At 37.8% G+C, this 72,089-nt stretch overlaps 1 protein-coding gene across 2 annotated transcripts; it reads right to left on the reverse strand.

Moving 5' to 3' along the window:
* Positions 1–26,877: 26,877 nt before the first annotated feature.
* Positions 26,878–41,034, reverse strand: LOC141623851 (uncharacterized). 2 transcript variants are annotated; one of them, XM_074439999.1, is made up of 17 exons: positions 40,770–41,034; positions 40,323–40,670; positions 38,530–38,823; positions 37,583–37,797; positions 37,419–37,493; positions 37,259–37,325; positions 36,389–36,714; positions 33,926–34,159; positions 33,650–33,837; positions 32,868–33,009; positions 32,633–32,741; positions 32,063–32,165; positions 31,750–31,939; positions 30,703–30,801; positions 30,560–30,618; positions 27,991–28,096; positions 26,878–27,211 (listed from the first exon to the last, which is right to left on the reverse strand). In XM_074439999.1, the coding sequence occupies exons 1-17, from the start codon at positions 40,960–40,962 to the stop codon at positions 27,047–27,049; spliced, it is 2,913 nt and encodes a 970-aa protein (XP_074296100.1). In that variant the 5' UTR covers positions 40,963–41,034; the 3' UTR covers positions 26,878–27,046. The 2 variants fall into 2 exon arrangements, with proteins under 2 accessions (XP_074296100.1, XP_074296101.1); XM_074440000.1 differs by lacking the exon at positions 40,770–41,034 and having other exon boundaries at positions 40,323–40,436; positions 40,481–40,670.
* Positions 41,035–72,089: the final 31,055 nt, after the last annotated feature.

The raw sequence follows: 72,089 nt of genomic DNA on the forward strand, positions 1-72,089 counted from the left end.
TCCATGAATAATTTTGTGGAAGAAGAAGAAAGGTTTTGTCGAAATGTTTTTCTTGTTTCGGATGATGAAACAATGAAGCACAAACGTCCCTATTTATACAAAACAATCAGCGCTTTTTTCTGAAAAAAGGGCAAGCTCGCTTCCATCGCCATTGGCCTCGCGCCTCTTTGGGCTGGTCCTCAGGATCCGCACCTTGAATTGTCCCTATCAAGTTGTATTTCTTTCTGACACCTAAATCCTCCCGCCATAGGACTCGCGCCTCTTCGAGCCTATCCAGGAATTTTTGTGTTTTCTCACACTCCCATTTCCTTGTTTTTGCGTTTTACGAAATTCGACACGGTATCCATGACGCAACTTTAAACATACGGTTTTTTTTTCTCTTTTTTTAGGGGGAAAGTGCTAGTCGCCCCGATCCGCGACAGATCATTTCCATGTCACTTGAAAATTCCGAAAAATTTTCGCTTTTTCACGTTTTCCACAAATTCAAAAATTGATAACACGACGTCAGTTTTCTTTAAAATTCAAGATCTCGCAAATCCGAGTCTTGATCTCACAAAAATCAAATCAAATACACTCGCGAAAATCTCTTTTAAAATTCATCCGCGACGCTTTGGGTTTTAGTTTTTCGAGTTACTAATCAATTTTTAACAAAATTCGATGCAATTTAATTCAAACACGAATTAATTTCTCGAATTTCAAATCATTTTCTTTTGAAACATCCAAACGTGATGACCTGTTACGGAATTTTCAAAATTTTAACTACGAGTCATCGTGGTTATTTTTGTTTTCATCAAGATGCTTTTGCGTGTTTACGTTTATGCGTACGTGCTACCTGTTGCTTGTTTTCTACACTAACGATGCAGTAACAAATACAAAGCGAAGGGGAACTAGCAGTTGACCGCGCTTCTCCGAAACACAACATAAAAAAGCCAAAAACCAAATGAACCACAATCCAAAAACACACATATACAAACCGCCTCACGCAAAATACATCGACACACGTTTGATATAAACGACTGACCATGCAAACGGGGTCCGGTACAAGTATTTATCATACAGACACTGGCCTAAAACAACGAACTGGGAGCTATGCGCCACCTACCGAACTAAGCACTCCATATCCTTCCGATCAGAAAAGAAAAGGAGTAACATGAAAAGCAAAGGAATAACAGCGGAATCAGAGGTGGTTACCATGACGGTAATACCTCATTCCTATTCCATGACAAAAAGGGAGACAATGCCTGGCAGATTTCGGACAACATGACAATCAAGAATTGTGACTCAATGCATCACCCCGACGTAGACCCCAAATCGTCGGAACTCGGCGATAAGAAGAAGCCATGACATAGGGCGCTACCCCGATGTTGAATCCCAATCATCAGAACTTAACAACGATCGAAGACGGTAACGTAGAATAATGCACCCGTCTTGATCCCCAATCATCAGACGTCCGAACCTCTGCAGACAACAGCCAATGATCAAAACTTGATCAAAGGCTAGACAAAGGCCGCCAGGGAGAAACATAACTCGACAAGGACAAGTCAACAACCATTTCTCCTCCTCCAGGATCATCCTCCTACTCTAGAGCCTCAGCAACGGACCCAGTAGGCCCAGAACACTCCCTTGCAATCGGGACAAAACAAAAACGTCAGCCGAAATTTCATCATTACGACGGCACAAAATGGACAAAACCAAAAAACATACACCTGCATATCCAAAACAAAAACAAGGGCAAGCCCGCCCAAACCCAACCAACAAAAACAATAAAACACTTCACAAAAATCGCACAAAAAAATGACTCGCCCTTCTTTTCAAGCAAAAGATGAGTCAAAACAAAAAATTTCGAAAACCACCCAACACCTAAAGGCCCAAACAAGGCCCGTAAAACAACAATAAAAATTCTCGACACAACTGGGTATTTTTCACAGCTCGAAAAGGCAATTTTATGCCAATTCGAGCACAAACGGGTCAAAAATTCGAAACAAAACAACGTGATTTAATCACGTCTCAAAGTGACCTAAACTACCGTTAAGGTCCATTTCAAGACAAACGGACTCAATTTGAGCTCAAACAGACGCTTATTTCATCAGACATAAGACCATCGCAAAAAGGCAAAAACTCAAAATTTTGCCCACAACACCCAACGAAGGTTCAATATGGCAAACACGGTCTTCCCTGACCACAATGTAATCTAGTGGGGCACACAACTCAAGCAAACAAACTTGGCATTTGTGAAATAAGACGGCTTTTCGTCTCATTCACGTTTTTCGAGCCTAGGAGACGGGAACGGGGACCAAAATGCAAACTAAAAGCACCCCTATACTCCTAAACAGGTTTCTAACCTAATGGAATCATCAATTTCACTCGAAAATGAGCCAAAAAAGAACGCCCAATTTAATTTTCGAAACTTAGGGTTTTGCCCTTATTCAATTAACCAAAAGACAAACAAATTCAAATGGATTCAAGAGGATTTACATACCTTGAGATGACATGATGATAAGAGCACGAAAACAAGCAAGAAATGAGGTCGAAAATGGCGTCTTTTTTCGGGCTTTTTGTGTTTATGTCGAGGAAGATGAACAGAATGGGGAGCTTCCCATTCTCACGTCTTTTTACAGATAAAAGGGAAGCTCCCTTCCTTCGCACAACTGCTCGCGCCTCATTGAGGTGTCCCCTACGCATTAAGTGGAATTTTAGGCTTTGGCCCAATTCCCCACATGAATCGCCAAATTTTCAACGACGGCATTAAAAACCGTCATTTTTAAATACACAAAAACAAAATAGTGAAATTCAAATTCGCTATTTTCACCAAATTTTCAATGAAGGCATTAAAAACCATCATTTTTCAAATACGCAAAAACAAATAGTGAAATTCAAATTCGCTATTTTCACAAAATTTCAACGACGGCATTAAAAACCGTCATTTTTCAAATACAAAAACAAAGTAGTGAAATTCAAATTCGCTATTTTCACAAAATTTCAACGACGGCATTAAAAATCGTCATTTTTCAAATACAAAAACAAACTAGTGAAATTCAAATTCGCTATTTTCACAAAATTTCAGCGACGGCAATAAAAACCGTCATTTTTTAAATACAAAAATAAGTAGTGAAATTCAAAATTCACTATTTTCACAAAATTTCAGCGACGTCAATAAAAACCGTCATCTTTTAAATACAAAAATAAGTAGTGAAATTCAAATTCGCTATTTTCACAAACTTTCAACGACGGCATTAAAAGTCGTCATCTTTCAAGCACAAAATCAATAGTGGAGCTCAAATTCGCTATTCTCACAAAATTTTCAACAACATTCTCAAATCTCAGGTAAACGGCATTAAAACCCGTCAAACCTTCAAAGCGGGATGGTGAAATTCACTACCCTTCAGAAATCTCAAGTCATAGGAAGACGAAATCGAAACCATTATCCCCAAACACATGTCGAATGGCAGAATATATATCTGTCCTTTCTCTACAAAACAAACGGCAATAAAAACCGCTATCTCTCTTTGAGAGCCAAAATCACCGCCGACCACGGGAGCCAGGCTCACGAGCCTATCCCTTTCCGGCGCCACAAACATTCAATATAAACACCGAGATTCCCCAGTAGGATATCGGAGGCTTCCTCGCGGAGCCCACTAATTCAAACAACTCCTCGAAATAGGCCCATCCAACGCGGCTATTTCCCACAGTCGATCAATCGACATCCGATATGGCTGGCGAGCCTCACAACACACATCCAACATGGCTGGCGAGCCTCACAACGTACATCCAACATGGCTGACGAGCCTCACAACGCACATCCGATATAGCTGGTGAGCCTCACAACGCACATCCCACATGGCTGGCGAGCCTCACAACGCACATCCAACATGGCTGGCGAGCCTCACAACGCACATCCCACATGGCTGGCAAGCCTCACAATGCACATCCGATATGTCTGGCGAGCCTCACAACGCACATCCAACATGGCTGGCGAGCCTCACAAGGCACATCCGATATGGCTGGCGAGCCTCACAACGCACATCCAACATGGCTGGCGAGCCTCACAACGCACATTCGATATGGCTGATTGTGACACCCCTCGTTGAGGTAACGAAAAGTAACTAGTAAATCGTGGCGGAAACACGAGATTTTTGAAAACTTTTAAGGCTTCTAAAGAAATCCAACGCGAGGCATCACCAACACGATAAATAAGTTTAGATAGTTAAGTTTAAGTTTACAACACAAGTCTATTTATTGGGGAAAAGATATCCCACGAATTAACATAAGTTCAAAAGTAGGTGAGTCTATCAAAGTGATGACTAAATAAGGTCCGAGGTAAGAACTCGCTAGCTCACACGGTCTTCCCCACTTAAGCTTCATCACAAACCTGTCATTCATAATAAATATGAAAGCCACAGTCAGTGGGGAGTAACTCAGGGTTCTCCCAGCCACAATATGTCAAAATACAAGTAATCAGGAATTTAATTAAATAAACAAGCATGAGAGTAAATACTTACGGCATTACGAAAATCATGATTAGTGGGCGTAAGAAAATAGGAATGGTAAAGCACAAATGAGAGAGGAATTATTAGGTCAAACTGTCACACATCAACTCGACTCAAATGTAAGACAATTACAAAGTATAGACTCAAACAAGACAACCCTCTAGACTCCAACCTCTTGGTAGGACGACGATCATAATACGGTCCTAGTCTAAACCTGGCCAGACTCTCGGGATGGACGACACCCGATTCGACAAACGATACCAAATCGTATCCAAGACTCGAAATATGGTACACCTAACCGTGCCCGAAAGTCGAGTAACCTCAAGCGGAACCTTGTCACCTAACCGTGACCCCCGGTCCGAAGAGGCGGAAGGAAAAATAGCCCAACTCGGAGGCAATGACACCTAACCGTGACCCAATGTCCGAGGGCAAATAAATAGGGAATGTCGAGTAGTCTCACAATGTAAAGTGTCACACTCGGGTCCGAACAAGAACCATAACCATTTTGCATGTTCGTAACATTAATGAGTCTTAAAGTAACTAATTATCGATAGGAAAGAAGATACATGCATAACTCAATCGTTATTAGAAGTCACAAGTGAAATAGAGCAAACAGGGAACTCCCGGTAGGGTGGTGTACGGCCGCCAGCCACCGGCTGGGACAACATGCCAAAATCGAAATTTAATAAAACTTTACAGTGCACTCCCAGCCGGTCAAGAGGACCTTCCCGCTGTCCACCTACTGGGAATACGGCCAAATTTCAAAAAAACACATAAAACCTTCGGTGCACTCAAATGGCCAAGAGATTCCTGGCCACGGATCACCCTACTGGGAATACGCCCAAACTCAAAATCACCTAAAATCCTCAGTGTACTCCCAGCCGGTCAAGAGACCGCCGTCACCCTACTGGGACTACAGAGCTTACTAAAATATGTCCAAAACTTACAGGAATCTCCCAGCCGGTCAGTAGACCGGCCGCCGGTCACCCGGCTGGGACTACAAACACGCGGGTTCAATGCAAAACACTTCCAAACCATTTGAAACCAACAAAAATTGTTTCCCATCAATTGTTTACGTATCCTAGCATGATTCTAACTCGGAAAAACAACATATTTGAGCATGTGAATGGGTAATTCCGAATTCAAGAGATGTAGCATGAGATTTTCATCTAAACATGTGAGAATTGCAAACAAGCATGATATACAACATCCAAATTAGCACCAATCATGAAAGATACAACTTTTAACATTCATATGAGATTATAACTATATAAAACCACACAATTTTAACATAAAAGTCGAGTAACCCATCACCGTTACCTTTTTGCACTTCAATCTTCTAAAGACTCGTCAATGATGTAGCTATCCTCCTCCGGGTTGTCCAAGTTCTCCCCTAAATACAAAAATCAAGGTATTAAGTCAAGAATTCACATCCTTAAAAGATGAGAATTTCGAAATAGAGAGAAAGATGACAACTTTCTTACTTAGAAACAAGGGAAATGAGAAAAGGAAGAGAATGGCGCGAAAAGGAACGAGATTGGTGAAGAATTGAGTGAGATATGGTGATTTTAGGGTTAGTAAGGGAAGGTTCAACAATGGTGATGTGGTTGTTGGGAAATTTCAGAAATTAGAAGTGAGGGAGATGAAGTTGTGAGGGTTTAGTTGAGGTTTTGTGTAGAGAAAAGAGGAGAGAAAAGGCCCATGAGTCAAGTTAAGCCCAATAACTCAAAATGAGTCGGTATCCACTAGAATTTTCGTCCCAAGTCTACTATAACTCGAGACGGAGAATAATATTATTAAAATCTACACTATTATTACCGTTACACGGCTATGACGATATTTTATGAAAATAAGCTTTAAATAATAATTATTTAATAAAAATTACTTAAAAATTTATTTAAAATATAAGGAAAGTGCGGGGTGTTACAATCATCCCACCTTTTAAAAAGTTTCGCCCTCGAAACTTGAAACGAAAAGGTATTACCTTAAGAAAACAAACTAGGGTACTTGACACGCATGGAAGCTTCCGGCTCCCAAGTCTCTTCTTCTACATCACCACACTTCCACAAAACCTTTACCAAGGGCACGACTTTGCTCCTTAGCTTCTTCTCCTTCTTATCCAAGATACGAATCGGTCTCTCCTCGAAAGAAAGACTAGGCTCAAGCTCGGGAATCTCATTTTGCAACACATGACTAGGGTCGCTAATGTATTTCCTAAGTTGAGAAACATGAAAGACATCATGAACTTTACCCAAACTCGGGGGCAAATCCAACTTATAAGCCACGTCACCAATCCTCTTTATCACTTCATAAGGTCCAATGTACTTCAGGCTCAACTTCCCTTTGACTCCAAATCTCTTTACTCCTTTCATCGGGGACACCTTCAAGAATACTTTATCTCCAACTTCAAACTCTAAGGGTCGACGGCGAACATCGGCATAGGATTTTTGACGATCTTGGGCGGCTTTCAATCTTTCACGGATGAGCTTCACTTGATCAATTGTCTCGGCTAACTTGTCGGGTCCTAGATCACGAACGTCACTTGCTTGATCCCAACAAATCGGACTTCGGCATTTCCTTCCATAAAGGGCTTCATAAGGGGCCATCTTGATAGAAGCATGATAACTATTGTTGTAAGAAAATTCCACCAAAGGTAAGCTCTTCTCCCAACTAGAATGAAAATCAAGGGCACAAGCACGCAACAAGTCTTCTAAAGTTTGAATCGTCCTCTCGGATTGTCCATCGGTAGCGGCATGAAAAGCGGTACTCATCAACAACTTACTACCCATAGCATCTTGCAAAGCTTTCCAAAATCTTGAACAAAAACGCGGGTCGCGATCCGAAACGATTTCCTTAGGAACACCATGGTAGCGAACGATCTCATCAACATAAGCACTAGCAAGACGGTCTAAACTCCAAGTTTCTTTGATAGGGATGAACCTAGCACACTTGGTCAACCTATCCACAACAACCCATACGGCATCCTTTCCACCAACGGTCTTAGGCAAAGCCATCACAAAATCCATGGAAATGGACTCCCACTTCCATAAAGGGACATCCAAAGGTTGTAGCAAACCACCGGGTCTCTTATGCTCAATCTTTACTTGTTGGCAAGTAAGACATCTTCCCACATAGGACACGATGTCATTCTTCATGTTAGGCCACCAAAACTGAAGCTTCAAATCTTTATACATCTTGTCTCCTCCGGGGTGAATCGAATAAGGTGATAGATGAGCTTCATCTAGAACTCTCTTCCTCAAGTCAACGGCATCGGGCACATACATGCGTCCTCGGTAACGAAGGTAACCTCTAGCATCAATCTCACAATCCTTTGCTTTCCCTTCAAGGAGCTTGGCTTGAAAACTTCTAAAGGTAGCATCGTCCACAAGGCTATCTAGAATCTCGCGGTGAAGAACGGGCTCGGCAACCATAGCACCAAGATAATCAAAACCACTCTCCACAAGTTGCAAACTTAACTTACGAAACTCGGCACAAAGGTCATCGGGGAGCACACGAATAACACTCAAGGAATGAGTAGACTTCCTACTAAGGGCATCGGCAACCACATTTGCCTTTCCTTCATGATACAACAACTCCATGTCATAATCATTCACCAATTCCAACCATCGTCGTTGTCTCATATTCAAATCCTTTTGGGTGAAGATGTACCTCAAACTCTTATGGTCGGTGTAGATACGGCAATGGACTCCAATGAGGTAGTGTCTCCACATCTTCAAAGCATGAACGATGGCGGCTAATTCCAAATCATGAGTGGGATAGTTCACCTCATGAACTCTCAATTGTCGCGAAGCATAGGCAACAACTCTTCTATTTTGCATGAGAACACAACCCAAACCCATCTTAGAAGCATCACAAAACACATCAAAGTCAACGCCATCCTCGGGCAAGGTCAACACGGGAGCGGTAGTCAACCTCTTCTTCAACTCTTGGAATGCACTTTCACAAGCTTCGGTCCACACAAACTTGGTCTCTTTCTTCAAAAGTTGAGTCATCGGTCTAGCAAGCTTGGAAAAATCTTTCACAAAGCGACGGTAGTAACCCGCCAAACCCAAGAAACTACAGATCTCACCAACATCGGTTGGACTCTTCCACTCAATCACGGCTTCAATCTTCGAAGGGTCTACCATGACACCATCCTTAGATATCACATGGCCTAGAAAAGACACCTTAGACAACCAAAATTCACATTTGGAGAATTTGGCAAACCACTTTTGACGACGGAGGATTTCCAAAATGATACGAAGGTGATCGGCATGCTCTTCTTCGGACTTGGAAAAGATGAGGATATCGTCAATAAAAACCACAACACACTTGTCTAAGAACTCACTAAAGGTCCGGTTCATTTGGTCCATGAAGATAGAAGGGGCATTGGTTAAACCAAAGGGCATCACCTTAAACTCGAAATGTCCATATCTCGTGCTAAAGGCGGTCTTAGGGATATCAGACTCACGAACGGGAATTTGGTGATAACCGGATCTCAAATCAATCTTGGAGAAAGTAGAAGCACCTTTGAGTTGATCAAACAAATCTTCAATCCTTGGTAGAGGATACTTGTTCTTGATGGTAACTCGGTTAAGCTCACGGTAGTCAATGCAAAGTCTCATGGATCCATCTTTCTTCTTCACAAAGAGAACGGGGGCACCCCAAGGCGAGGCACTAGGTCTAATGAATCCTTTCTCAATCATCTAATCAAGTTGCTTTCTCAACTCCTTCAACTCGGTTGGCGCCATACGGTACGGGGCTTTAGCAATCGGACCGGTTCCGGGTACAAGGTCGATAGAGAACTCAACATCTCGCTCGGGAGGAATTCCGGGCAACTCTTCGGGAAAGACATCGGGGAACTCACAAACCACGGGCACTTCTTCGATCTTTGGTAAGGAAGGGGAGGTAGAAGTCACCACGCATAGAAAGATTTGGTAACCTTTCCTCCTCATACTCATCAACTTCAAAGCGGAAATCAACTTCACACCTTCTTGGGAACGGACTCCTCTATAGGACACACGAGTGCCTAGCGGACTCTTGAGGCGAATATTTTGGTCTCTACACTCGAATCTTGCATCATACTTTGACAACCAATCCATACCCAAAATCACATCGAATTCCTCAAGGGGAAAACGAAGTAGGTTAGCAGGGAACAAGGTTCCCGAAATAGAGATAGGAATGTCGGAGAAAGAAAGGGAACAAGAGAACATTTCTCCGGAAGGTAAAGATATAGAGGTTTCCTCACTAGGAATAGGTTCAAGGGCTAATTTTTCCGAAAACTTGGAAGATATAAAGGATAAAGATGCGCCGGTATCGAATAGAATAAGGCAAGGTTGATCAAAAATTGAGAACATACCCGTAATTATATCGGGATGAGCGGCGGCTTCGGCTCGACTCATGACAAAGATAGTTCCTCTTGGCCTAGCATTTGGAGTAGGAGCATTCTTCTTCTCGGGGCAATCGGCAACACGATGTCTGGGCTTCTTACAATGAAAGCAAGTCAAGGGCTTGCCATAGCATCCAACTCCGGGGTGTAGAGCTTGTCTACAATGGTAGCACTTACGGTCCTTCTCAAGTTCATTAGTTGGTGTGGGAACTTGTCCTCTAGATTCTTGAACTCTTGGTCCTTGTCCTCCATGGTCTTGCATCCTTGGCACAAACCTTCTCTTGTTGGCATAGTTAGAAGTAGAAGGCACAAATGGTCTCTTGCCATGAAAGTTAGAACGATAAGAATGAGAAGAGGAGTGGGTTTTGGAATCTTCCTCAATGGCCTTCAAAGAGCTTTCGGCCCAAATAGCATCATCATAGACTTCCACAAAGGTAGTTGAGCTTCTTCTCACCATGCTTTCAACCTTAGGATTCAACTTGTTCTTGTAGAAGTAGACACGATCCTCTTCATCTTTCACGAACTTGGAGGCATAATGAGCAAGTTCATTAAACTTGTCGGTGTAGGCTTGAATTGATAGCTTCCCTTGCTTGAATTCCATGAATTCCTTCAACCTTTGTTGCTTGAGCTCCTTAGGATAGAAGTGAGTCTCCACAAGTGACTTGAAGCGTTTCCAATCAAAGTTGGGGTCTTGAGTAGCGGTAGGACCGGTCAAAGTCCACCACCTATCGGCTTCCTTCACAAGAAAGTGAGAGGCTAATCTCACCTTGTCCTCCTCTCGGGCATCAAAGAGAGAGAAGTTCTTCTCCATATCACGAAACCACTCCGAGAGAGCAACGGGATCCACTTCACCACCATAGGTCCTAGCCTTGTTCCTTGCTAGTTGACTTGCAATCCAAGCATAGCTTCCTTGACGGTTGGCTTCTTGTGTAGGGGGAGCGGGTTGAGCATTTTGTTGATTAGCAAGCACTTGGGTGAGAGCTTGCATGATCGCATTTTCCACAACGGTTGGTCGTGCCATCTTCTTTGCACAAGAGTAAACAAGTTAGAACCTATCACAAAGCATACACAAAAAGGCTACCAACTTAGGTCCTTAATTCTACCCATCTCTCATTCATTATTCAAGGTCAAGTAAGAATTTTAAGTTGGGGTACACGTGTGTGCGTCGGGAGCAATATATGCTCTGATACCAACTGTGACACCCCTCGTTGAGGTAACGAAAAGTAACTAGTAAATCGTGGCGGAAACACGAGATTTTTGAAAACTTTTAAGGCTTCTAAAGAAATCCAACGCGAGGCATCACCAACACGATAAATAAGTTTAGATAGTTAAGTTTAAGTTTACAACACAAGTCTATTTATTGGGGAAAAGATATCCCACGAATTAACATAAGTTCAAAAGTAGGTGAGTCTATCAAAGTGATGACTAAATAAGGTCCGAGGTAAGAACTCGCTAGCTCACACGGTCTTCCCCACTTAAGCTTCATCACAAACCTGTCATTCATAATAAATATGAAAGCCACAGTCAGTGGGGAGTAACTCAGGGTTCTCCCAGCCACAATATGTCAAAATACAAGTAATCAGGAATTTAATTAAATAAACAAGCATGAGAGTAAATACTTACGGCATTACGAAAATCATGATTAGTGGGCGTAAGAAAATAGGAATGGTAAAGCACAAATGAGAGAGGAATTATTAGGTCAAACTGTCACACATCAACTCGACTCAAATGTAAGACAATTACAAAGTATAGACTCAAACAAGACAACCCTCTAGACTCCAACCTCTTGGTAGGACGACGATCATAATACGGTCCTAGTCTAAACCTGGCCAGACTCTCGGGATGGACGACACCCGATTCGACAAACGATACCAAATCGTATCCAAGACTCGAAATATGGTACACCTAACCGTGCCTTAAAGTCGAGTAACCTCAAGCGGAACCTTGTCACCTAACCGTGACCCCCGGTCCGAAGAGGCGGAAGGAAAAATAGCCCAACTCGGAGGCAATGGCACCTAACCGTGACCCAATGTCCGAGGGCAAATAAATAGGGAATGTCGAGTAGTCTCACAATGTAAAGTGTCACACTCGGGTCCGAACAAGAACCATAACCATTTTGCATGTTCGTAACATTAATGAGTCTTAAAGTAACTAATTATCGATAGGAAAGAAGATACATGCATAACTCAATCGTTATTAGAAGTCACAAGTGAAATAGAGCAAACAGGGAACTCCCGGTGGGTGGTGTACCGGCCAGGCCACCTACTGGGACAACATGCCAAAATCGAAATTTAATAAAACTTACGGTGCACTCCCACCGGTCGATGGGCCAAGAGCCGGCCGGTCCACCGGTGGGAATACGCCAAATTTCAAAAAAACACATAAAACCTTGGTGACTCCCGGTGGTCAAGAGACTCCACGCCATCACCCGGTACCGGGAATACGCCCAAACTCAAAATCACCTAAAATCCTCGGTGTACTCCCCCGGTAAATGGGTCAGAGCCGCCGGTCACCTACCGGAAATGGGACTACTGAGCTTACTAAAATATGTCCAAAACTTACAGAATCTCCCGGTAGGTCAAGAGCAGAGCCGGCCACGATCCTGGTGGGACTACAAACACGCGGGTTCAATGCAAAACACTTCCAAACCATTTGAAACCAACAAAAATTGTTTCCCATCAATTGTTTACGTATCCTAGCATGATTCTAACTCGGAAAAACAACATATTTGAGCATGTGAATGGGTAATTCCGAATTCAAGAGATGTAGCATGAGATTTTCATCTAAACATGTGAGAATTGCAAACAAGCATGATATACAACATCCAAATTAGCACCAATCATGAAAGATACAACTTTTAACATTCATATGAGATTATAACTATATAAAACCACACAATTTTAACATAAAAGTCGAGTAACCCATCACCGTTACCTTTTTGCACTTCAATCTTCTAAAGACTCGTCAATGATGTAGCTATCCTCCTCCGGGTTGTCCAAGTTCTCCCCTAAATACAAAAATCAAGGTATTAAGTCAAGAATTCACATCCTTAAAAGATGAGAATTTCGAAATAGAGAGAAAGATGACAACTTTCTTACTTAGAAACAAGGGAAATGAGAAAAGGAAGAGAATGGCGCGATAAGGAACGAGATTGGTGAAGAATTGAGTGAGATATGGTGATTTTAGGGTTAGTAAGGGATGGTTCAACAATGGTGATGTGGTTGTTGGGAAATTTCAGAAATTAGAAGTGAGGGAGATGAAGTTGTGAGGGTTTAGTTGAGGTTTTGTGTAGAGAAAAGAGGAGAGAAAAGGCCCATGAGTCAAGTTAAGCCCAATAACTCAAAATGAGTCGGTATCCACTAGAATTTTCGTCCCAAGTCTACTATAACTCGAGACGGAGAATAATATTATTAAAATCTACACTATTATTACCGTTACACGGCTATGACGATATTTTATGAAAATAAGCTTTAAATAATAATTATTTAATAAAAATTACTTAAAAATTTATTTAAAATATAAGGAAAGTGCGGGGTGTTACACTGATGGCTGGCGAGCCTCACAACGCACATTCAACATGGCTGGCGAGCCTCACAACGCACATCCGATATGGCTGGCGAGCCTCACAACGCACATCCAATATGGCTGGCGAGCCTCACAACGCACATCCGACATGGCTGGCGAGCCTCACAATGCACATCCGACATGGCTGGCGAGCCTCACAACGCACATAGGATATGGCTGGCGAGCCTCACAATGCACATCCAACATGGCTGGCGAGCCTCACAACGCACATCCGACATGGCTGGCGAGCCTCACAACGCACATCCGACATGGCTGGCGAGCCTCACAACGCACATACGATATGGCTGGCGAGCCTTACAACGCACATCCAACATGGCTGGCGAGCCTCACAGCACACATTCGACGCGGTTGACGAGCCCCTTTATATCCGCAACGCAGCTTGCGAGCCCCTTCATATCCGCAATCGGCTGGCGAGCCCCTTCATATCCGTAAGCGGTTGGCGAGCCCCTTTATATCCGCAACGCGGCTGGCGAGCCCCTTCATATCCGCAAGCGGCTGGCGAGCCCCTTCGTATCTGCAAAGCGGCTGGCGAGCCCCTTCATATTCGCAACACGACTGGCAAGCCTTTGTCCGCAAATAAGAAACAGCTCAAGGATATATCCCGAAGATGCCTCAGGTATGATTCCTTCTTTTTGCCGGCGAGCCTTCGTACGTAGTCTAACGGACTTTAAACGACCCGCACGGACAGTCGAAAGACTCTAAATTGTTCCCGACGACAGGTCCTTGACTCGTATCCTCGAGTCGCCTTGGCGTCTCCCTTCCTGAGGGCAGGTCCTTGGCCCAAACCTTTTCGAGCCGCCTCGACGTCACTTCGGTCTCTAGGTTGTAATCTTCAATTGACCTGGGGGCTATACTATGACTTTCGCTCTGTCCAAGCCTCAGTCAAAGTGGGTGCTCTATAGATACCCAGTATCTGTCGAGTCTCCAACAAATACCCGATGATTATCGGACTGCAACATGCCTAGGTATCGCAGCGTTTGATCGACAGTTTTGTACAACTATATGTCGGAAAACTTAAAACGATGTCGAAGACAAAACATTTCATAACTTTTCAAAAGTACCTGGAGTGCTTAATGCATGACGGCGGGGTCGCAATGACACTAACTAGAGTCAAAACCGACACCGGACCAAAAACCGACTCAAAAATTCAAATCCCGACTCCAACAATGAGTCAAATCGAGTCAAACACAAAAAATAAAACTTTTCAAGACTTCCATGTTAAGTATTTCCCGGAATGCTTCATGGTCAAGTACAAATCATGTCATCCAAAACATAGGATAGAACAAATCATGATTTCAATTGCGTGATAGTGACAAGACACCTCGAAGACCCGCGAAATGACTCGCGCCTCTTCAAGCAGCCCATGCGGCCACGTCGCTCAAAACGCACATAACCACCCATTTCTCTTTAAATACCCACCTTCACACACCATAACACCTTACGCGAGTGTCCGCCCCCTCATTTCTCCCTTAAAATTCTAGACTCGACTTCTCAAGTCACAAACCGACACGTGTTTCCGACCTACCGATCGAAAACACAAGCCTTACACATTGTTTGGTACCGTCATCGTGCATTAAATTACTTGACCGACCATCTCGACCAACTACACCATCACTAAACTTAAAACACTCTTTTTATATTGCTAAAACGGTTTTCAAACCGAGTTTTCTGACCAAACAAGTTGATACACTTTCATCGATTTCTCGTCTCAAGCCTAGCATGTAAGTATGAGGGTGTAAAAATCCTCTTCTATCATGTTTTTAATTTGTTTTACGACTATAACATGCTAAAACATGCATAACATGATCCAAATATGGGGTAAATGAGCCAAAACCGGATTTTTGGCCGAGACATGGGTTGCTTGTATAGCAGACAGGCTCACGCCTAAACCCCCTCTCAGGCCTTAATCCAGCCGTGTTTGGTCTCATCTTCCTCCTTTATTTTCATTTCTTATTTGTAATCGATTTTTACATTTCAAATATTTCAAATCATTCTTATGACAAACTTTTAACCATAAAACATTTTTCACCCTTGGTTCCTAATACCATGACGGTTTAATCCGTGTTTCGGTGATAATATTTGATTAATAACATTTTAAAAGGTATTTTAAAACCTTTTATTTCATTTCTTTACATTTTGAAAACAAATGCATTAGTCATAAATACAAAATCATCCTTGGTTTTACATACCATGTCGGATTTTAACCCGAGTACGATGATGAACATTGACTAATCACAAACAAATGAACTTAAAACAATTAGTTCATAATCATTTTCAAAACTATTCATGTCAAGCTTGCAAATCCGAACCCGACATCGAATATTGTCAATACAATGACGATTATTCAAGTCTCGTTCTTCACATCAACACAAAAGCGGTCTAAATGACCTTTTCAAATCAAGATGGGTTCAAACACCCCCTTTTAAAACCATTTTTACAAACCATTTTAATGGTCAAAAGACGTCCTTCAATGGTCTGTTGACCCGCGCCTAAACAGGCCACTCATTTTCCAATTTTCAAATCAGGACAGGCCTGTTTGCATCGCCTGATGGCTCGCGCCTACATAGGCTGCCTGATGCAGACCCTGTTTCCTTCCAGCACTTGTCTAGGACGATCCTGACTCCGGTTAACCCGAATACAGGACGGATCAGATGACGAATCTGGCCATTTTACATTATATTTGTAAAACGCCTTACTAAGACAAATGGATCACGTTATGCACCATAAACCTAATTCGGTAAATGGATGTTTAATTTCCGTCTTGCATGCAAGTCAACTTTAAATCCAACTCGGCATCAAATACTTGATATTTGGATTAAACAACCGACATAGAAAGCTCACATGTTAGGTTCAAACTTGTGGATGCGCATTCATGCATTTACCCGTTTTATCAACTTTTGTATTTAACCAACCAAGATCGATCAGTAGAGTCCGCTACCGCGGGCGGAATTGGGTGTCCGATTAAAGGGCTTCCCAATACGTACCTTCACCTCTTACTCAGAAACTTTGGATAGTGGACGACCTTATCCAGGGCGTACGAAAGTCATTCTAGAGATAGGATGCTAAAGAGGGACGATTCTTTATCTTTAGTACCTATGTGAAACACCGCTTTTTGCCTTGGTTGACCTAGGTATAAAGTGGATTCAAACGGGTTCCAAGCATCCCACAAATGCTTGGTGGCGACTCCGAATATCTCTTGCATCGTTTTGAGACCATTGCCGAGACGAAACCGACTGATCTAAAACGATCCGGTCGAAAGCATTTCTTACACCGCCGAGTGTGGCTTTCAAAAAGACCGATGCCGCGTCCACAGATCGGCTGGGCGTTGCAGGTGGGCCATGTCCACAATACTCGATATGAGAAATGGCTCATAAGCCCAACTCATTCGAAACCCTAGTCGAAATAAGGAGTGTGGATTTAGGGTTTAAGTTTGGACAATTTAGCAAACCCTAGGTAGCATGATGACTCATAAGTCGTTTTACTAACAAATAGGATATACGTAAATTACTCAACCTAATTGAACCCGTATCTTGCCTCAATCATACATACACATATTTTCGAAAATATATAAACAATTTGAGCTTTCGAAAATTGATTTTAAAACCTTAAAATCGTGCCTTCAAAATGCAACCTAAAGTTATAGAACAAATGACTATAACATTAAGCTAGGTAAGTAAAGTTATAGGTGAAATAGCTATAACTTTACCTTCCCAATATTACTTCCAAAGATACCGTCATAAGATGATGTCCTATACTAACTAATCTTCCTGGAGATCTTCAGTAGTAGGATCATCTCTTCATCTTGATCAAAAGCTCTTCATCTTGAGCTTCTTATATACTTGATCATGTCTTGTGCTTGAGTGATCATCATACTTGTGAATGAAGTAGTCACAATGACGCTTTAGGAATCTTCAATATTATAGCTCAAGCAGCTATAACATTACTTTAGTGATGCTTCACAAATCATCAAAGTTATGGCCATGGATGCTATAACATTGCTAGCTATTATCGTATTCCTTTATTAAATCTAACAAATACTAACAAACGATTACGCGTAAGGAGTATATACATTATAAAGCATACTTGTCATTATCAAAAAAAATCATATAACTATATGGTCCAACATATGTCACTTCCAGGACATCCAAATTTCTTTACTCCATAGGAGTACCAACTGCCCAAGCTTGCCATTTTCTTATTATTTGAAATATGTGAACCAATATGACTCTCACACTACATTTCACGTGTGATTATTGTTCAATTTGGCAAGAAACTAATATTTTCATTACATATATTTTCTATAACTAATGTATAGCTCGTTATACCACATATAAGGCTAATCTGTCTATAATTAAATCATGGATTTCAACGTATGAACATATCACATTTTGATAAGGTGATCCAAGCGGTATCATAATACATCTTCATTACCAAATGAATACCATCATTTGTAATTCCATGAACCTCTATTTGATGTATTTCATTTTAAAAACAAACCGCTGAACTTTAAGTCCAGTTGGGGACAACATGTTTGTTTTTACCAGCTTTTCCTTATCATTCTCCCCCTAAGGTGGTAAAAACCATAATCACCTTATATCTTAATTTCTCATATCATTGATAAGAATTTATATGAGCATTTTTGTACAATAACAATCTTTGGGGGAGTAACATATAATGCAGTTGGATTTTAAATGTGCTCAATCACAATGCCCAATTCAGAAACTAACGATTTCATATTATAATCAAACCGTGATTTCCACACAATAACTACTCAGAAAAATCGTAATGTGGCTATAAACCACTTAATATTACATGAACATTTAAGTTCTTTATTATACTCTGAGTAGTTGTTAGATCTCCAATAAATATACTCAGTCTCCGTATAATGTCTTGCCTTTAATAAATTTACACGAGAGAGTTTCAGTACTTATATTTTCCTTTAAGATAAACTTCAGGTTTATCAAAACGGGTATAATAGGAACCCGGATGGCCTTAATTGTCACATCTGGATAATTTCATGTCAACTTTCTTAGTTGCCCACAATCCAGGGCATTCTTTCATTATCTATCTGGCCAGATAAATGATGTGACATAGGACACAAGCGATGTCTCGTATATGTAGGCAAGACTTATCAATGTTCTTTCAAGAAACATGACTATATTACTCTTTAAGCATATCATAACCAACAATTATAATTGTCAACGTATACAATAAAGCTATTATCAAAGTATTAACAAGTGTACATATGAGGAATAAAATCAACACTATTAACGCACAAATGAAGCTATTATCAAAAATGTTAACAAATATAAACGCTATTAATGACCACTCTGTTGTTCCTAATAAGACTAGTGTGGTAATTATTTCACGTAGTTTACATATCAATCATCACAAGTTCATGTGCTATTCTAAAGAAACTATTTTGCAATTTATGTTCTTTTACACTAAAACTAACTAAATTAAGCATCTCTCTAAAAACTTCCCTCCTCTCTCTAAAAAAAAAAAAAAGAAAACCCTAAATCCCCTTTTCTGTTTCCGCCGCCTCTCCTCACCAACCACCTTCTCCCTTCTCCCCCTACCCATCGCCGGAGATGGGGTCTTTCTTTGACCCATCTCCGGTGATTAAACACCTCTCATCTTTGTTGCGATCCCCGTTGGCCTGATTTCGCTCCTCCCTTTCTTTGGATCGTTTTTCCGTCTTGTTTGACCGGTGGGCTTCGCTGGGTTTTCGTGTGGTTGGTCTGAGGTCGGTCCATTCCGCGTTCCCCTGTCCTGTCATCGAAGTGGCGCATGCGTTCCAGGGGTGTTTCCCCCCTCCCTCGCCTCTTCCCCCACCCCTGGTTCTTGTTCCGGTGTCTTGAAGACCATCGGTTGTTGTAGTGTCTGGTCGAGGAGCATAGCTCTTCTTAGTGGTGCGTTTTTCTGTTAATGGTGGTGCGTTTTTCTATGAACGGTGGTGGATTTGGGACGATCTGGTGTTTCCCCTCCCCCTCGCCCCCTCCCCCACCAGGTTGGTCCTTTTTCCTGTTGACGGTCTTTTGTGTCTCTGTCTGGTTTGCATGCCTGCCGATGGTCCTGGGGGGTTCGCTTGGAATTTGGAGTCTCAGTGGATTTGTGTTTGTTGGGTGAGCCGTGTCTTTCGTGGACGGTCTGACGAGTCCGTCTGCTTTTTGTTGGAGTGACTTTTTGTATGTTGGGGTCCTTTTCTTTCTGTATGAGGGGTGTTGGGTAGGGTGGTCTTTGGGTCTCCGATAGTGGTGTTGGTTGGGGTCGGAGGTGGTGGTGGTCTTCTCGTCTTTGGAATGGTGTTTCCTTTAATTTTTCTGTCTTGTTTTTATCTCCTAATAACCTCCTCATATAGGAGCCTTGATCATCTCTTTAGTGGTAAGTCAAGACCCTGCTACGGTGTTGGTGTTGAGGTGCTTCTGTCTCTGGGGGTTCGTGTTTCACATTGCATATTGGGTTTCTCGGTCCGTCTGTCCTACGATCAATGGGTGCGATCTCTAAGGTGTAAGAGATGTTTCTCCGTCGAGGGCAGATTCCGTCTTGCCTCTCACCTTTTCTTTCTACGTTATTTTCGCAAGAGCGTAAGTATACCTCGTTTTTGTCATTCCGGCGTGAGTATGTATCGATGGTATTTGGAGATCTTTTGTGCTAATGATGATGATACCAGCGTTCGTGACCAAGATGTCGTCTCAGGCCATTCTACCATCGTTTATCTTGCTTATCTTAATATCGCATCTCTTCTTTTATATAATTGTTATGTTATCTCGATGTATGGCTTTATAATGCTAGATCTAGTTGTTAAGTGTCTAGTGCTACCTAGTCGGATAGCTTACTCTGTACTGTTTACAATAATGTAAGTTATTCAACCTTCTGTCAAAAAAAAAAAAAAAAAAAAAATTGCAATTTGTACGAAATGGCAAATACCAATGTTTACATAATGTGAGATGTCAATTTTATAGTCGGTGTACTTGGTGATTTTTGGTGGTTATCTATGTGTAACATACACTAGTTCAATTAAAGCCGTCTAACACCGTATTTGAAGACTCGTTATACTATATGCATGTTATTTAATCAAATAATCAATCAAACTATTATATCATTTGTGGAAATCAAATATTATAATTGTATAATTCTATCATCATATATAAAACAATTAAACATATATTAGACCACACCTTAACTTCTTAGAATGAGCAGAATAAATAAATTATAATTCCAAATCTACGTGGGTCAATAGAATCCATCAGTCGTACGTAATTTATAAGTTCAATTGGGCAAAGTAATTGTGTATTGTTAAGAGAGAAACAAATCGATAAAGGATTTCAACTTTCGAACATGTAAAATACTTAAACACTTGCGTCTTACAAGTGGTGGATGTGTACTTGAATGGGCTAGAACCAATAGAATAAGATCTAATACAAATCACATGATTACCATTTGTATATATTTTTCTTTCATTTCTCATATCGAATTTTCAGTCTATATGAGTTTCACAATACTGTTTATGAGATACTTTCTTTCAATGGAAAAATTTGGCTTAATTAAGGCTCACATCGTACATTAAGCTCAATTAAGACCTCTTTCCTTGGCTCGCCAAATGCCACATAATTAGGCTCAATTTAGGCCACAATATTAGGCTTATCAAAATGTCATGTTCTCGATTTCTACTACAGGCAGAGCCTTTATGAGATGTCACATTCACTTCAAGGAATTGACCAAATTTCAAATCTCATTATACTGTTCAGGTGAACAATAATCAATTTAGAAACAATTTTCCCTTTATTAAAAACCGCTTTAAACTCAAATTGCGATTTATTAAATCGCAGCTGTGAACTTCTAGCCACTAGCATTTACATCTGGATTTCTGGCCACTTTCACTTATACAATATAATATTGTATTGATGAGACGGTGTTAAATTATTACACACCTTTAAAACTTTGAACTTCTGGCCAAAGTTATAATATGGACATATCTCCCCTCATCTTTATAAGATAAATCATTTGGAACTTTAGGTCCAAAAATTGTATTATATATCTCTACTCAGAATTTGTTCACCGCATATACAAAGCTTAGGCCACGTGGTTGAAAGCAATGTTGTCAGGATCGGGATTCTACTTTGGATCGATGGGGAGGGTAGGACTCACTAAATATAATTTTTTATTTGGTAAAAACATATAATTGAAAATCAAAACACTTATTTATTCATAAAATATTGGTAACTAATGATTTTAGTATCATTGTATGAACAACTTACACGAAATTTGGGTTTTACAGTTTTATTATGGAATCGGATCGAGGATCGTAAAATCGTAGGATCGTATTATGATCCCACCTCTAGAAATTTCAAATTAATAGGATCGTAAAATTCTACAACTATGATAGAATCGTAGGATCCAGGATCGGCCAGGCATTTTTGGATCGTAAAATCGTAGAATCGTTGGATCGAATCGCGATTCTGACAACAATGATTGAAAGTAAAAACTCAATTACCATCAAATTACCAAAAGATAGTCTTTTTGCAAAATAAGATCAATAATTATAACTTGTGTTTGCTAAAAGCCACCACCATTGTATATTTCATACTAGTTTGGATGCCCGTGCGTTGCAACAGGTTAATTAGCTTATTAACAAAAAAAATGGTTATAAGGTCTTAATATTTACATCTTATGTCTCAAAAATCAAATCAAAACATCTTATTTAAGAGATGCAGAAGATGTTGGATTAATACCTAAGTTCCAAGGATGCCTCATATTTATAATCATAAGACCACCACATCTTATATTAATCTTTCGATGTGGGACAATTCTATTATTTTTATATAATCCTACATTATTTTTCGATGTGAGACATATAATATACTAAGAAGTATACAATTTTATATATGTACAAATTATATGAAATATATACGCTAATGATAGCATTTTTACCACGAATCAAATTATGTAATTTTCATAATTTTCTTAACGATATTTTTTTGCCAAATGAAATGTAAAAATTTTTGTATAAAAATTAGAAACATCACTTGAATATAATATAGGAAATAAATATTATAATAATTAAAAAATTCTCCACTTTATTTTTTTACATCAAAAAATATTATTTATGATACTTTCCTAAATTAATTTTTAAGATCACCCCACCTTATGACAATTTTCTAATGTGGGACAATTCAACTATTTATATGTAGTATATTTACCACACCTACATTATTTTTCAATGTGGGACAAATAACACACGAAAAAGTACACCATCTTTTTTGCACCTATTTCGATATCCAACCCGATTTAATAATGAGAAAATATTATACTATCTATTTATATTCGTACGTTTTTTTCCATTTTTGTCATAATTAAAATATGTACAAATGATATGATTTAAATTACATTGTTTTTACCAACACGACTTTTAAGATGTAATTGAGAGAGCAATAAAATGTATAAACAAATGCAAAATATTTTTTTTTTCTGGTGCGATTTTGATTAATGGTTAAAAATATAATGTGTTTTAGTTACTGAAATGTAATGAGGTATAATAATTACCTATATTTGAAAGTTAAAAAGATTTAATTCTACTATTAATCAAAGTAAAAAAGCTCATTATTGATTTGTTTGTGGATTCAAGATCTTTTTATGCAACACTTGATTGTATTATAATTCACAAGTTTTCTATTTTAGTGTAGAGATTATCATTATATATGACACATTAATAAGCAATTTATGTATATTTAGCACCCATTTTATTTTTTAATTATGATTTTTTCTTAAATAAAGTTATTATACTATCGATTGTCTTAAAATAAACATTATAATATCACTAATATAGTAATATATAATCGCTTTTATAAATATCTACGTGATTAATATTTGTATGGTATTGTTGTAACTAAGGTTTGCCATTAATACAAACTCTTATAAGAACTCTCTAAGATAATATTTAAGCGATTCAAAAGATTTTGGGTTTATACCCCTAAGTTTCAAATATGACTCCTATTTATAATCATGTGATACCCCACCTCATGATAATCTTCTAATGTGGGACAATTCAACTATTTATATCATTATATGTAGTATGTTTACCACACCTACATTATTTTTCAATGTGGGACAAACAATATACTTAGAAATACATCATCCTTTTCGCACCTAATTCGACATCTAATGCTATATTCTAATGCTAGCATTTATTTATCACGAATCTAATTATATAATTTTAAAAAAAATTATGTTATTTTTTTGCTAAATGAGATGTATAAATTTTTATATAAAAATTATAAACATCACTTTGACATAATATAAAAAATATACACATCATACCATGGAGATAATAATATAAACTCTTAAGAGCTTTCCAAGACAATGCTTAAGAGACTCAGAAGGTTTTGGGTTGGTATTTAGGTGCTAAGGATGCCTCCTATTTATAATCATATGATCACTCATCTTATGCTAAACTTTCGATGTTGGACAATTATATTATTTATACGTAATATATTCACCACACCAACATATTTTTCAATATGGGACAAATAACATACTTAGAAATACACCATCTTTTTCGCACATAATTCGACATCTAACCCGGGTTAATATATAATAATGAGCAAGTACTATACTCCCTCGATTCAAGACCAAATACAACATTCCTCTTTTTACATTATTCAAGAACGAATAGAATCTTTACGATTCCCTACAATATGTTAGACAAAATATGGTCATGTGGAATCTTATTTGGTTCACCTATAAAGTACAATGAGAATATCAAATTTTTAAATTTTTTATAATGTAAACTTAAAGATGTTTACGTTGTAATTTGTGTCTTGGCCAGTGTGTAAATTGTTGTATTTCGTCTTGAATAGAGGGAGTACTATTTATTAATATTCGTACGTTTGTTTTTATTTTTTTATCATAATTAAAAATATATGCAAATAATATGATACTATATTCTAATGCTAGCATTTCTTTTACCAAAAATCTATTATAATATAATTTTTATAATTTTTTTTATAATACCTTTTTGGGAAATGAGATGTATAAGTTTTTATATATGATTATAAACATCACTTGAATATAATATATAATATAGAAAATATATATCATACTGTGAATATAATGATATAAACTCTTAAGAGCTCTCCAAAACAATACTTAAGAGACTCAAAAGGTTTTTGGTTAGTATATAGGTTCCAATGATGACTCATATTTATAATCATAGGATCACCCACCTTGTGTTAATCTTTCGATGTGGGACAATTCTACACAATTTTACATATTAAGAAGTACACCATCTTTAATATGTGCAAATAATATGAAATCTATACTCTAATGATAGCATTTTTTACCACAAAGCTAATTATATTATTTTCATAATTTTTTTAACGATATTTTTTTGCCAAATGAAATGTAAAAGTTTGATATAAAAATTGGAAATATCACTTGAATATAATTTAGGAAATATACATATTATAATAATTAAAAGATTCTCCACTTTATTTTTTAAATTAAAAATTATACTTTCATAAATTGATTTTTGATGATGTGGACGCTCTCAGATCGCTCGAAAAAACTCTCTTTTATATATATATATATATATATATATATATATATATATATATATAGATAGATTCATGATAAAAACAAATATCTACACATGTTGTTTTAAGTGGAGTTCAGGGGTGCAAAATCAATACTATAAGAATTACTTTCACATATTTATATGTTTCAACCGGTATAATAATGTTTAATGTTTTGTATAATTATCGCAGTTGCAATTTTTTATTATACAAACGTACCTCAACCACGTAAACATTGGTATTTGGATCTGCATCCTCTTAATTTGTTCGTCTTAGTCGGTTAGATATCATGCTGATAATGTATTGTGAAATAAAGAGATGAGAGGATTGTAGAGAGAAGTTAGAGAGAATATGAGAGAGACAAAACTGTATTCTTATTCCATTATGAGGGGTATATATATACACATACAATAGGGTAGAGTTTCCTTAATACAATAACTCTAGAATATCCTAACATATGGACATCCATATAATAGTATATAATAATATTTCATAACATGAATAAAATTCAGGAAAGTAGCCCCTTTTTGTTATTTTAGTCATGCCCGTTTTAATAAAGTGGTATAATAATTACTTAAATTTGACCGAATGGGTAAAACCAATTAAATTAAGGGATATTTTCATTTTGGGTGCCCAATATTTTGCAAAATTCCAGTTTGAATACATTACATTTACAAAATTTCATTTTAGGTGTCCAAGTTTATAAGTAAATGTATTTTAGGTACCCAAATTTTGAGTAACTCTATTTTGATGCCACAAAATAAAGTTAAGAAAACAAAATTACACTCCAATCTTTACTTTTTGTGGGTATGCTCCCAAAGTAAAACAAATTCTCATTTAAGACAAAGTATTCGTCTTAAACTTAAGATGAGTCAACTAACACACTACTTGTATAGATAAGACAAAACAAAATGCATAAATATTAGCAATTGAGTTGTTTTATTTATGCAAATGATATCCTATTTAACCCGTTTTATCTTAAGACGGATAGTGAGACTTATAGTCAAGGAAGAATATGCAAGTTACTTGATAGTTTTTTTTGGATCAATACTAGAGTGCTTAAATCGTCTTGTCAAATGATATGTTGAATGAATTTTTTTTTTTTTTTTTTTGTAGCAATACTAGAGTACTTAATAAGAGGAACTTTTTATCTTGGGCCAATTCGAAATGACCTAAGATAAAAAGTTCCTCTTGTTTCCTACCATCATTTCCTTTCCTCTCAATTTTTCATCTCGTTTCTCATCTCCTCTCTTCCCACCACAGCCGACCCCCTACTACAGCCACCAGCCCACCACCGTACATTATAGGAAAATATTATGAAAAATAATCATCCAGTCATTTGTAAGTTAAACTATATCGTGTGAAACTCTCAAGGAAAAAATAAAACAACGCAATACAAAATATTGAGGAAACTACGTTAGAAAAGTGAAAAAAATAAAATAAAAATCAATCGTTGTACTACGATACTCCATAGTAAAGGAAAAAAACAAAAAGAAAAAAAAAAAAAAAAAAAAAAAGGAAGAACCCAACCACTCATGTTAGTTGAGCTTTGTTATAAAGTTATTGAGTTCTACTAACAAAATTATCGAGCTATTTTACAAAGTTATTGAGTTTAACAGAAAAAATTTTAAGCTCAATAACTTTGTAAAATAGCTCAATAACTTGTAAAATAGCTCAACAACTATGTGTAAGAGCTCAATAACTTTGAGGCGGTTGTACAATGCTACTATACATAATTAGTGAAATTTAAAACGTTATATGGTTGAAAATTTAAGAGAATTATGTTTAGAGTTTTTTTTAGTTAAGAGTACTAAAATGAACGAGTTGTGCAAATAGTACTCAATTGAGTAAAAATGTACTCTGAAAATCAATTACGTTAAAAAAAATTATTCTCAACAAGAAGGCACTATACCATGTGCAAAAATAATAGCCGACACAAAAAAAAGGGTTATGACTAAGGAGGTGTATAGTTTGGAACATTTCTTACCCTTTAGTACGACCTCTAACAACCCCTAAACTAATTTTCGAGATAAGGAAGCAGAATTTTGAATCTGAATATCCTTGGTGTATATATTTGTTAATGCGAAGAGCAAAAGCACGAATACAACTTGAGCACTCATTATTCCAAAATGGCTGATGCTGTTCCCTATCTCCATCCAACTTCCTGTATTTCGTACCTGACATGATTCATACCAGCAAAAACAATTAAAATATAAAAATAAGAAATAAGGAAAACAAGGTATATTGAATAACGCGGGTTTTCAGACACCTAGTACATAATAGGGTACTCTTTTTGTTCTACACAAGTCCTAACATTTTTGTTTTTGGACTTTAACTTGATTGCATATGCTTTTGTTTTAAAGTTTACCAAGTCCATCAAGGACTCTCTATATGGAACAATGCGAGTCTCGACATAAACATCATCTTTATAAAAATAGCACCTAGAGTCTAGACCTGGTAGTTATATGGAAAAGAAGAGGTAGGTAGTTATACAAATACTCTTGCCCACAGTCTCGACTCTTGAGTCTTGCCCAATAGAAAGGATATCGAATAAATGGAACTGAGGAAATGATATAGCACCTCCAATCCATTTCAAACTAGGCAGACCTTTATTGCACAAAGATTGAGAATACTAAACTACTATTACAAAAGATGAGTAAGTGAAATGTACAAGGACCAAGTTACTAAATGAACAAAAGTACTAAGCAGGATTTGGTATGGTTTAGATCTCTCATCAATTCCCCATCCCTTCACTTTTTAGATCCAAACACACCTTTAATTAACTGTTTAGATACAAGCAAAACCTGAAAGATAGGGAATCACTTACTTAACTACAACTACAAGTAACCCAACAAACAATGTCAAAATTTGTAATGCTGCATTCCAATCAATTGTAACCACACTGTCTGTGACCAAAAGGAACAACGAAAGGAAAAGAGATTTTTAGTGTGCATACCAGGAAGAAAAAATGGATAGTCATTACATCGGAAAAGAGTACCACCAGAAAATACAATCCCAAGCGTGGAACCCGAATAAGTTTGGTTATAGTACTGAAGACACAACTGCACATTAGAACGAATCAGATAAATACACATTAAACTCAGAAGGGTTTTTAATAGAGATATGGTTTTGACATAAAATCTGTGTGTAAACTGATTTCTGTTTCAATAAGCCAAATCTCAATATCGATCGATTCCATCTCATTTTTATTGTTCCTCACCTGATTTGGAAATCAAATAATATCAAGTTTGACCAATATTTTCTAAAATCATATACCAGGAGTAGTAAAACTTTTCAAATGATAATAAGAAAATAATAGTTTAAGATAATTAAACGTGACTCTCTACATCTTATTAAGTGGAGACAAAAATGAGACGAAGAGTGTCTAATTCTGCAGTGAAATTTACGCCCACAAGAAGGGTATTTAATTCATGAATCATAACACGTGACTCCTGATGCTTTTCTCCTCATGTCTAATGAATAGAAAACAGTATCAACCATAGTTGTTCAACACCCAATGTGAATCGTAGGTTCAAAAAATTTTATGTCCAAAAAGTGCTGGCCGATCCTGGTCCTAAGTAGTAAATGAAAGGACCGGGAAAAAGGAGCATCATTAGGTGAACACACAGTTTGTAATATTGAAGTAAACGAATTGTGTATCACCTCTATTTTCGTGAAGAATGTTAAAACTAATTGTTGGTCTTAATCAACATCTTCTATGATGTACTAAACATGTAAATGATCACAAATGATTATGTAATAGTTGATGTTAATTAGATTTTCCTTATTTGGGTCCATATGATAGAGTTTTAGCTTATTAAAAACTCACGACACTGTTCAAACCAAAAAATTGCATAAACAACCTTTTAAAAGGTAGTGTTTTACAAAAGTAAGAAAACATATAAGTTTTCATGTGCAGAAAGAGGTCAACTGCCGGAAAGTTGACTTTTGTTTCTGCTCGAAACCCACTTTGGGTTAGGGCAGAGTATGGATCGGGTATCCGATCCAAAGTGCTAGTTCGGATCGGATATCCATATTAAAAATCCTGAAATTAGATATCCAATATCCAAACCAAATGTTTCGGATATCCAATGTTCGGGTTTCCAAAATAATCGGATCGGATGCGGATATCCATCGGATATCCATACTTTTGAATTTACTTTAAAATTAAGTTTGAAACACGATTATATTCATAGTCTTACATGATGATTTTCTTTAGTATTCTTACTCCAATGTTCTCGACATAAAATTGAAGTACCACTTAGTTATTTCTCTAATATTTTAAACATTAATTAAGTTGTTGTATCAAATAAAATTTTATTTTCTCGAAATTATACTAGAAAATATAGTTTTCAGATCGGATCGGATATCCAAATGTTTTAATTCTAATATCCATATCCAAACCAAAACCAAAGATTTCGGATCAGATATCCAAACCAAACTTAACTTTCGGATCGGATATCCAAAAATTCGGATCGGATATCGGATCAGTTTGGATAATCGGATTTTTTGCTCAGCCCTACTTTGGGTAATGTTCCACAAAAATAAGTTTTAAAAGGGGTGAGTTTGCAAGAAAACAAATGTAAGGGAGTAGTTCACAAGTTGACCATTTTAAAAGATAATGTCTCGCAATTGATCCTTGTTTGAGATTCAAACACAAGATTTTACCATATTCTACAATTCTAACTATGTTTTTTAGTCTGGTAGGATCTTATCCACCTCATCGATCCAAAGTAGAATCCGAATCCCAACCACATTCGTATCAGCCATAGTAATAAATCTTCATTCTTACATGACTACAACTTCTACAAAATTTTGAGGCAACATCGGGGCAATGATCATATTAGTCTATGATGACAGATCCCACAATCGCATTCAATTTTTTAATCGGCACGTAATTTATACCAGAAGCGGTACCACCACCATGAAAAATATAGTGCTCCAATGACCATCACGTAAATGTCAAAGCTTCCAACTCTTGACAAATCTAGTAACCTCCTCTGGGATTACATGTGAACTATGATTCAGAATGACTCTACATATTGCAGCAACATTTGAGGCCTTATGGAACTAACCATAATCATTGTTAACAATCCTACTCAAAAGCCAATAGAAAATACGAGCTCCATCCCCAAATTTACCGTCTCCATACGACTATAGTGGTAATTCAATATCAACTTTAACCATAAATTTCACCAAATATATGTAGGAATATGATCTAAATGTGTCATGTTTATCAAGCAACTAGTCTCATATTACGAAATAAAAATAAGGTAGTGTGCATTGTGAGAGATTATGATTTAATTACAATTGGCACTCGACAATGTTTGGCACCAAAAAACAACATATAAATGGGATGGAGGACTGGAGGGGTTCAGAGATTTGAAATTTTATGATTTATCATCAAACACGTTGGTTTACTATAAAAGGGCTAGAAAATAAATCAAAACATCACGAGTCATTACTATCAAATGTAAGAAATTGAGAAGGGGAACAAGAAAGAAGAAACCAGTGGTGGCACTTACATCACAAGCATGAAGGGAATGAATAACTTGAAAATTAGAAGGGCTGCCATCAAAAACGGCTGCAAAGTGAAATACATAAGATCAGTATTAGCCAGAAAATAAAAATTGGTGAGCAACTCTAGGGATATTTGAGGGTCGCTTACACTGAAGATTGTGATGAAACGGTAGACAGACGATATCTCAAAACTCGCAATGCTAGCAAAGTTTCCAGTGCCAAAGAAGGCAACATTAAACAAAACCATCTGCAGAACAATAAAGTGTCAATGTCCAAATAGCTGGAACACAGTTAAGAATATATCAACAAACATACTGCTACATCATGATAAGTGACTACATCATGATCGATCATAGCACCTCATATCAAGATATGAACCATTCACTTTAATATGTACTTGGAAAATTCTCTGTATATAGTCAGACCAGCATACTGCTAGAATGGCTTACAAGAGAAATCAGCCAATAGTCATTGTGTTTATCTCAAGAAAACATTAATTATGACAAGGCCATATCTTCATTATAGGTAATTTACTCACAAACCTATACCGCTGTTCTTAAGCCACAGAAAATTCAGTACACACCCCTTCAACCAGAGGAGATTAAGCATAGAAAGTACAAACAAATTAGTAACGAGAGAGAAACACAAGGTAATCATTCAAAAGGATGGGTTCATTCTAGAACCATGACGCCGAAACAAACCACCATATTAGGTCAAGTTTCCAAATAATCAAGAGCATACAAACTACTGTGACCAGATTTTAATTGCTAAAAAATAGAAACTTAGTGCTGCTAAAAGGTATCAATGTGTAAAGGCTATTTCTAGGTGAACCATGATAAACAAACAAACAAAAAAATTGTCGCAAACTCAATGAAGTTCATAGTTGCATAGTTCCGGGTTCCCTAGGCCAATCCTCAAAACCAAAACATACTGAATGGAACATAGTTGTTTCGCAGACTAAGTTGCCAGAGTTCTGTATATTTGAACCCAATAGTGTTCCTCATACCTGTTTCCCGAACTAAATTGAACATCTAACATGCACCAGTAGTGAGCGATTTTTTTTTACTTCATTACAATCTAAAATCAACGAATAGAAAGTCCTTGGCTCCATTGGGAATGAAAATGACATGATTAGGGTTATAGGGTACAATAAGATAATTAAATTTACATTGTGCAAAGAAGAAATGTGACTTACAAAGACCAAGGGGATTCTAACATCAGACAACTTCAAAGGCCTATCCGCATGTTCTGCAGAGATCTCTTCTCCTATACTATCTTGCGAAGATGTTGATCTTTTCGGTCTACCCAGGGTGAGAATTGAGTTTTCAAACAATATCCATGCCATTAGTACAAGGCTGAATGCAGCATAGAACAATGCTTCATATCTACATGAAGATCAGAACGAAATGATCAGTTATATCCCTTCAAACACGACGAATCACATCAAAACATGACAAAACACTTGAATTGACTCTAATTATGTTTTAGAATTGAAAAAAAAAATGTACCCAATCGATAAAAGCAAAAATGCTGGTGCAAATCCGAGAAATATGGAAGTTAATCTAGACAAAAGGCTTGGTGCTGAAAACAGTGGAAGAACCAATGAAACACCTATATGAAAATGCATAAACCATGTCAGTACAATGAAATGACACTAGCAACTGCCAAAGCAATAGCCACAACAATAACCTGGTGGAAATTGACACGAAAGCAATAGCTATTCAAAAGCATAGCTATTCAAGAAGTAAAAGATTGTTCAATCATGATTAATGCAAAGACACAACATGAATCAATTAAGGTATAAAATACCATCTTATTGACGCCCACATAAAAGCATGCACATGTGTACAATAAAGTTATTAACATGTCAATGGTGGCCAACTAGACTGCCTTCCCTTTTATGAATTAGTGAATTTATTTCCAATTTCTTTTTATCATAATATACACGCACCTAAAAGATCTATGCCTAATTCAGTTCTTGTGCTAAACAATTAAAAGAGTTAGGGATAAGAGACCGGTGGAATGTCTTTTTGATTGGGAGATGGACAGAGTGATATGAGAAGAAGGTTAAAATATACCTGCAACAAACCAATTTATTAACTGGTGCAAAACAAGCAATTCTTGATTTTGGGTTCTGTGAGAAGTTGATAGGGGCACCATGATAGATGATAGGCCCACCAGAAAAGCCTATATCATGTAGAATATAGTCAGCATCAAGGTAATGATCAAAATGATGAAGAAGAACAAGAGGGCATAGTGGCAAGCTCAATCTGCAGAAATCGTTGAAATTAATTATAGCAATCATTTAAACACCTGTAAATGAAAAAGCATGGGAAGCTTCGGCTTAGTCAATTCATGATTCAGAATATGTAACCAGTATTTATTATCTTCACTGTGCAGTTCCAGCCACCTTGCAGCCCCTCCAACGATAACTATCAGACCCCCACTAGCAACTCTGCATACAAATAAGCACATGCAGAACATCATCTCATGTTTGATACTTTGATACATTGTTTCAGATATCAGCTGTAACACTAACATGTGTCTTAATCATGAAGGTTTGGACTTTTGAAGGGTACTGCAGCCGCATTTCCCGTGGCATCGACCGCATTTATAGCAAGACGACCAAGATCAGGTCGTGACAACCAATTACGAGATCAAGTCTCAAACCGAGATTTTTACCATGGTCCATGCCTCCATGGTCTGATATGTTTATATGCAGATTACTATTCAAAAACCTTATACACCAAGACCCGTTTTTTGCACATAAAATGAGAGATTTATAGGAATAACATGACCCGAATCTGTCCATGGCTAGATAAGAGAATCAGATGTGTACAGTCACATGTCTATAAAAGCATAGAGATGTCGTTTCCAGGTGACCAATAATGAAATTGCATCTAAAATTGCATCGACTGAGTGGTACTTCATAGCATAAAAAACACATTACAACTTTAGTGAGCCATTTTGCTTTATTCCACTACATTCCCAAGTACACGGATAGAAAGTGTTTGGTTCCCCTAGAAATGGAAATAAAAAGAGATGTACATATGACAAAACAAAAGACTGCTTGTAGAGTGATGAAGGAAACTTACACCAGCAAAGTATTGTCAGGAATTTCTGCAGGCATCAATGTGAAAGCTGACAGACACCAACATGATACACATATAAATGGTGGTATCCAAGATCTCCATGGCATTGCACGATAGAGATAAAAGGAAGCTACAACCCCAGTAACCAGGAAACACCCAGTGTAGAGTTTTCTTTCTGTGAAGCTATGTACCTGTGCAAGTGGAAACCAACTTAAAGTCAAGAATAAGTGTAAGAAAATAGCTTTCTATAGAAAGAAAAAATTTGTTTTCTAATAGTACCAGAAATTCAAGGAGAAGAACTGAAACAACACAATAAGCCACAAGTTTGATGAAATAACCAAGCTTCTCCTTCTGCAACCTTCTTCGTAAAACATTCAAAAACTGATATTCACTTAGAATTTGTGTCCAAAGGAAAACTGTCATGGCAGTATAAGCATGGTACAGAGGCGGAGAACGCTCAATAAGCAGTATTACAGAAAAGGCCCCCATGAACAACCCTCCAAGAATATAGACCTGCAGGCAAAAAGGATAACTCAAAAAGAGATGCATAAAGCAGCAATGAAAGGAAACTGTAGTTTTGCTGATGGCAAATGGAACCTTAAAAACTCTTACTAGATAATTGATAACAAGAAAAGGAGAGCCGGCATTTTCTAGTGTTTAAAGGAAATTTGGTTGATCACATAAAAGTACAATCTGTCTCATTCTTTGACAAGAGTGGAGAAAGTGAAATCCTATCAAGTCCATTTCAAAATAATACGACACAAATGCCCCTAATAGTCCATAGAGGGATAGAGTTAGTTACTTTAGTGGTCCCGCTGCAAAAAAAATAAAAATTGAATAGCTCACATTTTGGGAATAGCGAACTCAATTCTAATGTCTGCCATTACATTAAAAAAAATTCTCTAAGAAACTTTAAGAGCCGCACAAAGTGGAATAATGAGACAGGTTATCTCCTCCTATAGATACATCAGAAGCTTCCAAAGTTTAAACCGCAAAGAAACCCTCTTGCAGAGAAACAGCATAAGCCAACAATACACTAACTTGACCACACTCTAGTAGTTTAGCACCAAGCCACCGAGTAAAACAATTTTACCCTTATGATCTTCATAAATCCTTTAAATGCTTTTCTCCTAGAAATGTTTTTACCATCACTGATGTCTATAGTACTGGTGTGAGTAAGATTATCTCTAGAAATATTTTCTCGGTGGTTCAAATTTTTATATTTAAGATCAACCTAAGTAAAAAAGGAATTCAACATGGTTAGCGCAATTGCTTCAACCTCCACCAAAACATTATCAAAATATAGAACTATTTCTAGTAAGACACACATTTCATCACCTTGATAGTTTCGTTACTTCATGTCCCTACTAGTTGCTCCAAAGAGTAGAACCTTTCGAATGTTTAAAGTCTTTTGTGAAGCAGAAAAAACAAGGGACACCACAAATCAACCAATGAAAATTTGAACAAAAAATAGGCAAGAAATATTTTATTAAAAAAATAAAAAGTAAAAATAAAATAAAACATCGGAAAATTCACGTGGTACCTCTTGGTTTGCCACTTTGCACGTGTAACATTTCAACAAAAAAACTGTCTGAATATAAGTAGTGATCACGAGATCAGAAGCGGGTTTTTTATGTTCCAGTATGAAGATTTTGTAAAACAGTCAGTTTGAATGAAAAAAAAATCACCAATTGGAACTCGTGGTCAAGAGATTTGATTTGTCAAAGTTTATTCGATCAAATAACTTTGATAGACAAAACTTTACCACGAGTTTAGAATGGCGACAATTTTTTTTTTTCCGAATCGTAGTTCACGTAAGCACCATCAATTCCAAAAAAAAATCATCATTTTCTAAACCCCTGAACACAAGCTATGGTCAGTCAAATTTTTCTTATTTAAAAAGAGGGGTACTGCATGCAAAGTGGCAAACCTTAGGGGTACTACATGAATTTTCCGAACATTTTGCTAATGAATGCTCATCCACAAAAAAAAAAAAAAAAAAAAAACAGAAAAAAAAAAGAGTAGAAGCATATTTTGCCTATTGCTGCTCATTTTTCACTATTACTTGCCAAATCATTAATAACTTAAATGTCATCAATCAATAAAAAGAAAACAAATATCAGCAGTACTTTGGAGAAAACGACCAGGCCATTAACATAATATTTTCACTACAAATTATGGTAAAGAAAACACAACCAATAGAAACAGTTTTCCCTTAGAGAACAAAATAGCATCCTTGCTCAACTTAGGAGGCTTGCGCAATTCTCTTTAGTGTTTCTAGTATTTGCAGGACCATAGTTTTCAGGTGCAAAAAGCAGGAATGGGAAATTGAACATCCAACAGACATATGTTCGAGTGCATGATACTTTGATGAAAATCCATGTAATGAGAAATTTAGGTCTAGGAGAATGGAGATGAGGTGCCAGTACCACCATTGACTCCTTAACAATCCGATAATTAGATTACTCGAAAATCAAATAAATTGAGTAGTGCATTTATCCCCTTTAAAACCCATCTCGAGTTTCAGAGCTAATGTACTCCTTTGCTTTAGCTATTAGCTGTCATAATTTCGTCTTTTACACATTTTTAAATGTATCTTGGTAAAATACACAAAGATAAGACAGCATACAAAGGAATTTATCCATCCCCTGAACAGACAATAAATCATTACACAAGAGCATGTTTACGTATGCAGCGAAAAGGACTGGATTCTACAACAAGCAACTGTTCATAGCCTCATACCTTCCTTGGTTTTTTTTCCTGGTGATCAGCTTCTTCTTTCTTCATCATTTTACCAGGCCAACTAGTATAGGATTGCAAAACATGAACAACCAGGTAGATAATCCAACCAATGTATCCAAGAGTTATCACTGTCATGAGCATCATCCAGTCATATGTCTGGAAATAATGAAGTCCTTCAAGAGCCAATTTTCTGAGGTTTTCGGATAATTTCATCGCATTTGGGTACTCTCTGCTGGAGACATGCTCTTCAATTTTATCCAACATTGACAAATAGTTGGTTAATGGCTTGAAAGGCTTGAAAAACAAGGAATGTGATTGCTTTATATCTAATCTCTTGTCAAGAAATACCAATCTTCCTAGTCAAAGACAGTATCAAATGGCAGACCTAAATGGAATGCGAACTCTTAATGGTCATGCAATTCAGCTGGCAGTTGCTGCTGAAAGAGAGAATATTACCGTAAATATATAGAATAACAACTTCCTGCTAATGTGAGTCCTGAAAGAATAGAATTATAAGTTGACCAGGAAAGTTTACCCCTACGACCAATCCCCCATCAATTTGGAAGTAATATGCTCTTGCAAGGATGACAATGTAGCAACTTCGACAAAACAATCAAGTGCCAAGTTTTGTTAAGCCGACTCTTCATATTGCCTACTTGTCCACACTCGACATTCAGACATGAGTAGGAGTTAGGACACTAGGACACTTTGTTTAACCCAAAAAAACTGAAGGTTTACAAAACTAGGTGAATTTGACAGTTTAACATGAACTCGAGTCAGATACTTCAATACGAGTCCGCGTAACATAATCCAAGTGAAAAACGTGACAAGATGGCCATTAAAATTCAGAATTTACAGCAAGAAGGATACATGACTTGCGGAGGAATTGGTTCAAGATTTGTTTGGTATTAGCAAGCACAGCTTCAACTTCATCTCCCTGGAAACTTTCAATTAGAGAACTAAGTTACAGAAAATGACAAAGATACAAGAAACTTTCACATTACAATTAGACAATAATCTCATGACATACCTCAGTAAAGTCTACGTAATCAAGAGGCAAGCTTCCAACTGAGTTTAAAGGGCACGGCATACCAAGAAGAGTTGACTGTAAAAAGGCCAAATGACGAATGAGAACAGTAGGTCTCAGATAAGGAAAAGAAAATGTCATGCAGATGATCAAGGAAGGTAAATAACCATCAATGGAGAAATATCAGCCTGATTGACATCCACCCTTTCAATGCCACCAAGACCCCATTCATTAGGTGTTGGTGTGTCATGTGAATGTTCATCAACAAAACTGAAGCCACAGTCAGAATGGTTACTGGAGATAGGCTGGGGAGCCTTCACTCCTGCTCCCCAAGCAACAAGGGGGGTATCGGTGTTTGTCGGATGCCCATCCCCATGACTACCTGCACATCAAGTTTCATATGATACTGTCTTCACCAAAAAGTATGAGCACTAGCAAGTCAGATAGAAATATGGCCCACATAAAAATTCATTAACTCTACAAATAAATGTGTCGTACCTATTACTTGCACAATCAATTGAATTTTCAAAAACAAATATCTTCATATTGTCATTTCTAAAGTGTTGTGCTTAATTACGGACAATATTTCAGTCAGAGTTGATGTCGGTGGCCACCTGAATCAAATGCGAACAATTATAAAGGACATGGATGAGTATAAGAATCACCTCTATCAATCATATGCATTTACTAATAAAATGCTACAGCTACGTTATCTTACAAGTTTCAATTATATTTTAGGTGATACAAGAACTAATATTATAACACTATCTTCTGTTTCTCTCTCATTAAACACTAACAAGAAATATTTGATCAGCATATATCTACAACTCATTGTTTTGACGTCGTTTTATTTCCAAAATCCAGTCAAATACGCAAACAACAAGACAACAAGCCAACAACCCGCTAACCCTCATTCATATAAGCAGAGCCGTCAGATGGTCAGAGACTGAAATGTTCAGGTGAGGCCCCAAAGTATAAGAAAACCAAATTATCTAATGAAGTAACTATAAACTGATTCTGAACTGGCAAAATAATAATAATTCAATGATGCAGATGGCTATCAATCCATTTCAAAGAAATAGTACACAAATGTAAACCAACTATCAAAGGCTACCTTTGTCACTCATTCCATGATCAGCTGTAAAAATGTATGCAGTCTTATTGTCCTTGAAATGATCCTCTACTATTTCATACACTCTCTCAGCGATCCGGTCTACAACTTTAACGTTATTGAGATAGATAGACGAGAATGGGCGATGAGCATGGCCATTTGAATCACAGCCAAGTAGATGGAGAAAAATGACCACATTATCCTGCTCAAGTGATTGCTGCAGTTTCTTATCTTCCTTTGACTTGTTTAAAAGGCTCTGAAATTGGTCAAAGGACCATTCATCCAAAAACGACGCATCTGCGTGAATAATAACTACGATAAGGCATTGCACAAAGTATGATGTCATAACTTGTAACAAGTAAGATTAAAAGCTGAAAGGGGTGTCAAATTATATTTACACTTTGAATTAATTCATGATGTTATATCGGATATGTTAACTACACAAACTGTTTCTGCTATGCTGAACAATACTCCCTCTGTCCCGGTCATTTGTTGTCCTTTTCCATTTTGGGGTGTCTCAGTCATTTGTTGTCCTTTCTATTTTAAAAATGAACTTGATGAGTAATTTGATCATTCTCATTCAATTTGTTCCACTTGTCATTTAGTTATTGGCCTTTTTCCTCATTCCTTGGTCTTTGTGCCAAAACGAAAGGACAACAATTGACCGGGACGGAGGGAGTATGTAACAAAATAACCTTATTTAAACAAAGCATACAATTCATAATCTAGCTCTGGCCACTGAAGATTGACCAGCTTGCAAATTTCTTTATCTCAGATATTGACAATCAAGCGAACAATTGTTTAGTCACTATTCAAATAAATCGAGACGAACATAACAGCTTCCCAGTCAAATTTCACCATGACCTTGTCCGATGAGGTCGAGCATGGGAGCAGAGCAGCAATATTTGCATCCTTGGTCACTAGATCAGCTCTTAGACAGTTAGATTCTAAATTAAATGAGATGTCAAGAAAAATTCTTGTGAAACTATGGACTATAAGCCCAAGTACTTCTGCTGCCCTCCAATAAAAAAGTTCACATTTCAGGACTCATTGTAAACACTTAGAGTGAGTGCAAACTAGAACTAATAATAGAAACTTAATCCGTAAATAACCTTACCCAAATATTAAGCTGACTTGTACCAATTAACTCATGACAGCACATCGTTGGCATCCAAAAGGACCAAAACTAGAGTGCCTAGTGCCAGCTTAGAGCAGCTACTGTTTTAACATCGAGAGAAACAAGGTAAAATCATGGTCCTTAAAAACATTCCTCATCTGGCGAAATCACAAGAAACACATGGACACAACCAGAAGCCTTGTGTATTACATACAAGATAAGGTTTTGCCAACGAGGAGGTATTCAGAAGGCCTCCAGCCATACAAGTTTAGTGAGTGAACACTTCCAATCTTGGACCAAACCGTGGTTTAGCAACAGCCTCTATAATAAGCTAGACCTATTAGGCATTTACTATCTTCATATTATCACCTCCACCTTGGCGTCAATCATACTCAAAAATCAACAAATAACCCATTTAAACCACCACTCCGATAATCAAAACTAGCTCCCCACACATTACAACACAAATTTAACTTGTCCAACAAGAAAATCTAGTCTGGTAGCTGAATATCTTTACACTAGCAACTAGTTTTCATATTACCCGGCAAACTATACATCAACTAACTTGTAGAATCGTTGTCCAAAAAACTTGTAGAAAAGACAAAACAAGCATTCACGTAGTACGAATTAATAAGTATCACAAAAAAAAAAAAAAATGATTTTAAGAATTGAGACGAACCAGTAGCAAAATCTTCAAACTCGTGAGGATATGTATTCCAGGTGGTGTGTGGCAATGCGCCACAAAATATTGGGACAATATCAGGGCTGCCATATGAAAATGTATGATGACTTTGATTAAACACAGAATCAAATTCAACAGGATTAGCTTTCCATCCTTTAGTAACAGCACTGGGATCTTCATAAAACCCTGCAATGATAGCAACATGCCCAGGTCTGGACTCAGTTGGAGGCCTAGCATGGGACACGCCCCATCGGCCCTTCTCTTTAATCACGCTCCTCAAGAACGGAGCTCGATAATTTCCATTCTCATCAGGCTCGTAGAATTTGTCAGCTCTCAAACCATCAGCTACAAAGTAGCATAATCAGATCGCAGTTCGTAACACGATTAATAAATGAATGAATGAATGAATGAATAAGAAGGGAAAGTGTAAAGATAGAATAGTACCAACAAGAAGAATAAGACGTTTAGCAGGAGGAGAGAAACGAGGTTTGACAGGATCCATGCCATGAACAATGGGAGTTTTGAAGTAAATGTCGAAAATGCTGAACATATAAACAGCATGAAGTATAACTCCTAATACGACTAACCATTTCTCTCTTCTCTTCACCCTTCTCTTCTTCTCTTCTTCCCTTTTCATTTCTTAATTAAATCTCCGCGCCTTCACTTTTTAACCTCCCACCTTCTTCTTTCTTTAAATCTCCCAAACCACCAGACGCATCTTTAAGTCTTGCTCAAGTACACTCAGCTAGGGCCGAGCAAAAAATCCGATTATCCAAACTGATCTGATATCCGATCCGAATCTGATCCGAATTTTTGGATATCCTATCCGAAAGTTAAGTTTGGTTTGGATATCTGATCCGAAATCTTTGGTTTTGGTTTGGATATGGATATTAGAATTAAAACATTTGGATATCCGATCTGATCCGAAACTATAGTTTCTAGTATAATTTTGAGAAAATAAAATTTTATTTGATACAACAACTTAATTAATGTTTAAAATATTAGAGAAATATCTAGGTGGTACTTCAATTTTATAGCGAGAACATTGGAATAAGAATACGAAATAAAATCATCATGTAAAACTATGAATATAATTGTGTTTCAAACTTAATTTTAAAGTAAATTCAAAAGTAAGGATATCTGATGGATATCCGCATCCGATCCGATTATTTTGGATACCCGAACATTGGATATCCGAGACATTTGGTTTGGATATTGGATATTTAAGTTCAGGATTTTTAATATGGATATCCGATCCGAACTAGCACTTTGGATCAAATACCCGATCCGTACTCTGCCCTACACTCAGCAGCCTCTTCAATGTTTTTTCGAAATTTGACTTGTATCTTCCTAGTTTTTCGGTTTTCTATTATGTATCCCCGATCACAAAAACTCTAGAGAGACGCCTTATTGAGAGACCTCTCATGTGATGGGGTGAGAGACCCATTGAATTTCTTTTTTTCTTATTATGTCTCTCACTAAATTAGTTGGAAACGGTCTCTCATGACACCTATTGATCCCCTATTCCGCGTCTAAAGTTGGCAAAAGCTGACCTGATCCGAGGAACCCGACCCGGCCTGCCCGATACATCTCGAAAACTCGGTGAACCGAAATCGACCTGACCTGACCTGATCTGAAACGACTCGATAACCAATAACAGATTAACAGCCTTATTTTTTCCCACCCAAACTCGACCCGAGCCGACCCGACTCCACCTGACTAGTGACCCAATATTTTTGCAACCCAATATATGACCCGATAATGAATTAGCTTAATAATGGTTTACATGAGACCAAATTGACATTCATCTTAATTATTTTCACTTAAAACTACAATTAATATACATACAGCAACTCTCCTATAGGACCGTCCTATGCTATAGGACGGGCTCAAATAAGAAAGAGTCCAATTGTTAAATCAAAATTGTTACACAGTAAAACCAAATGCAAAATAACGACTAGTTATGGCATAAAAAAAAGTAACAGTTCCAGTAAAAAAATAACTACCTATAAACACTTTCGTCATTTTTTTCTTAGTGCACTATGTCACGAGCCTAGCTAGTGCAACTGTGCAACTGTGCAACTGAACATTCCCAATTTATCAAATATTAATTGGCATATAGGATTTGCATATGCAGCATATACGGTTCTTGGAAAATGGCATCTTGCTCAATGAGTTTAATTAGACTTATTTGTTCTTAAATTGTGGAGTTCTTATGATATGAGAATTTAACTCAAACTTAGTGATGGGGCATATTCTGCACCCGCTGACCGAGTCAACATATTGAGCAAGGTCAAAGATAAATGATAAAGACAAGTCAACGTATTGGGATGACCCCTAATCGCACAAAGCTGTCGGCTGTCACTGGGTCTCGGTCTCGCAACTAGCCTACCGAGAGGCATATCCGCGTACTCGCATCCAGTCCCCTCGGCATGGAGTCAACCAGGCCTGCCGGCCCGGCATGGGTCCCTCGGCCGAGGGTAAGATAGTCTTTCCACCTGCTAGCCATTTGGCCACTTGGCCACTACGTGACAAAAGGTGAAAGTCTATAAATACTCCACTTCTCTCATTGAGAAAAGGATCCAAATATCATCTTAATCTGGTATAAACTCACTTATCTCTCTACAATATACTTTGCCAAGTTAACACACAACTTATCTCTTTAAGTTTACTGACTTGAGCGTCGGAGTGAGTACGCTCGGTACCAAGCCGAGCCCTCAGTTTGTTCATCTTTACAGGAGAAAGTGAAAGGAAGAGACAAGCAAACGACGTCATTCTACAAGCTTAAGTGGTCATAATCCTGCTTCGGAATTACACCCGGAACACTTAGTATTAGACAAAATTACAAATTGAAATTTCATCTTATAATTAAGGGTTTTTACATTATAATCATGAGTCAATAGGTCAAAATTTTGCTTTAGCTACATAAGTTATCAAAGTAAAACTAGTTAAGATTAGACAAAAATCCTCAACTATCAAAATAATACATTGGGTACGGAAGAACTTTAACATAAAATTATTGAGCTTTTAGAATTTAACTCAAGAATCAAGTACAAAATTTTCATCTTAAAAGCTGCACCTTGAAACCTAGGTCTTTTAATATTAAAACCCAAAATTTTAAAGTCGAAACCTCAAAAATTTCAAACCAAAATCTTGATTAATTTTATTTAAGTTTTCATCTTAAAATACAATGGTTTTAAGTTAGAAACACGAATTATGGCAAAAATTCAGTTTTCAAAATATAAGTTCCTTTCATCTTATTTTCTTTGCTTTAAAAGCTAATGTGGGAGTTGAACCCACATCTTGTGCATTACACACGCTCTTCCATTTGAGCTAATTAGCTTTAATAAATTTTTTTTACTTTAATCACAATTGTTAACATCAAAAGTCGTCCAACTAAAACAATTAGTTTTCACACTAAAAATAAGAGTATTCAAAACTTAAAATAATTACCTGTTTATAGATTATAATTTTTAGATTCATATGACATCTTTGATCTTCACATGCATCATTAAGCCTGCAATAAAGATACTTAGGTACTGGGTACACGATATATATGGTATGACTACTACGACAAGTCGACAATAATAGTTTATCAAAATTCACAATTTTAAGCTAATATCCATGTATTCACGTTAAAAAAACATACATGAGGTTTCGAGACCTAATTTAAAATAAAAAATAAAAAAATAGATTTGCAATCTAATAAGCAGCCTATTTTAGATTTATAGTATTGAACTCTGGAGTCTTCATCCAAAAATCTTTTACACCAATTACGAAACATACTCTTCCTGAATTTTCAATAACTTAGAGACACAATTTTCAACTTAAACTCTTATGTTGTTAACTAATGTATACTACTTTACAAAATGTACACTACAAGTTTTAAACGAGGAGTAAGCATAGTCGAAATCAAAGACACAAATAAATATGGGGACTTACCATTTTACAAAATTCATGAATAAAGCTACCTTCAATCTTTATAAAGCAAATTAATATGGCAGAAAATGGTTGATTATGGGTGATATCCATGATCTAAAAGGGAAAAATGGTGAAATGGAGAAAAGATTTGTTGAGATGGGACGTAACTAAAGAGGAGGGAGATTAATGAAAGAGAAATGGTTATTAAACTGTCGAATTTGTTTGGGTTTTTTAGTTAATGGGCCTGTTTTATGGTCTTATGGTATGAGACGGTTTTATCTAACAATTAGTGATATACATACCCTTTGTTTAAACATAAAATTACCATCTAAAACTAAATACATAGGATAAAATATTTGCTGATAACCTGACCCGATATTGTCCCGTTAATGACCCGACCCGATTTGTCACCTATTGATGACCCGACCCGAAGATGACCGAACATGAACTGAACCCACCTGAACCCGTCACTGACCCAACATAACCCGAACCCAATATGACTCGATCCGCCTTAACTCGACCCGTAACCGACCAGAGTGGCCCGAGTAAACTCTATACATTAGTCGTGACCTTATTAATCGTCTTCACTAACTTATTTTATTAGTTGATCTATTAACTCGCCTCTTTAGCATTTCAATTGCCCATTAACCTACTCATTTACTTATTAGCCTGCTAAATTACCATAAACTCAATTAATCGTATACTAATCTAACTAAAATCAAGAAAACCCCATTATCATTTCTTGCTTCATAATAGAAGTTTTTAATCGTGGTTTATGGTTATTAAAAGTAATTTGTTATGCTTCCCAAAGAGGATAGTGGTACGACGTCAGTGAGTTTGAATGAAGTTTAAAGTTTGTTTGAGGAGAGATAAAGTTAATGGAGAGTTGGAGGAGGTTGTGATGGATAACAAGTAAGAAGTTCAAGTAAAAATTGCCCGATCCTAATGACCCGACCCGAACACGACTTGACACCCGAATTCAAGACCCGAACCCGAATTGACCCGATTCAGTATAACTCGACCTGAATGTTTATTGTTACAAACTCATTATTATCCATAAATAATAACTTGATAATAACTAACCCGAAAATGACCTGATACCGAAATGACCCAATCCGACCCGAAGTCTACAGACCTGAAATGTAATACCCAGATGCTTTGGGAGCCACAAAAGTACCTTGGGATGCGTGAGGAGACCTCGGGATTGATGGAGAAGTACTCGGAAGCAAAGGATGACCGTACACTAGACCTAGTAGGACTCGGACTAGACCTAGTGGGGATGCAGTAGACCGAGTAGAGTGTTTACTTGACCTAGTGGGGATGCAGTGGACTGAGTAGAGTGTTTACTTGATCGAGTGGCTGGCACTCGACCGAGTGGACGAGCACTCGACCGAGTGGACTAGGCACTCGACCGAGTGCCACTAAACAGTACCCGATAACATCTAATTTGGGATCTTATCTTATCTTATCCAAATCATTTCATTCTTCTTCCTTCTTACTCCAAATCCTCTCCCTTGTCTCTAAAAGCCACCTAAATACCTCCTAATGGGACTTAAGCTTGGATTAAGGGATCATACACCTCCTTCCTTTCTTCCTTTCACCTTGTAAGTTGAGATCTACCTTTCTCTCTTTTCTTGAAACCCTAACTGTAACACCCCCTTCTTACCCGGCCAAGGTAATTGGGAGTTGTTACCATCTCGGTTTCACGAGGTGGTGAATCGGATATACAATCAAGAAAGATTTATTATAAATAACAAGTTTAGTGATTACAAACCATAAACGTAAACAAATGATAAATGCTAACTATACAAATTACAAGTCGACTACCGTTTATGTCATCTATACTATGCTACTCGACTCCGAGTCCAAGGCGCGGCCCAAAACCCGATCACATCAACAAGTAAAACATGTACTCAACCTGCTCCCCATATGATCGGAAATATCATATAGATTGACACAGGCCACCCCATAAATAGGTGACAATTACACAGACATACAAAAGTCAGTTTCAATAAATAAAGTGTGACACGACACGAGTGTGTGAATATGCAACATGACTATGATATGAATGACACGCTATCAAACAACCACCACCACGGTACCAGACACGCCCAGACATACCGACAACCACACTGATACCGGGACACGCGCAGACATACCAACAACCACAATTAGGTACCGGGACATGCCCAGACGTACCGGGTTCGGAAGCCAACAGGATCCCCTGCCAGACTTCGTGTCTCAACTACACGAGTCCATCCGTAACTCAAGCCATTAATGTGCACATCCCTCTTGGAGTGGGAAGCTCCAAGAGGCGACTCAAGCGTAAGACGGTCTCTCAACCGCCTTACGTCTCCATAACAACAAGTAAGCCACCACGTCCTCCGACATACAAGACATTACAATAAATGCAAGATACCACACATTATGCCAATTACCGGCTCATCCAATGCAAATGAATGAATGACTCATTTAACAATTAGACATAATATTGAAACTGAGTAGGATAAACCTACCTTTTAGCAAATCTCCATAAGCTACTCGATACACCAAGATCCGCCTCATAAAACCGTCTCGCAAAAACCGTCACATAAAACCGCTCATTACGATCTCGAGGCGGAGGGATAAAATCTTCATTTTCCTTTCTCTTTTTCTCTCATCTTTCTCTCTATAGGATTTGTGTGGATTTTGTTAGGATAGAATGAGGATATAAGGTGGGGATGGATAAGGTGGATGGTAGTATGGTAGATGGAGTATACACGTATCCGTATTACGTATTATTATTATCGTTAAAACTTATTATTATTATTATTATTATTATTATTATTATTATTATTATTATTATTATTATTATTATTATTATTATTATTACTACTACTACCGTCTTATAATAATAATAATTATTATTATATTATTACGTCTCATGCATAACTCGTATAAACAATATAAAATATATAATTATAAAATACGGGGTATTACAGTCTTCCCCCCTTAAAATGAACTTCGTCCCCGAAGTTCACCCCATTCTCTCTTTTCCTAAGTCTCCTGAAATCTCATCCTTGATTCTCAAGTACTCTCACTCACCTCACATGCTTATCAACCGTATATGTTCCTTTATAACATCACACTCATCCCAAGGTTCTTTGTTCAACTCTCATTACTTCCTCCCATTCCGTACTTTCTCTTTCCTTAATTTCCGAATTGTTACATTCAGTCCCCCTAAAAGAGAACTTCGTCCTGAAGTTCAATTATCAAACCTCATAATATGCTCTCATACATTCATTACTAAATTCCACAAATGACTATGTTCCAAGTTCAACACTCTCTTTTACTCATTGCAATACTGAATCAAACCTCATGTAATTCTAATTCCATTGATATAATCCCCCATCTACAAGCCTCACAAAGGTCAAGTGTCAGGTCAAACCCACGGTTCCAATCTAGAATCCAATAAACCACTCCTAATTCATGTTGGTTATATATACATATCTATCACGGGGTATAATTCGATTATTATTACGTATCTATGTCACGTCAAATCTCATACATTAACATGTATGCACATCAATCACGAATATGCAGACACCATGAAACAATCAAACAATGCAAAATTTCTCGTTATGTGACCCAACCATATTCAACATTCCCATTTCCGGACATCATGCCACACATATACCGCGTCAAATCCACCACATTATCAAACATGTGTTTCCATATCCGTTCCCATTCATCATTAACACTTCCGCTTATACGGAAGACCATAATCACAATCATGCAAATAATCACTATGCAACACATAACTTGCATTTTTTTCCATCTTCCTTTTATGCAACGAAATGAACTCACGTCGATTAACACACATCAAACAAGGTTATCACATCATTAATGTCATCAATCCACTCATGTTGAATCAACAATTTCCATTTACTTTGCAAAATGTCACACCATGTAGTCAAACGTAAACAATTCACACATATCACCCATGTAAGGTCAATCATGCTCATCCAACACAAGTCAACTAATATAAACTTTGAAATAAGGGTACACGCTCAATATTTGGTCGAATATCAACCAAACAAGGGTCAAAACAGACCACTCGGTCGAGTGCATGGTGCACTCGGTCGAGTGTCACCTGGGCAGAATATTTTCATTCCCAACTCGGTTCCAAACGTTCCTATTTCATCACACAAATGCTCATAGATTCCGATGGTGACTAATACACCATCAAATAACAAAATTAAAACAAACTCACGGCCTTATGGCCATTATTACAACCCAATTAAAACAAAACATGATATAATATGACATTTCAAAATTCGTTTCATAAGCATAGCATTCCCCCTATACCCGGTAACAATATCATCATGCCGTCACCAATAATCGCAATAGCCACATCGGTATCCACAACACGTACACTACCTTATGGAGACGGCCCTAATCACCCATTATCCTCAAGGATAACAACAACATCAACCCTCAAATGGACACTACGACAAGATCCTGATGTATACCACAGACGCTTTACTTGACGATTGGGAGGCAACTTTACAAACAACCTCTATACTACCACTCATAGGGTCGGATTCCCACACAACCACTTTCACACTTATACACACCTACTTAAATTAAACAGTTGCACTCTTAACACAAATGATCAAATACCTCAACGATATAATTGAATATTCAAGCATTACATGCCACACTCTTACTTTCATGACCGCGAAAACCAAACTTGGTAATACTAAATCCACCATCATACATCTCAGTTATCTATCAACCAAAGTTTTCAAGTCACGCTCAACAATAATATTCCTTAATATGCAACTCAATCTTCATTCACTATCCATAACTTCCAACACTTAACAAATATTTAATCTAGATTATACATCACTCATTATCCACAAACTACTTCATACCATCATCGTACCCAATTCAAGACACCTTACGCAAGCTAAAGTCACTTTCTTTTATTCCTAATTCCCAAATATGATTCGTACACTTACCTACTTACACGGTTCAAATCCACATCAAAAGACTAAGCTCATATTAACCCTACTAAAATACATGTTTCACATTCATAACTCTCAAGCACAACATCACTCATCACACATTATTAGCACTTGCCATTCACCCTCATAAGCTCGCCGACTCACTCTTGTTTCATATCCTCTCAATCGTAAGCACGTGTGTCTACACGTCTTTACTCATCAAAATCATATGACTCACACGGTAAACAAACATTGAGAGCCATATATAAACAAAATAATATATCATTAACAAAGCACAACATTATGGAACAAGGAAACTATGTCTCAAATACAAAATTTTAAATTCAATCATATACGATATGGTATATAAAAATATTTGGGCAAAATTTTAAGGTAAGCTTCTCGATTCCAGACAATACGTAGCATTTTGGACATGGGCCTCGGAGGCGCTTGGGACAAGCGTTGCATTTGTGGAGTCGCCACCAATTTTTATGGGAAATTGGAACCGTTCGAATACCTCGTGTCACGTCAAGACACAAAGTAGTGACATGAACACTAAGAACTCGTTACCCTTAGCATTCTATGTCTAGAATGACTCTCGTGGATGCCAATGAACACGGATGTTCATAGAGATCTGGAGTAAGGGGTGAGGGTACGTATTAGGAAGCTCTTTAATCGAACACCTAATCCCGCCCGCCTCGATAGCGGCCTCTACTAATGATTAGGGAAATTATTCATATTTTATATGTCGTCTATTATATGCATGCAATGCAACAAACAACAGATTAATCCTAGCATGTGGGATTAAACTATGTCGGTGAACATACAATTTAGCACTCAATTATATCGGATGGGGATTTAGAATTAATTGCATGTGAATACAAGCAAATAAATCATACAATAAATGATAAATAAATAGCGATAAATAAAATTACAATAATTAAAATTACAATGAATTACAATGATTTAACTGATTTACGTCAAAAATACACTTGAAACGGAAGTTTGAAGAAAAGAAAATAAAGGTTTGAAATCAAAACAACAAAAAAAGATAAATTAAAGGTGATATTACGATTAGTAGTAAATTAATACCTAATTAAAGCTATGTCAAAGCGAGAACGGAAAGTTCAGGGACATAAGTCACCTCAGAATAGGCGCAGCATCTGTTGCGTCCCTTAGAAGAGGCGCAGCTATTCCTTCGTCTGTTCTTGAGTTGAGCTCTGGCTGTGAAGTCAGAACCGCAGGTAATTAATGTTCTTTGGCATGTTTTACGATTGATTATCGATATTAGACTCGAGTAAAAGTGATTTAGCATATTAATTATGTACAAAACCGTCATAAAAGCGATTAACACGGATTAAAACCAATCAAAACGAATTAAAACGAGTTAGGTTTATTTACGAAGACGGAAACGAACTTTGAAAGAACTTGATAAACTAGAAGTAAACAATGGAAATATGTACAAAGGATGAATTCCAGAAACTTGATATGAGCAAATCGAGCTTCTAAAATCCGGGTTTGATTTAATGACGAAAACCCGCAAATATTAATTATAAGGGATTTAAGTCGTAAATAAAACATAACAATTAAAAGAAATATATTGAAATCTATTTTATGTACAAAAAAAGAAAGAAAATAGGAAGATAAAACAGAAGGAACGAAAACAACAGAAAAACCGAGGAAGAAGAAGAAGAAGAGCAGGAGCAGCGGCAGCCTCTGGAAGAGGTGCAGCAGGTGCTGCGTTTCTTCTCGACGTCTGGTAACTGTTGTTTCGTTAAAACAGTTTGTAATAAAGGTTTTTAAAAATCGGTTTTAAACGTATTCTTGACGTGAATCTTACATTAATTGATACAATAAAATAAAATACAATGAAAAAGATGGGATTTACACCCTCAGACTTACATGTTTGACGAAACGAGATTAACTAAGTTAACGTTAGTGATTGCTCGACTCGAATGTATGTAGAAAGTGCCCTCGTTGGAGGATTTTAGATTAATTGATTGATTGATGTGTAGTGGTCAAATTGGTCGGTCGTGCAACGTGATTGGAACTCATCAGAATGATCTGAGCTTACGTGGTCGATTGATCAAGCACGTAGGCGTCAAAAGCTTAGAGCACGGTCTAGAATGAAAAGAGAGAAGATAAGTGCGGACACTCGCGTGAAACATATGGAGACCGGAGGTCTCTATTTATACTAAACAATGTGAAGAGTTTTGGAATGACTCAAACTTTAGAAAGAAATCACGGAAAAATTCTGTAAACAGCAAAAACGAGCTGGAGAAGAGGCGCAGCATTTTGCTGCGATCCTTCAAGAGGCGCAAAGACTTGCGTCATTTCCCCAGAGGTTTCCTCCTACGGAAGAAAGATTTCCGCGTTTCTATTATGGAATTGCGGTAGATCTATACTTCCTTATTCTTTAAAATATGATATACGGGATATATTTTACCAAAAGATATAAATTTAATTTATGGAACTAATATCCGTAATATTCTAGAGCATTCCGACTCGGCATTTTAAACGATTTCTTAGAAAATGAAGCGGATTTTGACCTGGACTCAAAATGAACTCTAATTACTGTCAAAACGACCGTATCGGCACATAGATGACGACCAAGGGGTAGACACAAGTGTTTGAGCTATCACTTAACGATAAAATTATGAACTGTCATAAATTATTCCGCGTACCAAACATGCAGCCCAATCATCACTGGGTGGTTGGCGGAAGGTGTAGAAATGAGGTATCTACAGAGCCTCCACTTTGACTGAGGCTTGGACAAGGCAAAAGTCAAAGTATAGCCATCTGGTCAATCGAAGATTATAACCTGACGACTATGGCGACGCGAGGCGGCTCAAGGGATCTGAACCAAGGACCTGTCGTCAGGAACATTTTAGAGTCTGTCGACTATCGGGGAGGGTCGTTTAAAATCCATTAGACTATGTGAGGAGGCTCGCCAGCCATAAGAAGAAATCGTACATGAGAACCTGCCTGCCTCTGTTTTCAAGCAAACTCTTGTTGGGGAACATATGAAGTCTTGATTGTCGACAGCAACACTGTAAAATATCGCTGGATAAATACACATATCGACGACTAGAAACATCCCGATCATCATGAAAGAAATCTTGAGCGAGCAATACTGCAAATTACTGTTGCGCTGGGGAAAATGGAGACTCGAACGACACTGCAAAATACCGCTGCACTGGCATAACGATTTGAGCAACACTGCAAAATACTGCTGCACTGGTCGTACGGAAGACTCTGTCTGGGTTGAATCATCTCCACAGGAATCTGCTTGTGTCTGTTTCTAAACAAACTCTGCTTCTCGAGAAGTACAGTATATAGGCTATAATGAACTCTCGCTCGGGATATAAATATGTTGATAAAGGTGTGTTTTAAACACTGCTGGGAATCCGCTCGGTTGTTGCAAACGAAATTCTGCTAGAACAACTGACGAGCCCGTGACGACTTCAAAAGAGTCCTTGCTAGGAACATGTGACGGCCTGGCAGTCCGTTTAGAAAAAAAATAAAGAACGCCCAGAAGAACCAAGTATAGTATATAGAATGTTGGAGAAGAGGCGCACAAAATTTGGGCCCACAAATAACAAACTTATAACGAATTTTTGAATTTTAAGCTGGAAATGTGCTGGGGAACAGGCGCAGCAAGAGCTGCGTTATTTGGAAAGGGCGCAGCAAGTGCTGCATCGTTTCCTGAGTTTGTCCCTGTCTGAGTAAAAACACGATAAATCGTGTGTTTATTTCATAATTTCAAAACACAAAACCTTCTCAAATTATCTCGAATTCCAACCAAAACTCGTCAAAACTTGATCAATTTGTGCCATAAATCATGACTAATCGAGGTATGTATCTTATCCTTGCTTTAAATTTGCATTTTTGATTGAATTAGGGCCGAAAATTAGGGTTCCTTCCCCTTTAAATGTCGAAAAATTGGGGGTTTTGCCTCTAATGGATTTGTTTGATAAAATTGATATTAGAAATGGATAATTGGCATTATTAGGAACATAACCATGTATTCTTATTGCATTTTCGTCAAGTATTGAGCATTTGGCAAAAAATGAGACGGTTTCTCAGCTGTTTCGCAAATTGCTTCGAAAATGCCCTTAGGATTGTCCATTTTTGATGAAACTTGGTGTTTTGGAACCCTTGTGTAATGGGTAAACTTGATATCATGTCGAATTTTCGATTTGCGATAACTCTTTCAGGACACTTTTTAGGGCATAATCGCTATTATAGCGAAATGCTGCCGAAATTTCGACTCAAACCCGCAACTAGGCTTGAATTTAAACTTGACTTACCCCAACCTTCCACAAGTGTGGCCGGGTTTTGGAAGAAAGGGCCAAAGATGGCCGGAAATCCTTCTTTTAGGGCTTGAAAACGCTTGAAACGAACTCGAATTAGCTTGTCATGGCTTGACACGGCCTTGTCTACCTTGATTTTGCAGGTGACATGCCTTCTACGTCGGGGAGGGCCCCCATTGACGTGGACTTCGACCCTTCTCTTTCTCTCATGGGTGGTGATGTGACTCATATTTGCGCACATTTAGTCCCTCAATTGAGCCTATTTTGCATATTATTATAACGTTCCATATCCATTTTATCCGTCAAATGCTTCCTATCTTGCTTTCCTAGTGCATTTCGTATATTTTATAGGAAATAAGACAATTAGGCGGAAAATCCCGTCTCTCGTGCTTATTTGGAAGGTCATTGATGATATTGGGTGAAAGAAGAAGAGGCAAGAACAAAGATTAACAACACAATAATAAGAAGTATGCGGAAGGAGAAGTAAAACGCATTCTAAAGGACAATCCGAGCGTCCTAGCATGAAGACGCCCGTCGCCCCCTCACACAATCCGAGCGTCCCGATGGTTGATCCGCTCGTCTCCCCTGCCCAGAATCCGAGCGTCTCCCTCCCCGGCACGAACGGACAGTGACACCTTCAGCACAATATGCTCATCTCCTCGAGGATACTTGCATTTCCCTACTTTAGGACTTTGCATTGTTAATTACTAATTTATCCTTACTTAACCTAATGATGTACCACTATATATACCCCATTTTGTAATAATCAAAGGAGGATGGATTACATTACATTACATTAGATAGTAGGAAGCTCTCTTAGGTTAGGAGTAGATTAGAATAGATTACTCTTTAATCTTTCCACAAATCACACATTAATCTTTCCTTAATTATTGTTCAAGTCTATTACTTTTGGGTAATTGAAGATTATTGGGAGATTGACAACCTTACATCAATCAATCAAGTTCTCTTCTTTTATTCTTTGCTTTATATTTGGATCATTCCTAAGTTGGTACAATTCCTTTACTCTTTACTCTTTATTGTTTATTTCCTCATTCTCTTATCATGTTTATACTTGTTGTAATGATCGACGCCATTGATGACATGTTTCCCATGATAATGAGTGAGTAGTCTTTTAGCTAGGATTAATGGTAAATTAAGGGAAACCAACATGGGGAATGATTCATGCTTAATCTAATATGTTCACATAATTTATTTGCTTGCTTGTTATGATTTCAACTTATGCACATGTTATGTTTGATGAAATGCGAGCCTATGAATCCTTACATTTTTTACCCATAACTTATCTTTTTAATGAGGCTTGTAAGACATAAACCAACTCGAGCCTCATTAGACCATGCATAGAGTTGAATAGGAAGGACTAAGTCAACTTGTAGGTGTTGTACAATCTAATTGATTCGGCTCCTGGACCCAAACCTTCTTAGGGATTGTAAGATATACACTAACTCGATCCCATCTCAATAATAAGTGCTTGCTATTTAATTGAGAACATGTTTGTATGATCAAATCCCATAACTCCCCTATGAACCCACGATATCCTAGCACTTTTAGTCATTTGTTTACATCTCTTGATTTATTGCTTGCTTTACTTTATTGCTTTCATTAGTTTAGAACACAACTATAAACCCCAACAATTGTGACATTAGCATAAATTGAGATAGATAGACTTAGAACCCAAAGCACACCGTCCCATGGATCGACCTCGACTTAACCACTAACTAGTTGTTTGTTGAGATTTATAAATGTATTTTATTGGGAGACACGACGACATCTTAGTCAAAATGGCGCCGTTGATTGCGGAACGGTGTTATGTGATTAAGTTCTTGCTTGTTTGTCTATTTTTATTTGTGCTTTAATCTTGAGGAACTTGTTCCTCAAGGTTCGTTCTTACCATCTTGGTGTAGTTTCCTTGGTTGTAGTTGTTTCCTTGTCTTAGCTATGATGGCTCAAGACTTGACATATGAAGTATGCGGTGGATCTTTTGAGTATGACTATGGGTATGGGGAGTTTGAGGAGCAAGTCAACACAAACCTACCTTACAACTCATACAATAAAAATCCTAACTACTACCCCAAATTTTCCCACCAAAATCACCACATCCAATATTCACAACAACCACCCACCCAATACCCACTTCATAACGAATTTCAATTGCCACAATACAACCACTTTCACACCCACCCACAACAAGAAAATGAACCCATTCAAAATGTGATTCTCCAAATGATGGGAGATCAACAAAACTTCTTCAAACAAATGATAAAGGAGAGCCAAAAGAGGTACAATGTTCTCCAAGGCATTATTACCCAATGTGAGGAATTGGAGATTCAAATTGCCCAAATAAAAGAAGCCCAAGCAACCACTCCCTACCCTCCCTTAGACATTGATCATGAATGTGAGTTTGAAGTAGTGACCTTTGATATGGAATATGAGAGGTGGGAAGAGCCAATCTCCTTGAGCTCTTGTGAGTATGAAAGTGTTGTGTTCAATGAAGAAGACATGAGGTTGAGTAAGCCAAATACTCTTAGCCTTTGTGAGTATGAGGGTGTGTCCTTTGATGTGAACATTGAGGTGTTGGAGAAAGAGTTGAATGAAATCCCCATCCATGATTCTTATAAAGATAGCTATGATGATAAAATCGTGTTTTGCAAGAACCCATGGGATAATAAAGCAGAAGTTTGTGAGGTTACTCTACTTGAGGAGCCTATCCTTGAGAAATTTGAGATATCTTATCATGAAGAAGAAGAATGTCCCTTCCCTATTGCCTATGAAGACTATTTTACACCCACTATGGAACCTATGATTGTTGAAGACGATATGGTGGATCTCCTCCAAAAGGTCAAAACATCATACAAAGGGTACTTGGTGGAAAATCTCAAGAAGAAACTTGCAAATGAAGCTACTTGTGAAAATTTGGCATCTACAATTCCAATTTCTAAAGAACCCGATCATCAATATCATGAGAATTCTCCTTCTACTTTGGAAGGATTGAGTAATCAAAATGCTATCATCATCACCAAAATTGAAGAGGAAGGTGGTAAGTGGAAGTCTACGGACCAATATGAACCATACTTCATACCTTATGTTGACAAGGATCATGGGCTTGATGGTTTGAAGCATCGCAAGTACTCAAGTGCCAAAAGAGAGATGAAAAAGAAAATGAATGAAAAATTCATGTGGCCAAGCTTTGTTTTCAAGTTAAGCAAACCATACTTATGCTTATTTGGGGCTTGTTCACAAGCTTTTTATCTCCTTATAAGAGCCTTGAGCTCTATGGACAAAGAATTCCGACAATTTGAATTAGTTTGGTGGAGTCCTATCTCAAACCACCATTTGTAAGATATTTCTTAAACCTTTGCATTGTATAATATTGTACATTTTCACACTTTTACTTAAAATTTCTTGCATGAGAGTAGTGAGAGAGGGTTTCTTACCCATTTATTGAGCATAATTTCAGAAAAAAATAAGGAGGAATAACAAAAAGGTGCAAGGGTATAATCTTTGAAAGAAAAGAATAGGAAAGCAAGGAAAACGGCACGGGACGCTCGTCCTAAGGACAAGCCGCTCGTCCTCAGCCTCTTCATGGGAATTGTTTGGTCCTGACTTGAAATTCGAGCGGATTACTAAACAAGACGCTCGTCCTAGTGAAGACGCTCGTATCAGGGGAAGGACGCTCGTCCTGTATGGCAGCTTGAAAACAATTTTGCACTGGAAGAGAATCCGAGCGGATTCTGAGTAAGACGCTCGTCCTGCTCAAGCCGCTTGTCCCAAGAACGAAACGCTCGTCCTATCCCAGCATCAGCAGAGGCAGAATCACTGGAACAGAATCTGAGCGGATTCTTTCCAAGACGCTCGGATCCCTGCTGAAAGACGCTCGTCCCGACTACCAGTACGCTCGGATTCTTTTGAAGCCTCGTGAAATCCGCCAAAGCCCGACCCTCAACCGCTCGTCCCACACTCCTTTTCTATATAAACACCCCCACCATCCCTCATTTCCTTACATTATCAAAACCTAAATCTCATATCTTCATCTCCCAAACACTCCCATCACAAAAATCAACCAAACCCTAACTCTCCCAAATCAAAATGATGAACCTCAAGGGAAAAGCCAAGAAGCTCGTTGAGTCCACAACCAAGAAGCGTAAGGGCTCCTCTTCATCCGCTCAAGGAGGGGTGCCGCCAAGAAGCAATCACATTGTGATGATCGGAGGGGTGGAGCAACTTGAATACTTTCCGGAGGTGATATTCACATCCAATGAGCACCGTAATAAGTTCGTCACATTGCTAGGTAAGCATTTTGAGCCAACTCAATTCATTGATACCAAAGTGCTAGAGGTCCTAGGTATAAGGTACCATACCAAAATGTTCTTTGATGGTTTGGGGCTTGGAAAACTATTCTATGCCCACGAAGAGACCTACCTTAGCCTTACCCTGGAATTCTTGAGTAGCCTCCGCATCGTCACAAACACGCAAAGAACAAAGATTAACAACACAATAATAAGAAGTATGCGGAAGGAGAAGTAAAACGCATTCTAAAGGACAATCCGAGCGTCCTAGCATGAAGACGCCCGTCGCCCCCTCACACAATCCGAGCGTCCCGATGGTTGATCCGCTCGTCTCCCCTGCCCAGAATCCGAGCGTCTCCCTCCCCGGCACGAACGGACAGTGACACCTTCAGCACAATATGCTCATCTCCTCGAGGATACTTGCATTTCCCTACTTTAGGACTTTGCATTGTTAATTACTAATTTATCCTTACTTAACCTAATGATGTACCACTATATATACCCCATTTTGTAATAATCAAAGGAGGATGGATTACATTACATTACATTAGATAGTAGGAAGCTCTCTTAGGTTAGGAGTAGATTAGAATAGATTACTCTTTAATCTTTCCACAAATCACACATTAATCTTTCCTTAATTATTGTTCAAGTCTATTACTTTTGGGTAATTGAAGATTATTGGGAGATTGACAACCTTACATCAATCAATCAAGTTCTCTTCTTTTATTCTTTGCTTTATATTTGGATCATTCCTAAGTTGGTACAATTCCTTTACTCTTTACTCTTTATTGTTTATTTCCTCATTCTCTTATCATGTTTATACTTGTTGTAATGATCGACGCCATTGATGACATGTTTCCCATGATAATGAGTGAGTAGTCTTTTAGCTAGGATTAATGGTAAATTAAGGGAAACCAACATGGGGAATGATTCATGCTTAATCTAATATGTTCACATAATTTATTTGCTTGCTTGTTATGATTTCAACTTATGCACATGTTATGTTTGATGAAATGCGAGCCTATGAATCCTTACATTTTTTACCCATAACTTATCTTTTTAATGAGGCTTGTAAGACATAAACCAACTCGAGCCTCATTAGACCATGCATAGAGTTGAATAGGAAGGACTAAGTCAACTTGTAGGTGTTGTACAATCTAATTGATTCGGCTCCTGGACCCAAACCTTCTTAGGGATTGTAAGATATACACTAACTCGATCCCATCTCAATAATAAGTGCTTGCTATTTAATTGAGAACATGTTTGTATGATCAAATCCCATAATTCCCCTATGAACCCACGATATCCTAGCACTTTTAGTCATTTGTTTACATCTCTTGATTTATTGCTTGCTTTACTTTATTGCTTTCATTAGTTTAGAACACAACTATAAACCCCAACAATTGTGACACTAGCATAAATTGAGATAGATAGACTTAGAACCCAAAGCACACCGTCCCATGGATCGACCTCGACTTAACCACTAACTAGTTGTTTGTTGAGATTTATAAATGTATTTTATTGGGAGACACGACGACATCTTCCGTCAAAATGGCGCCGTTGCCGGGAACGGTGTTATGTGATTAAGTTCTTGCTTGTTTGTCTATTTTTATTTGTGCTTTAATCTTGAGGAACTTGTTCCTCAAGGTTCGTTCTTACCATCTTGGTGTAGTTTCCTTGGTTGTAGTTGTTTCCTTGTCTTAGCTATGATGGCTCAAGACTTGACATATGAAGTATGCGGTGGATCTTTTGAGTATGACTATGGGTATGGGGAGTTTGAGGAGCAAGTCAACACAAACCTACCTTACAACTCATACAATAAAAATCCTAACTACTACCCCAAATTTTCCCACCAAAATCACCACATCCAATATTCACAACAACCACCCACCCAATACCCACTTCATAACGAATTTCAATTGCCACAATACAACCACTTTCACACCCACCCACAACAAGAAAATGAACCCATTCAAAATGTGATTCTCCAAATGATGGGAGATCAACAAAACTTCTTCAAACAAATGATAAAGGAGAGCCAAAAGAGGTACAATGTTCTCCAAGGCATTATTACCCAATGTGAGGAATTGGAGATTCAAATTGCCCAAATAAAAGAAGCCCAAACAACCACTCCCTACCCTCCCTTAGACATTGATCATGAATGTGAGTTTGAAGTAGTGACCTTTGATATGGAATATGAGAGGTGGGAAGAGCCAATCTCCTTGAGCTCTTGTGAGTATGAAAGTGTTGTGTTCAATGAAGAAGACATGAGGTTGAGTAAGCCAAATACTCTTAGCCTTTGTGAGTATGAGGGTGTGTCCTTTGATGTGAACATTGAGGTGTTGGAGAAAGAGTTGAATGAAATCCCCATCCATGATTCTTATAAAGATAGCTATGATGATAAAATCGTGTTTTGCAAGAACCCATGGGATATAAAGCAGAAGTTTGTGAGGTTACTCTACTTGAGGAGCCTATCCTTGAGAAATTTGAGATATCTTATCATGAAGAAGAAGAATGTCCCTTCCCTATTACCTATGAAGACTATTTTACACCCACTATGGAACCTATGATTGTTGAAGACGATATGGTGGATCTCCTCCAAAAGGTCAAAACATCATACAAAGGGTACTTGGTGGAAAATCTCAAGAAGAAACTTGCAAATGAAGCTACTTGTGAAAATTTGGCATCTACAATTCCAATTTCTAAAGAACCCGATCATCAATATCATGAGAATTCTCCTTCTACTTTGGAAGGATTGAGTAATCAAAATGCTATCATCATCACCAAAATTGAAGAGGAAGGTGGTAAGTGGAAGTCTACGGACCAATATGAACCATACTTCATACCTTATGTTGACAAGGATCATGGGCTTGATGGTTTGAAGCATCGCAAGTACTCGAGTGCCAAAAGAGAGATGAAAAAGAAAATGAATGAAAAATTCATGTGGCCAAGCTTTGTTTTCAAGTTAAGCAAACCATACTTATGCTTATTTGGGGCTTGTTCACAAGCTTTTTATCTCCTTATAAGAGCCTTGAACTCTATGGACAAAGAATTCCGACAATTTGAATTAGTTTGGTGGAGTCCTATCTCAAACCACCATTTGTAAGATATTTCTTAAACCTTTGCATTGTATAATATTGTACATTTTCACACTTTTACTTAAAATTTCTTGCATGAGAGTAGTGAGAGAGTGTTTCTTACCCATTTATTGAGCATAATTTCAGAAAAAAATAAGGAGGAATAACAAAAAGGTGCAAGGGTATAATCTTTGAAAGAAAAGAATAGGAAAGCAAGGAAAACGGCACGGGACGCTCGTCCCAAGGACAAGCCGCTCGTCCTCAGCCTCTTCATGGGAATTTTTTGGTCCTGACTTGAAATTCGAGCGGATTACTAAACAAGACGCTCGTCCTAGTGAAGACGCTCGTATCAGGGGAAGGACGCTCGTCTGTATGGCGACTTGAAAACAATTTTGCCTTTGGAAGAGAATCCGAGCGGATTCGAGTAAGACGCTCGTCTGCTCAAGCCGCTTGTCCCAAGAACGAAACGCTCGTCCTATCCCAAAGATCGCGAGGCGAGAATCACCTGGAATAGAATCGAGCGGATTCTTTCCAAGACGCTCGAGATCCCTGTTTGAAAGACGCTCGTCCCGGCTACCGATGACGCTCGGATTCTTTTGAAGCCTCGTGAAATCCGCCAAAGCCCGACCCTCAACCGCTCGTCCCACACTCCTTTTCTATATAAACACCCCCACCATCCCTCATTTCCTTACATTATCAAAACCTAAATCTCATATCTTCATCTCTCAAACACTCCCATCACAAAAATCAACCAAACCCTAACTCTCCCAAATCAAAATGATGAACCTCAAGGGAAAAGCCAAGAAGCTCGTTGAGTCCACAACCAAGAAGCGTAAGGGCTCCTCTTCATCCGCTCAAGGAGGGGTGCCGCCAAGAAGCAATCACATTGTGATGATCGGAGGGGTGGAGCAACTTGAATACTTTCCGGAGGTGATATTCACATCCAATGAGCACCGTAATAAGTTCGTCACATTGCTAGGTAAGCATTTTGAGCCAACTCAATTCATTGATACCAAAGTGCTAGAGGTCCTAGGTATAAGGTACCATACCAAAATGTTCTTTGATGGTTTGGGGCTTGGAAAACTATTCTATGCCCACGAAGAGACCTACCTTAGCCTTACCCTGGAATTCTTGAGTAGCCTCCGCATCGTCACAAACACGCAAAGAACCGTTTGCATGGAATTCCAATTGTGCAATCACGACCATAGATTAACCCTCAACCAATTTGCAAGTATTTTTGGTCATGTTGTGCCAACGGAAAACACCGACAAACCCGCTGACTTTGATGTGGATCAAGTTTGGAGGGCTATTTTTGGGAGGGACTTCAGACATTTGAAACAATGCTACACCTTCGCAATTCAACATCCGGTGATTTGAATCACCGAACGCTTCATTGCCGGCACTATTAATGGAAGATTTGAGCAAGATAGGTTCACTCTCCTTCATTTGACCTTTCTAGAGTCCTATCTAAATGTTTGGGGGACAAGGCCCTATAACTTCAACGCCCCCCTTGAGATGCTCACAAGGTTCTTCGACTTTGCTCAAGGGAGCTCCCAAATCAAGACCTTCGTGATGGGAGGTATAATTACAATATTGGCTAATGATCTTTGTCCCAGGTTTAACAATCATGGGGCTTATGTGAGACTTGAGGGTAGCACTTTAATTGATGAGGAAGTCGTCTTCAACCACCACCGGTGGTGTACCTACACTCAAACCGGGAGTGTAGAGTGGTTTACAAAAGGGTGTTCCTCTATTGTTCTTACGGGGTGGAATGTACCCGCCGCTACCGACCCGAGGTTGAGCCGGTATTCACCTACGCCGAGCTACCTCCTCGACATTGAAATCTACCCCAACCCGCCTCAAAGAGAAGAAGCACCCTGCCAACCTCAACAACCTCGTGGGATGCCGGTAAGGGGCAATGCCCCACCATCTTATGTACCCATCCCACCATACCCCACTACTCATGTGCCGTTCACACCACAAGTCCCCAATGCTCCGAACATGAATGATTTGATGGAGCTTATGAAGAAAGTTGATCCTGGAGTATACGATGGGAGGTTCGACAACTATTTGGCCCTTTATCCTCAATACTACCAAATGGCACAACAAGGGTATATCGACCCTAATGGCCCTCGTCCATCTTGGGCTCAACCGCACTTTTTATTCCCTAATCAAGGGAACCAAGACGGGAACTTTGGCGGTCAAGGTGGGAGATACTTTGGTCAAGAAGGATATGACCAAGGAGGTTCTAGCGGGTATAGATACCGCGATGATGGTGATGATGACGAATGAGAGATGCCTACCACACGATCTCCAATTGTATGATACTCTTCTCTCCCTATCTCTTATATATAGTTGCATTGCATTCTAAATTACATTGCATTTAGTTTAAGCTTTGCTTACATTTGTATTATATTTCATATTGCATTAGTTAGTTCATATAGTATAGTTTGCATTGTAGTATATCTCACATGTCTCATATAGTATAGCTTTGAAAATGTTCAAAAGAAAATTCAAAAAGTTGAAATTGTCAAGTGTTGAAATGCCAAACATCAAAAGAAATGGCAAAGAAATGTTCTCAAAATGCCACAAGAAATTGGGGGGAAAACAACAACAAAAGCAAGCTCGCATATTAAACTCAAATACAAATGATCCCTTTATCCATCGAATCCACTTTTGTGCATGGTTGAGAGGGGACGACCCTTCTTCTTGTCTAGGCAAGAAGGGGAATTCCGCGATCCTCCAGTGTTTCTAACACCATAGGCAGTCTACTCTTGACGAAAGCATTTAACAATTGAGAACAAAGGTACCCTTTCTTGACACAACTTGGAGGTGATTTATTGGTATCCTTCTAGGCTTAGTAGTTTGAATAAACCATATATATGAAGGAGTGTATACCTTTAGATTATTTCCCTTATAGATAATGACCCAACCTCATTTCTCCTACACTATAAATAGTGCTTAAATCGGTTTGGGGAGGTTTGATCATAGGTGAAGAACATGCATCATCTAGTGTAGTTTAGATTGCATTCATTAGTTATATATGTCATATAGAATTGCATTTAGTTAGAGCATGCATTCATTCATATCACTGCATTTATTTCCATAAATTCAAAAATCCAAAAACATGTATTCCTTTTTCATTCCTACTCCTACATGTACATCGAGGACAATGTCCAAAATAAAGTGGGGGATGAGAATTTATATTCCAAAAACACATAAAAATTGAATTTTTTTGAAAAATACAAAAACATGTCTTTTTGTTTCATAAACATAAAAACCATAAAAATTTGAAAATTTGAAAAAACCCAAAAACATGTTCATTTCCTTTGTAGTGTAGTCTTGTATATATTGTTTGTATATATTGTGTTTGTTTATCCTTTTCACATTGACCGACTACGCCACATCCGAGACATGAGGATATTGAAGACCGCATGGTATGATCTTTCCAATCTCCTTTTTTCCTCTTTAGGTTAATGACTATGTGGCTTTATTTTGATTGATGCGGTATAAACAATGTGATTATAGGATTGCATTTAGTTTATTTGGCATACTAGTTGGTAGAAGCATATGCATTAGGTTGTATAAATGTTAGTTGCATCATGGCATATAGTTGCATTTAGGAAAAATTTTGTGAAACCGTCTATTTGGGAAGCTTGAAAAGTGTATATAAGGACCTTGTAGATACTTTTTCTTCTTAAGACTTTGTTTGTTAGAATGCTTGTAAAACACCCTAGGATGTGTCATGCTAGTATCCTTTGACCCATGGATTAAGGCCTAGTCAAGAGCACCTTGTGGTGTGATAACTCCTTGGCTACCGTTTATTCCAAGGTGACCCTTGAAACCATGCAACCATCATCCATGTTCTACCACATTTTGTCATCAAAGGGAATGGGCACAAAAATTGTTCAAAATTTGAGTTCAAGAAATGAAAAGAAAAGAAAAAGTTTGCAATTGCATCAAAAGAAAAGAGGAGTAACAAAAATAGACTCCTAATGCTTCAAAAATAAGCACCCTCCCTAAAAATGGGGTAGCTTTGAAAATGTTCAAAAGAAAATTCAAAAAGTTGAAATTGTCAAGTGTTGAAATGCCAAACATCAAAAGAAATGGCAAAGAAATGTTCTCAAAATGCCACAAGAAATTGGGGGGAAAACAACAACAAAAGCAAGCTCGCATATTAAACTCAAATACAAATGATCCCTTTATCCATCGAATCCACTTTTGTGCATGGTAGAGAGGGGACGACCCTTCTTCTTGTCTAGGCAAGAAGGGGAATTCCGCGATCCTCCAGTGTTTCTAACACCATAGGCAGTCTACTCTTGACGAAAGCATTTAACAATTGAGGACAAAGGTACCCTTGCTTGACACAACTTGGAGGTGATTTATTGGTATCCTTCTAGGCTTAGTAGTTTGAATAAACCATATATATGAAGGAGTGTATACCCTTAGATTATTTCCCTTATAGATAATTTCCGCCACTTAGATGAGGAAAGTGGCTATTCATTTTTGTAGATGCATCCATTACTTGTTTTGTGTGCTTTAATGCTTGGATGTGTCGCCATTTTGGCAAGCCCCACCTTGCCTTGCAAGAAGGCATCCTACCTCATAGTTGTCTTGTTGTGAGTTTAAGGGGCGGAGTAAGACCCGCTAATTGTCTCACATCGGTTATAATATTAGGATAGTTTAAATAAAGGTCTAGTTCTAGTCATCTCTTTACTCGGGAGGAGTAAAGGTTCAGTTTGGGGATATTTGATGTGACTCATATTTGCGCACATTTAGTCCCTCAATTGAGCCTATTTTGCATATTATTATAACGTTCCATAGCCATTTTATCCGTCAAATGCTTCCTATCTTGCTTTCCTAGTGCATTTCGTATATTTTATAGGAAAGAAGACAATTAGGCGGAAAATGTCGTCTCTCGTGCTTATTTGGAAGGTCATTGATGATATTGAGTGAAAGAAGGAGAGGTAAGAACAAAGATTAACAACACAAGAATAAGAAGTATGCGGAAGGAGAAGTAAAACGCATTCTGAAGGACAATCCGAGCGTCCTAGCATGAAGACGCCCGTCGCCCCCTCACACAATCCGAGCGTCCCGATGGTTGATCCGCTCGTCTCCCCTGCCCAGAATCCAAGCGTCTCCCTCCTCGGCACGAACGGACAGTGACACCTTCAGCACAATATACTCATCTCCTCGAGGATACTTGCATTTCCCTACTTTAGGACCTTGCATTGTTAATTACTAATTTATCCTTACTTAACCTAATGATGTACCACTATATATACCCCATTTTGTAATAATCAAAGGAGGATGGATTACATTACATTACATTAGATAGTAGGAAGCTCTCTTAGGTTAGGAGTAGATTAGAATAGATTACTCTTTAATCTTTCCACAAATCACACATTAATCTTTCCGTAATTATTGTTCAAAGTTCATTATTGGGTAATTAGAATATTATTGGGTTATTATTGGGAGATTGACAACCTTCCATCAATCAATCAAGTTATCTTCTTTTATTCTTTGCTTTATATTTGGATCATTCCTAAGTTGGTACAATTTCTTTACTCTTTACTCTTTATTGTTTATTTCCTCATTCTCTTATCATGTTTATACTTGTTGTAATGATCGACACCATTGATGACATATTTCCCATGATAATGAGTGAGTAGTCTTTTAGCTAGGATTAATGGGAAATTAAAGTAAACCAACACGGTGAATGATTCATGCTTAATCTAATATGTTCACATAATTTATTTGCTTGCTTGTTATGATTTCAACTTATGCACATGTTATGTTTGATGAAATGCGAGCCTATGAATCCTTGCATTTTTTACCCATCACTTATCTTTTCAATGAGGCTTTTAAGACATAAACCAACTCGAGCCTCATTAGACCATACATAGAGTTGAATAGGAAGGACTAAGTCGACTTGTAGGTGTTGTACAATCTAATCGATTCGGCTCCGGGACCCAAACCTTCTTAGGGATTGTAAGATATACACTAACTCGATCCCATCACAATAATAAGTGTTTGCTATTTAATTGAGAATATGTTTGTATGATCAACTCTCATGATTCCCCTATGAACCCACGATATCCTAGCACTTTTAGTCATTTGTTTAAATCTCTTGATTTATTGCTTGCTTTACTTTATTGCTTTCATTAGTTTAGAACACAACTACAAACCCCAAGATTTTTGACACTAGCATAAATTGAGATAGATAGACTTAGAACCCAAAGCACACCGTCCCATGGATCGACCTCGACTTAACCACTAACTAGTAGTTTGTTGAGAATTATAAATGTGTTTGATTGGGAGACACGACGACATCTTCCGTCAGGTGGCGAGAGATGTGGGGTAATATCCGTATAAGACCCTTTAAATTTAGGACTATAACGTAAATTTAACATGTGAAATATGGTCATAAACGAAATACAACAGTAAAACGATAAAGATTAAGAATCAACCTCGGGTCCTTTGATGCACGGCGTAAAGAACAGAAATCAACAGAGATTTCCTCCTAATTGTTGCACCCAAGACCGTCTGAGACTATGCCCTTGTGCTAGAAATGCTTTCTAATTGACTTGCAATATAGAGAAAGCTCTTGTGAGGTTTTACGATGTGAGATCTAGGAATTTCAGAGAAAAATGTTCCGAAACCCTAATTTCTGTAGAAATGAAATTGTCTAGGTCAAAAGGAGAGGGAGTCTCTCCTTTTGTTTGGTTTGGCCAACCGAGGGTTTGCATGGGGAAGTGGGCTTCCACTTCCTCTTAATTTTACCTCGTGGACCGGCTCGAAGAATGCTAAATGTATATGACGCGGTTTATTATAAATCGTCATTGGTTATCGGCTATTAAAATGTCAACTAATAATACGGATTAGTTGAAACATTAATACATGTCCGACAAAGACGATATTGTATAATTATATTCAATATACATTTAATTAAATATAAAACGCTTATATTCAATTTACGAATTAACTGCTTAATTCGCCTTAGCCATTATTATTTAATCCGTATTAAATAACATATCTCAACATCACATTTTGACTTATTATTAGTCAAATAACTCGGACTAACTGGTTAGTCAAAATTGGCATCAACATGTTTGTATTTTCATCTTGTCACATCTCTCAAACGTATCCTATAGGTGTGACTTTTAGGGACCAGTTGATCACCGCCATCTGTATGACAATAACGTCAAACTTATCTAGCAAGCCAACCGTTATTGATAAACGTGGATCAACTGATAATAATACCAAAAGTATACCCTTTGATCCTTTTAGAGATTTATAAGTCCTTGCACTAACTGTTAAGGACACCAACCCCAACAAGAGACAGGAGGAAATCCTTGAGGAGGAGGTTGAGGAGGTCCTGAGGAGGGCCAACGTGGGGCGAGGCGGTCGCCAGCTGGTGGGTGCACCCGAGTAGGCCGAGAAATGGGATGGTAAACATCTCATTTGCGTGGCAGAGAGCCACCTGTCTTACAGGACGGCGAGGAGTTTGGTTAGTTTCGAACTTGTCATTTCCTATTACCTTTCCTATTCGCTTGCCGTTTCGTTTCTCATTCGTTCTATGCTAAAGATATCTTTTGAATTGAATTGATGCAGGATGCCGGGAACATGAGGTCCTTTTCCGGCTACACGACGATGATGGAGGCTTTCGAGAGACTGATGGAGGAGGAGAAGGCCATCGTCGAGCTGGGAGCCTTTGGGGCTTTGGTCGGAGCTTGGAGGGTGATTAAGGAAAGGAAGTTTCGGGCTAACCTTTGCCTGATTCGAGCTTTCCTTGATCGGTACTGGGACACGACCTCGACTTTCCATATGCCTTTTGGAGAGGTCGGGTCACTTTGGAGGACTACGACATGATCTCAGGTCTGCCGTGTGGAGACGAGACTTTGGTGTGGCCGTTGACGGCCATGAGAGTAGACTCGGACGAGGCGAGGAGGCTGATCGGCTGGAACCTAGCGGCGGGGGCTGCCAGCGTTCCCGGGTTGGTGCCGAGTTCTTACGTCAGGGACTAATTTGCGGGTATGACCCCGGCGAGTGATAAGGCTAAAGTCGTATCACCAATATCCAAATAAATCTATCTCATTACTAACAAAATAGATAGTGGTAAGACAGGTATCGAATCCACAGGGAGGCGATATAATCAGTTTGCTAATATTTAGATCATCTGAAGGTAACCGTTTTCTTGGGGGTTTTGGTTTGTTTGTTATCTATCAACTAAATAGCAAGTAAATAAGAGGTGTATAACAATAATATTAAAGGTCTAGGATTTCCGGTTCACTAGGTCAATTATATGGGGCTTCTTAATCAATTGCTAGGTCAATCGAATTATTATCTAAGGTCACAAGATTGATAAATTCTATTATGTCCTTTAGATCAAATCTAACATGCAATCGCTATTATTAGACACAATCTATTTGATTATCGCAACCTATATTAATTCTAACCCTGTCGGTGAGAGTATTAATTCGCTACACTAATTATCAATTTAGGTCTAAATCAATTAATTAGAATAAGAACAATAATCGAACGATAATTCATCTGATATTACTAGCAATCAATTAATATTCCCCTTTCTAATCAACTTAGATCCCCTTCATCCTAGATGAAGAATTTAGCTATTCATGTTGAATCTAACAATAACAATAACTATGATTGAAAATATGATTAAAGATATGAAATAACAAGTAATTGAAAGCATAAAACTTGAATGAATTAATTAACGAGGAATGATTAGTACCGTAGTAATCAACAAGGAAAGATTAAGAGCAAAGTATGAAAGCTAAAGCAAGTTTCCAGCCGTCCAAAAGTGATAAAAAGCATGACCTAATAAATCCTACGAGTTTAGAATTTATATTACAATAACACGTGTTTTAGAAAATTACGGAAATTAATCCATCAAAGAGGATCCTCGATCGAGCCTGGGGCTACTCGATCGAGGACGATTACTCGATCGAGCCTTCTTGGACTCGATCGAGGAACCAATATCCCAGCTCATTCTCTTCTTTCCTTCTCTTCTTATCTTTAAGTCCCTTCGTTTCTCGTGCCATGCTTCGTGTATTCCACTATGACATATCCGCAATGCTCATCTTAGCTCGATTCACCTCGTAATGCGTCATTTCTGCATTAAAACATAAAATAGCGGCAGTATCGATAATTCACTATTAAAGGGCATATAAATGACATAAAGGCACGAAAACGATATATAAAACATCATGAAAGGATTTATAAAAGTGTATGTAAAAGTGATACATCAAACTCCCCCAAACCAAACCTTTGCTTGACCTCAAGCAAAGCAGTCAAACCATACAAAAGACAAACATACAAATGGTGAATGAATAACTCAGAGCAAATGTCAAGGCACATACAAATCCCAGCTATCCATAACTATAACAAAGTAATGACCAAAAATTGTGCCGATAAAACAAATTCAAAGGCACGGGTAATAGATTAACGTAACTCAACTCAAGATGTGATATGATACCGAGACTCAGCCAAATACTTTTCAACCTTGTAAGACAATTAAGTTGGATTCTCGCGGTTTCACTCATGCACTCATAAGGGGTGAGATATATGTAAGATAGAAAGAATAAAGACACTCACTCAACTTATGAAACATGCATGCAATCTAATGTGATAGAAATTTCTCTAACTAGTACGCATTCACAATATAGACCAAGTACATGTATCAAGGACAATATGGTGGCAAATGGACAAGGGTATAGAAGTGGTTTGTGCAAAAGCACATATGGATATGTGAGGTTAAGACGGTAATCGCAGCGCTAAACCAATAACCAGATCTAATAAAAATAATTACAACCATCCAACTAGAGAAATCATCTCAACTTCGACAACATATGAGAGAATGTAAAGACTCTCCAAAAGTGCATTAGACTCTAGCATTTACCACTTATGATCTCCTAACAAAACCGATGAAATAATTCTTTTTTCTTCTCTCTTTTTTTTCTTTCTTTTTTTTTTCTTCGGAATTTTCGAATTTTTTCTTTTTTTTTTCTTTGCTTCATAATACTCTTCTTTTTTCAACATAGGAGATCAACACAATTGCTAACAAAATTAAAGCTACAACCCACACGACATAAATGTCCCAATCCCAGCCAAAGTAGCTAAAATAACATAAGACTCAAGCAACTGCGACTGTCTCGAAAAGGTAGGCAAATTCTAGAATGTAGCTATGAAATAGGATATGAAATGGCTACAAGGTTCAAACGGGCTAACAAAACAAGGTAATGTATGGCATATTTGAACAATAAGAATCGCCTTTCCTCATGTACTTAATCATATGAACGCGCAAAAAGATAAGAAACTAATGTCACACTTATGCAGTTTGATATTACACATTCCACAAGGAGACCACACTCTTTAGCCTAAATAACAAATGAGACCAGTTTGTTAATGTTCCTGGCCTAGGAAGCTCTAAAGACCTCAGAAATTTAAATGGTTTACCAACAAAATATAGTCAAATTTACTCGGCATAAGGCATATTATGACGGTCAAGACTTGAGTTAAGAGCTTTGTTTACCATAGCTAACATGTCAAAACAATGTACATGGATAACTAAATGGGATTCAAATGCAAAGACAAAGCAAATTATCATCATTGCTAAACAATTCACCAAGACTCGACCTAAAATAAATAAAAACATGTTTTTGTATTTTATAAATTTTTTAATTTTTATAGATTTTTTTTTAACACACAACAATAAATAAACACACAACAGAAATAAATACTCTCCCCCAAACCTAAATGTCACAGTGTCCTCATTGTGACGCCTACAGCATAACAATCGCCAATGTTGTTAGGATCGGGATTCTACTTTGAATCGATGGGGATGGTAGGATCGAATCGGTAGAATCGGATAGTAGAATCGTTAGATTCTACAAATTCACTAAATATAGTTTTTTATTTGGTAAAAATATATAATTGAAGATCAAAACACTTATTTATGCACAAAATATTGATAATTAATAAGTTTAGTATCATTTCATGAATATGTTTCTACAAATTACATGAAATTTGGATTTTACGATGTTATTATATAAAAATATATTTTAATATGTTTACTATAGAGTCGGATCGTAGGATCGTAAGATCGTAGAATCGTATTATGATCCTACCTCTAGAAATTTTC

This window comes from Silene latifolia, chromosome X (assembly GCF_048544455.1).
Source record: "Silene latifolia isolate original U9 population chromosome X, ASM4854445v1, whole genome shotgun sequence".
NCBI classification, from domain to species: Eukaryota; Viridiplantae; Streptophyta; class Magnoliopsida; order Caryophyllales; family Caryophyllaceae; genus Silene; species Silene latifolia.

What these genes read in the sequence shown, in the direction of transcription:
- LOC141623851 (XM_074439999.1), bottom strand. Translation starts at nt 40,962, where the DNA reads ATGAAAAGGGAAGAAGAGAAGAAGAGAAGGGTGAAGAGAAGAGAGAAA. An exon ending in GTTTGAAGATTTTGCTACTG is followed by an intron (nt 38,824 to 40,322) that starts GTTCGTCTCAAT and finishes TTATTCACGCAG; the next exon opens with ATGCGTCGTTTTTGGATGAA. An exon ending in CCAATTCCTCCGCAAGTCAT is followed by an intron (nt 36,715 to 37,258) that starts GTATCCTTCTTG and finishes ACAAGAGATTAG; the next exon opens with ATATAAAGCAATCACATTCC.